This window comes from Juglans microcarpa x Juglans regia, chromosome 1S (genome assembly GCF_004785595.1).
Source record: "Juglans microcarpa x Juglans regia isolate MS1-56 chromosome 1S, Jm3101_v1.0, whole genome shotgun sequence".
NCBI classification, from domain to species: Eukaryota; Viridiplantae; Streptophyta; class Magnoliopsida; order Fagales; family Juglandaceae; genus Juglans; species Juglans microcarpa x Juglans regia.
Genome location: NC_054595.1, coordinates 12,949,177 through 13,021,265, shown reverse-complemented (window position 1 = coordinate 13,021,265; position 72,089 = coordinate 12,949,177). Strand labels below are relative to the sequence as shown.

The 72,089-nt window shown below is 37.9% G+C and overlaps 1 long non-coding RNA gene across 1 annotated transcript; it reads right to left on the bottom strand.

Annotated features, from left to right (window-relative positions):
• Positions 1-34,878: 34,878 nt before the first annotated feature.
• Positions 34,879-67,751, bottom strand: LOC121245808. Its single transcript, XR_005937002.1, has 3 exons — positions 67,611-67,751; positions 39,261-39,267; positions 34,879-34,889 (listed from the first exon to the last, which is right to left on the bottom strand). It is a non-coding gene; the product is annotated as an uncharacterized LOC121245808 (long non-coding RNA).
• Positions 67,752-72,089: the final 4,338 nt, after the last annotated feature.

The following is a 72,089-nucleotide window of genomic DNA, read 5'->3' as shown; positions in this document are numbered from 1 at the left end:
CACCTGTCTTGCTTGCTCTGCCAATGGCTGCTGTTTTCTTCTAAGGCACTCTCTAATACGACGTTCTCTTTCTTCCCTCAACTGAGCCATTGAAGAAACAGACATATGTGAGGTCCTTCTAGTTCGCGCCATTCCCTGTTTCAAGGGTCCGATAGTGGTACATAAGATTATAGTACTTAAACTAGCAAGCACGAAACAAACAATTTCTCATAGAATAACACATTCGCAATGTACTACAATGACCTTACTGTCTGTATGCCCCATCCCCAGGCCAATCGGAGCAACTCTTGATACGAACCCGCAGGAATGGAATCTCTTGAAGCCCCAATCAATGTGAAAACTCACCCAAGAAAGCCAAAATCAAGTCAATGGATGGAGAATCTAGACCCGTTGAGAACTCGTTTCAAGAATCTAGATTATATTAAAACGTAGACTCGTTGAAAAACCGTCTCAAGAACACAAATTACAAGGAGGAACGCCACAAAGGTTGTGATTTACCTTTGATAAGTTCAAAAGTTCAATCAAGAACAAGAGGAGTAAACTCAACTCACAATGAAAATTCAATATTGTCTAAAACTTAAAATGAGGTTACAAAAAGTATTTGAACTAAAATCTAATTAAAATCCTAGGCCAAAACAAGGCCCTTTTTACCCAAAATGCCCCTAGATGAATAGTGCTGCAGCTACAGTAACGCCACTGTAACTTATTGAAACCCTAGTTCATACAAAATAACTTTCCAAATAAGCCATTGGCCAAAATACAAGGCTTTCTCAAAAACCCTAATTCATAAGAAATAAGACTTATGCGGGCCAAGCATCCTCAGGCCCACTTATTCTAAACTAATAAAATAAAGTATCTAATAAATTGAAAGCCTTCATTAGCAATAGGCCCAAACAATAATTCTAAGTCATGTCTTCCACAACATGTATCAGGTGGATCAAGACTGGTTCTCATTCTTTCAAGCCCATCTTGAGTGTTGGGCTCTTGGTAGCTTCATCTCAAGTGGATTGCAATAATCCTTACGTTGCTTCCTTGATCTTATTGGCTCTTGATCTTGTGACTGGCCCATCTAAAATTTGCAAATGATCTTTAAGACTAGGCCTACTTCATAGCCATGTGTACCATGTCCTCTATCTTCACATAATGCTGCAATTCAATTACATTGGTTATGTCCCTATTCAAACCACTCAAAAATCTAGCCATGGTGGCCTCCCAGTCCTCCTCTACATTAGCCCGAATCATCGCTACCTCCATCTCCTTATGGTAATCCTCCACACTCCTAGACCTCTATGTAAGATTTTGTAAGTTCTAGTAAAGGTCTCTATAGTAATGGCTAGGTATAAATCTCCGGCTCATGAGAGCTTTAACTCTCCCCATGTCTCTACAGGCCTCTCATAATTTCTCCTCCTATTGGTCACTAATTGATCCCACCAAATAATAGTATAATCAGTAAATTCAATTACCACTAACTTCACTTTCTTCTCCTCAGAGTAATTATGACAATCAAGCACCAACTCTATTTTTTTCTCCCACTCTAGATAAATCGCAAGGTCAGTTCAACCTTGGAAAGATGATATTTTCATTTTGATGCTCCCAAGGTCTCTATCTACACCATCCCGACCCCCTAGGTTCCCCTCAAGTCCTTTTTCACGCCTAACTCTTCTATGTCTACCCGACCCAACTTCAGATGTTAAGTCTTCCTCATCCTCACCATCTCATTCATTCTCAAACTTAATTTCAACCCTATGCTCACGTCGCCTCCTATCTCTCCCACTTTGTAGATTTCTAATTGCTATTTCTTAATGATCCATCTTATCCCTCACTTCACCCAACACAAAGCTCAACTGCTCAATTTGTTATTGCATGGCTTGCAACATCCATTTGCCCTCCCCTTAGCGCTGAGCCACTCCGGTGAGACATTGTAAGGTGCTGCACAAAAGAATGTTAGTGGTAAAAAATAATAAATAATAATAATAATAAAAAAACTCACACACTCTCTTACGTGTTTACACTCAAATAATGGCATTCCACTCATGTTTCACTCTTAATTGATTTTTTATTCGATAATTGTCTCACACTCTCTTGCCTTTTACCTCAAGAGTTTTTCCACTAAAGTTCTTTAAGAACTAATTGAACTCAATCAAGACAATGCAACCTTGTTTTATCCCAACTAGTAATTAGGTCCAAAAAACAAGAGCAAGAGAAACACAGAAGGAATGAAATAACGACACGAGAAACAAGGAAATTATACGAAGGAAAGATTACTAACTATAAGACAAGATACCAACTAGAATAATGAAAGCAACTCCTTTGATGATAAGGCTCAAGGAAAAATTTCAGATTTTTTCAACTTCTTTTTTTTTTTTTTTTTTTTGGACGGTTTCTTTTCTTTTGACTAACTGATTTGATCACAATCAAAAGAATAAGCAATTGACAAAACCCTAACAATAACTTAAAAACCCCAGGATAAGTGTGTATACAACAGCCCCTAGAACAAGTGATTTCAACCAACACAAACCCTAGAACAATGAAATTCGGCAGCCCTAAGAATAGTGAAGAAATTCGGCCACTACCTCTTATTTTTTTGGCAACCTAGAACAATGAAACCAGAGAATCAAAATTAAAAATGCAAGAATTAAAAGATAAAATCAGACCTGATTGGAAACATTGCTCTGAATACCAAATGATAAGAAACCGTAAGAATGGAATGCCTTGAACCCACAATCAATTGGAAAACTCACCCAAGAAAGCCAAAATCAAGTCAATAGATGGAAAATCTAGATCCGTTGAGAACTCGTTTCAAGAACCTAGATTATATTAAAATCTAGACCCATTGAAGAACCGTCTCAAGAACCCAGATTACAAGGAGAAACGCTACAAAGGTTGTGATTTACCGTTGATAAGTTCAAAAGTTCAATCAAGAACAAGAGTAGTAAACTCAACTCACAATGAAAATTCAATATTTTATAAAGCCTAAAATGAGGCTACAAAGAGTATTTAAACCAAAACCTATTTAAAACCCTAGGCCAAAACAAGGCCCCTTTTACCCAAGATGCCCTTGGATGAATAGTATTGTGTCTACAGTAACGCTAAAGTAACTTCTTGAAACCCTAGTTCCTAAAAAATAACTTTCCAAATAAGCCATTGGCTAAAATACAAGGCCTTCCGAAAAACCCTAGTTCGTAAGAAATAAGACATGTGGGCCAAGCATCCTCAAGCCCACTTATTCAAAACTAATAAAATAAATCCTTTAACAAATTGAAAATCTTCAATTACAATAGGCCCAAACAATAACTCTAAGTCATGTATTCCACAGCTAGTGTCATGTGGATCAAAACTGGTCCTCCTTTTTTCAAGCCCATCTTGAGTGATGGGCCCTTGCTAGCTTCATCCCAAGTGGATTGCACCAATCATTGCATTGCTTCCTTGATCTTCTTGGCTCTTGATCTTATGATTGGCTCATCCGAAACTTGCAAAAGATCTTTAAGACTATGCCCACTTTGGTTCCCATCACCTTTTATTTTTACCACTTTACCCTTGCTTAGTAGAGAACCAATTGAGTGCAAAGTGACAAAGTTATGAGGTTGGAGTTTCTCAATCGCGGCATTCCCATGGTAATACCATGACCTTTTGGTATGTATGCTCCATCCCCAGGCCAATCGGAGAACCTCCTATTTTTACCACTTTGTCCATGCTTAGTAGAGAACCAATTAAGCGCAAAGTGGCAAAGTTATGAGGTAGGTGTTGTTCGCTCATGGGCTACCCATTTTACTATAATGACCTTATGGTGTATGCCTCATCCTCGGGCCAATCGGAGCACTTCTTAGTTTTATCACTTTTCCCTTGCTTAGTAGAGAACTAATTGAGTGCAAAGTGGCAAATTTATAAGGTTGGTGTTTTTCGCTCTCAGGCTTCCCATTGTACTCCCATGACCATATAGTATGTATGCCCCATCCCTGGGCCAATCGGAGCACCTCTTGATATGAACCTGCAGGAATGGAATCCCTTCAACCCACAACCAATTTGAAAACTCACTCAAGAAAGCCAAAATCAAGTCAATGGAAGGAGAATCTAGACAAGTTGAGAACTCATTTCAAGAATCTAGATTATATTAAAATCTAGACCAATTGAAGAATCGTCTCAAGAACCCAGATTACAAGGAGGAATGCCACAAAAGTTGTGATTTACCTTTGATAAGTTGAAAAGTTCAATAAAAAACAAGAGTAAACTCAACTCACAATGAAAATTCAATATTGTCTAAGACTTACAATGAGGCTCCAAAAAGTATTTAAACCAAAACCTAATTAAAATCCTAGGCCAAAACAAGGCCCTTTTACCCAAAATGCCCCTGGATGAATAGTGCCACAACTATAGTAACGCTACAGTAACTTCTTGAAACCCTAGTTCCTAAAAAGTAACTTTCCCAATAAGCCCTTGGCCAAAATACAAAGCCTTCCTAAATACCCTAGTTCATAAGAAATAAGACATATGTGGGCCAAGCATTCTCAAGCCCACTTATTCTAAACAAATAAAATAAATCATTTAACAAATTGTAAGCATTCAATAATAATAAGCTCAAACAATAACTCTAAGTCATGTCTTACACAACTTGTATCAAGTAGATCTGATATGAACCCGTAGGAATGGAATCCCTTGAACCCAAAATCAATTTGAAAACTATCCAAGAAAGTGAAAATCAAGTCAATAGATGGAGAATTTAGACCCGATGAGAACTCGTTTCAAGAACCCAGATTATATTAAAATTTAGAGCTATTGAAAAACACGTCTGAAGAACCCAGATTACAAGGAGGAACACCACAAAGGTTGTGATTTACCTTTGATAAGTTCAAAACTTTAATCAAGAACAAGAGGAATAAACTCAACTCACAAATAAAATTCAATATATTGTCGAAAACTTAAAATGAGGGTACAAAGAGTATTTAAACTAAAACCTAATTAAAACTCTAGGCCAAAACAAGGCCCCTTTTACCCAAAATGCCCCTGGATGAATAGTGTCACGCTACTGTAATGTGGCTACAGTAATGCTACAGTAACTTCTTGAAACCTTGTTCCTAAAAAGTAACTTTCCAAATAAGCCCTCGGCCAAAATACAAGGTCTTCCAAAAAACCCTAATTCATAAGAAATAAGACATGTGGGCCAAGCATCCCCAAGCCCACTTATTTTAAACTAATAAAATAATTTTTTTAACAAATTGAAAGCCTTCAAAAACAATAGGCCCGAACAATAACTCTAAGTCATGTCGTATATAGCTTCTGTCAAGTGAATCAAAACTGGTTTTCCTTCTTTTAAGCCAATCTTGAATGTTGAGCTCTTGTTAGTTCCATCCCAAGTGGATTGCACCAATCCTTGCATTGCTTCCTTGATCTTCTTGGCTCTTGAACTTGTGATTGACGCATCTAGAACTTGCAAAAGATCTTTAAGACTAGGCCCACTTTGATTCTCGTCACCTCTTACTTTTACCATTTTGCCCTTGCTTGGTAGAGAACTAATTGAGTGCAAAGTGGCAAAGTTATGAGATTGGAGTTTCTCAATTGCGGCATTCTCATGGTAATACCATGACCTTTTGGTATGTATGCTCCATCCCCGGGCCAATCAGAACACCTCCTATTTTTACTACTTTGCCCATGCTTAGTAGAGAACCAATTGAGCGCAAAGTGACAAAGTTATGAGGTTGCTGTTTTTTCGCTCGTGGGCTTGCCATTTTACTATAATGACCTTATGGCATGTATGCCCCATTCTCGGGCCAATCGGAGAACATCTTATTTTTACCTATTTGCCCTTGTTTAGTAGAGAACCAATTGAGTGCAAAGTGGCAAAGTTATGACGTCGGAGTTTTTTTCTTGCAGGTTTCCCAATGTACCACCATGACCTTCAGGTATGTATGCCCCATCCCCGGACCAATCTGTGCACCTCTTAGTTTTACCACTTTGCCCTTCTTTAGTAGAGAATCAATTGAGTGCAAAGTGGCAAAGTTATGCGGTTGGTGTTTTTCGCTCGCGGGCTTCCCATTGTACTATAATGACCTTATGGTATGTATGCCTCATCCCTGGGCCAATCGGACCACGTATTATCTTTACCACTTTACCCTTGCTTAGTAGAGAACCAATTGAGTGCAAGTGGCAAAGTTATGACATCAAAGTTTTTCGGTCGCAGGCTTCCCATTGCACTCCCATGACCCTATAGTATGTATGCCCCATCCCAGGGCCAATCGAAATACCTCTTATTTTTACAACTTTGCCCTAGCTTAGTAGAGAACCAATTGAGTGCAAAGTGGCTAAGTCATGACGTCGGAGTTTTTCGCTCATAAGCTTCCCATTGTACTCCCATGACCCTATAGTATGTAGGATGAGAACCAAGGTGCGCCTGGTCTTAAAGATCCTTTGCAATTTCTAGATGGACCAATTACAAGATCAAGAGCTAAGAAAATCAAGGAAGCAATGCAATGATTGGTGCAATCCACTTGGGACGAGTCTAGCAAGAACCGAATATTCAAGATGGGCTTGAGAGAAGAAGATCTAGTGATCATCCACGTGATACAGGCTATGGAAGAGTACAACATAAATTTGGGCTATTATTATGATTATGTGATTAAAGGCCTTGAACTTGTTTATTTCATTAAAAGGTTTATTTTATTAGTTATAGTAATTAGTCTAGAAGAATTGGGTTTAAGGATACTTGGCCTACATATATCTTATTTCTTATGAACTAGGGTTTTTGGGAAGGTCTTATATTTTGGTCAAGGGCTTATTTGGTTAGTTACTTTTAGGAACTAGGGCTTAAAGAAGTACTATAGCCGAGTTACTGTAGTAGCAGTACTGTTTATACAGCGGTATTTTTGGAAGAAATGGCATTATTTTGGCTAGAGTTTTAAATAGGTTTTGGTTTAAATACTCTTTGTAGCCTCATGTTAAGAGTTTATGAAATTTGATGAATTTATTCATTGTAAGTTGAGTTTACTCCTCTTGTTCTTGATTGAACTTTTGAACTTATCAAAAGTAAATCACAACCTTTGTGGCGTTCCTCCTTGTAATCTGGGTTCTTGAGACAGGTTCTTCAGCGAATCTAGATTTTGATATAATCTAGGTTCTTGAAACGAGTTCTCAACAGGTCTAGGTTCTCCATCCATTGACTTGATTTTGGCTTTTTTGGTTGAGTTTTCAAATTGACTATGGGTTCAAGAGATTTTATTCTCACAGATTCATATCATTTGGTATTCTGAGCTTGGTTTCCAATCTGGTCAGATTCTATCCTTTAATTCTTGCATTTTTAAATTTAATTCTATGGCTTCTTTGTTCTAGGGTTGCAAAAACAAAAAATAAAAGTAGGCTGACGAAATTCTTAGGGTTTTTGGTATGGCTGAAATTTGCATCACTTAGGGTTTTAAAATTCTAAGGTATCTTGCATATCTAAGTTTGTCAATTGCTTGGAGTGTTGTTCCATTGATTCTCTTCTACTTTATTTTTAATTCATTTGTGTTTGAATTCAATTGCTTAATTTTTACAATTGAATATTGTTGTTTGTGATTAAATTAGAGAAAAGAAAAGAAAAGAAAAGAGAAAAAAAATTGTCTAAAAAAAAAAGAATCGTCCAGAAAAAAGAAAGAAATTAATTTTCATGGCCGCCGTTTGCTTTATTTTTCTCTTGAGATTTTTGTTGTCCATTATATTTATAGGTCACTAAATTCTCAAGTATGGCTAGGGATGAACTTGCACATTAGGTGGTATTTTTATTTTATGTATTTGATTTTCAATTACTAAAACTCTTTTATTTTATCATTCTCAATTCATTGTTGATGTTTTCTTCTCCAAATAATCATAGAATTTATTCTGTTTATGAATTCAATCATACTTTTTCTATTGAATGGATTAGCTCTTTGATTATGTTTGGATCACTCACTTATCTGTATTGATTTAATTATTTGCTGCAATATCGCTCCCTACGTATATTGTCTTCGTTGAATTTTTTTAATAGTTATAATAATTTACGTACTCTAAAAGTGGTGAATGATTTTTCAAAGGGTTATATTTGGTTTAATCTTGGCTTATAAATCTATACCTTTCGATTGGAAATTTTGGGAATTGAGTTCCTAATTGAGTTATTCAATGAATTAAGAATAATTAAATTACTGGATTTGTGCAAGGGATACCCGACGCTTTACTATTCGTCAAATTTGAGTACTTTTTTCGTTAGTCACATTGCTTCACTTTATTTTGCATTTAAAATTAATCTTTGTTCTCCATTATTTATTTCATATTTTTCTTTAGTTTTTTTATTCCTTCTGCTATTCTTTTAATTTGTCTCTCTGTGGAATCGACACCCCAAAGCTCTGCCATAACTACCGCGTTATTCTTTAGGCATAATCAAATTTTGGCACCGTTCCTTGGAAGATACTTTACATGCTTTTATTGAGACATAGAGTAAAACTAATCAAAAGTTTGAACATTTGATTATGCCTGTTATTGAAGAAAATAAGGAGATAAAAAGCTATGTATCCAAGTTGATGAACTCTTTGAGTGTGAATGAACGCGGCAGGTTCCCTTCTCAAACTTAATCCACACCCCAAGGCCAATATAAAAGTCAAGGAAATTTGAAGGAGGTCAATGCCATTGTGACATGAAGTGGTAAGTTCTTACACATCCCAACAATTGATAAGCCAGAGAATGTTGAAGAGGAACAAAGAAATGATAGTGCTGAGTTGCCCAAGAAAGCCGAGGTAATTAAGAGCCCAGTTAAGGTACCATTTCCTCAAGCTTTAAAATCTGATATGCGAAATTTGAATTCTAGGAATGAAATCTTGGAGAACCTAAGGCAGGTAAAGATCAATCTTCATCTTTTGTATGTTACTAAATAAGTTCCTACTTATGCAAAAGTTCTCAAAGATTTGTGTACAATTAAAAAGAAGCACAATATTAAGAAGACAACATTTCTAACAGAGCAAGTTAGTACTCTAATTGAGCAACGAATTCCTCCTAAGTAAAAGGATCCTGGTTCTCCAACCATTGCATGTAATATTGAGAATCATGAGTTTGGGCAAGCCTTGCTAGATTTAGGAGCTAATGTAAATTTGATACCTTATTCCATTTATTTGTAGCTTGGTTTGGGTGAAATTAAGCCCACTTTTGTTGTGCTTCAATTGGCTGACCGTTCAGTTAAGAAACCGAGAGGGATAGTTGAATATGCTTTGATCCAAATTGACAAGTTTTACTACCCTGTTCATTTCTTAATCCTTGATACTAGTTCTGTTGTTAACTCTGATTCTAAAATCCCCTTAATTTTAGGTAGACCTTTCCTCTCTACTGTTAATGTTCTTATTAATTGTAGGAATGGTTTAATGAAGCTCTCTTTTGGGAATATGACTCTTGAGTTGAATATTTTATATATTGAAAAACAGCCAATAGAGGATGACGAGTGCCACCAAACGTACATGGTTGACACATTTATAGACAAGGGAGTTCACACAACTCATGATTCTGGTTCCCTTGAAGATTTTCTTGCTAATTCTAAGTTTGATATTAGGAATGATTCATCTGATGTTGTCGATGTTTGTACTATTTTTTATGAACTTCAGGATTATGACCCACATATTTGGCAATTGAAATTTGAGGAGCTTTCTAAGAAAAGTGAAAAGCAGATTCCTTCAAGCGTGGATAGTCCCAAATTGGAATTGAAGCCACTACTCTCAGGTCTTAAACATGCATTTCTCGGCCGAGGTGACACTTCTCCTGTTAGTATTTATTCGAAATTGAATACTGGTAAACATAGGAGATTTCAGTTGACTAAGTTGGAGGAGTTGAGAAATGATGCTCATGAGAACACTAAAATCTATAAGGCTAAAACGAAAGCATTTAATGATAAAAATATTGGTAGGAAGACATTTAAGCCTAATGACCTAGTATACTAATATGATTTTGAATAAATCTGTTTGCAGTCACCCATTCGGGACTGCATGCGTACACCTTACATGACTCTTCACTTAAATGAAACGATTCATTTCATTTAAGTGAAGAGAGTTGCTACCTCCTCTACCTCAAAAATTGCTTCTTCTTTCATCCCTCTCCTCAGAACATGAGAGCTGCTACTCAGTCGCTATCCCCTTCTTGAATCATACCCTCTATTGCCATCACCGTCGTCTCCATCGTCCTTTTCCTCAGATCGAGTTTTGGGCCTTCTAAAAGGCCCCTGCAAACGGAATGCATCTAAGAGCACTGCTGCTCCTTGCAAACAGAATGCATCTAATCCACTAGTAAAGCCTCTTATAAGTCATAAGTCTTGTGTGACTTGAGTTGGAATTTTTCCAAAAAACTCAATTTTCTAAAACAGAAATCCTCAGTCTTCTTAGAGTTGCCATGTTTCAGGACAAAGCATTTGGCCAATTAACAAATATAAAATCCCAAAAGATGTTCATTCCTGGGTTATATTGTATGTGATAGACACAAATCCATTATGGGCACATTCTCGTAATAAATGGTTCTGGTTCTGGAGTTTGGAATCTTGGATGTAAATGGAACTCCAAGTAAAAGTAAGAGCAACTCAAGCTCTCCATAAAATCAACAGCTTTCATGCCAAAAAATAATAATAATTCCAAAGCTTTCATGCCGGTGATGGGAAGTGAAGGGGAAGAGCACTTAAACTCCATGGATGGTGGAGGAGGCTGGCGATGGGTAGTGGAGGAGAAGAGAACTGCGAATCCATCGATTGGGCAGTTTGCTACTTTCGATCATTGGCAATGGAGTATGTGACTCCGTTGATGGTGGAGGAGGCGTCAATGGTGGACAAGATTGAGTCTGGAGTGGTCGTCGATGGTGGAGAAGATTGGGTCGGAAGCACAACAGAGAGGGAAAAAAAAGTTTCCTTCGATTTTCAATTTCCTAGGTAACTATGGGCAACTTAGTCAATTCAATGATATAAATGGGGTAATTTAGTCAATTCATACAATAGGACTGCAAAGGAGTCCTAGAGGACTGTACGTAGCAGCTCTCTATGATTTTAGACTTCACAAGCACCCAGGAAACCCTTTTGTAGTAAAGAATGTTTTTGCAAATGGGGCGGTAGAAATAGAGGATCCTAAGGATGATCAAATCTTTAAAGTAAATGATCTACGCCTTAAAGTATTAATTGATAGGCAAGTTCCTTAAGTGGAAGACATTCCACTTATGGATCTAGTTTATCAACCTTGACCACATCACACAGGTATTTTTTTTTTTAATTTTTTTTTCTCTTATTTTCTTTCTTTTCCTTTTTGTTTGTTGTTTTTTGTTTGTTTTTGTTTGCAGGTTAGTTTCATTTTGTCATTTCAGGTTACCATATTTGGTACTTAACAAGCTACCCACGTCACTCATCAGGTGTATTATACCCTTTTTAGTTACTCCCCATTCAATTTGATTTGTAAACATTGAGGACAATGTTTCATTTAAGTTGGGGTGGTGCAAATTCAGTATTTAAAAATGCTTGTTGGGACTCTATGGCATATTTTCATGTGTCAAATATTTTTAATTTGCATCACACGTGCATCTTTTTCACATGTGTACTCATTCACATTCATAGCCATCTTCGTAAATTCACCAAACCCACCATAATCATATTTTGTTGAGCATTCACTGAACCCCTAATACACTCATCTAAACTTTGTGGTAAGATGGTGGTTTGACACATGTAGCTAAAGAACTCTTTTGCTTAAGCATTCATGTGAAGATTGAGAGCCTACAAATGCAGTAAATTATGATAAGCATTCATTGATCTGTTGAATTGGGCATTGCTTTTCAGAATATCATTACATGGCTTGTGGTAAGATGGTAGATATACTTGGGATATGACGAATGTCAACTTAGGATAAACGTTTAAGCCTTTCAAGCTAACTCTTTCCATCATAGACCCCTAGTAGCCAACTTTGAGCTAATAAACACATACAACTTTTTCTTCATATACCTACATTACCCATACCTCTCCACATTGGAGTATAACCTATACACTTATTTTTCCTACACCCTTATTACTTCCAAGTGTGTACTAGATGTGGAATTCTTCCTTTTTTGCAAGGAATAAAAAAAAAAAAGAGAAAAAAGGGAAGAACATGAGTTACAAGGTGTTCAAGTAAGTGAACTTCAAAGGCAGGGTAGAAATAGCAAAATACCAAGGTGACATATAATTGTTCACCAAATTATTAAAAAAAAATGATGAAAAAAAAAGAAAAAAAAAAAAGAAAAAGAGGCATTATTCGATGATTTGAAAAGTTGAAGAGTACATCAAGTGATAGATGTAGTTTATTGAGATGTTTAATAAGATTCCTTAGGTATGTACTTGGAAGTTTTTGAATCCTTTTCCTTTTCTTGTCATATAGCCTAACCTAAGCCACATTACAACCTTTTTGTTTTGATCGTTCTGATCCTAAGTAAGCTTGTGGAAAGAATGGTTTAATTCTCATTTGTTAGTGTTCCTATCATAAAATAATTGTTTGTTTGTTACTTGTTCATAATTACCTAAATCCCCATGAGAGTGTGTGTACACCCATTGTCAGTTCCATAGAGAGAATCCTCACACAAAACACTTTTATACTCATGAGTAATGGAGTTGAACCTTTCGCTTGAGATGTTCTTGATGTTGCATGTGTCAGGGCTTCTGGTTAGATGGATATAGTTTGGAACACACACACACACTCTATGGATTGCTATAGGTGGATTGCTTGTGATAGGGTTATTGAATTCCTAAGATTGCTTTGATATGTGAATCTGGAATGTGTGACTTGGTGGCCTTTGTGTGTGATTTTCTTTAGTTTCCTTCGTTGTTTTAACATGAAAATTACTAGGGACTAACAATAAGCAAGTTGGGCTTTGTGATGAGTGTATGAAAGTACACTCTAAATACCCTATTATTAGACTAAAATGCTAAAATGTGAATAGAAATCATAGGAATTAATGTGTATTCTTGAATTGAGTTTCTATTTACTTTGGAATACTCCTTAGCAGATTTTTATGTTTAATTTCAAAGTCTATAAAAAAAGTATATCCAAACCCAATCAAATTTAAAGGACTTTCAAGTGGGTAAGACGTTGGAACAACCTAAGAACTTTCAACGAGTGTAGGACTCTTCAAATAAGGATAATGATGGGGTTTGAGAGTAATTCGGATCAAGAAAAAAAGTCAGTCCGAAATTCGCTAAAAGACAGCCTGTACATACTTTAGTATTTTGATCATATCTTTCTGTTCAAATATCAGATTGATGCAATTCTTGATGCGTTGGAAATTTATCGTAAAGGGCTACAAAGTTATCTCTAATAAGAATTTCTAAATTCGAATTCCTAAAGCACGTAAGTGGCTACCAAAATGAGTCCTAAAATTTAGGCAATTTCTTATGCAGGATATGAATACATTAGGGTTTCTTTCCTGCCTTATATAAGTATTACATTAGCACGAAATTAAGAGTTCGAAAAGAGGGGAGATGGCTTAGTTTGAAGAACGACGAGAAGAAATTAATTTTCATGGCCGCCGTTTACTTTATTTTTCTCTTGAGATTTTTGTTTTCCATTATATTTTTGGGTAATTAAATTCTCAAGTAGGACTAGGGATGAACTTGCACATTAGATGGTATTTTTAATTTATGTATTCGTTTTTCAATTACTAAAACTATTTTGTTTTATCATTCTCAATTCATTGTTGATGTTTTCTTCTCCAAATAACCATAGAATTGATTACGTTTATGGATTCAGTCATGCTTTTTTCTATTGAATGGATTAGCTCTTTGACTATGTTTGGATCAATTACTTATCTGTATTGATTTAATTCTTTGTTGCAATATCACTCCTTGAGTATATTGTCGTTGTTGGATTTTCTCAATAGTGATAATAATTTATATATTTTAAAAGTCGTGAATTATTTTTCAAAGGGTTACATTTGGTTTAATCTTAGTTTATAAATCTATACCTTCCGATTGGAAATTTTGGGAATTGAGTTCCTAATTGAGTTATTCAATGAATTAAGAATAATTAAATTACCAGATTTGTGCAAGGGGTTTCCGAAGCTTTACTGTTTGTCAAATTCGAGTACTTTTTTCCTTTAGTCACTTGCTTCACTTTAATTTGCATTTAAAATTAATCTTTGTTCTCCATTAATGAATTCATATTTTTCTTTACTTTCTTTGTTCCTTGTGCCATTCTTTTAATTTGTCTCACTGTGGAATCGACCCAACAATGATGTGCTACAACTACTGCATTATTCTTTGGGCGTAATCACGGGCCAATCGGAGCACCTTTTATTTTAACCACTTTGCCCTTGCTTAGTAGAGAACCAATTGAGTGCAAAGTGGCAAAGTTATCAAGTTTGTGTTCTTCGCACGCAGCCTTCCCACTGTACTCACACGACCCTATAGAATGTATGCCCCATCCCTGGGCCAATCGGAGCAGCTCTTATTTTTACCACTTTGGCCTTGCCTAATAGAGAACCAATTCAGTAAAAAATGGCAAATTTATGAGGTTGGTGTTTTTTGCTTGCAAGCTTCCCATTGTACTATAATGACATTACGGTATGTATTCCCCATCGCTAGGACAATCGAAGCACGTTTTATTTTTACTACTTTGCCCTTGCTTAGTAGAAAACTAATTGAGTGCAAAGTGACAAAATTAAGAGGTTAGTGTTTCTTGTTCGTAGGCTTCCCATTGTACTCCCATGACCCTATAGTATGTATGCCCCATCCCCGGGCCAATCAGAGCATCTCTTATTTTAACCACTTTCTCCTTGGTTAGTAGAGAACCAATTGAGTGCAAAGTGGCAAATTTATGAGGTTGGAGTTTCTAAATCGCGGTCTTCCCATTGTACCATAATGATCTTATGGTATGTATGCCCATCCCCGGGCCAATCAGAGCACCTCTTATTTTTACCACTTTACCCTTGGTTTGTAGAGAATCAAAGGAGTGCAAAGTGGAAAATTTATAAGGTTGCATTTTCTCAATCGCGGGCTTCCCATGGTAATATCATGACCTTATGGTATGTATGCCCCATCCCCAGGCAAATCGGAGCACCTCTTATTTTAACCACTTTACCCTTGCTTAGTAGAGAACCAATTGAGTGCAAAGTGACAAACTTATGAGGTTGGTGTTTTTCGTTCGCAGGCTTCCGTTTGTACTCCCATGACCCTATAGTATGTATGCCCCATCCCCAGGCCAATCAGAACACCTCTTATTTTTACCACTTTGGCCTTGCCTAGTAGAGAACCATTTCAATGCAAAATGCCAAAGTTATGAGGTTGGTGTTTTTCGCTCGCGGGCTTCCCATTGTACTATAATGACCTTATGGTTTGTATGTCCCATCTTCAGGCCTATTGGAGCACCTTTTATTTTTACCACTTTGCCCTTACGTAGTAGAGAACCAATTGAGTGCTAAGTGGCAATGTTATAAGGTTGGTGTTTCTCGCTCGTGGGCTTCCCATTGTACTATAATGACCTTATGCTATGTTAGTCTCATCCTCGGGCCAATCGGAACACATCTTATTTTTACCACTTGGCCCTTGCTTAGTAGAGAAGCAATTGAATGCAAAGTGGCAAAGTTACGACATTGGAGTGTTTTGCTCGGTGGTTTCGCAATGTACTACAATGACATTACGGTATGTATGCCCCATCGCTAGGACAATCGAAGCACGTTTTATTTTTACTACTTTGCCCTTGCTTAGTAGAGAACTAATTGAGTGCAAAGTGACAAAATTAAGAGGTTAGTGTTTCTTGTTCGTAGGCTTCCCATTGTACTCCCATGACCCTATAGTATGTATGCCCCATCCCCGGGCCAATCGGAGCATCTCTTATTTTAACCACTTTCTCCATGGTTAGTAGAGAACCAGTTGAGTGCAAAGTGGCAAATTTATGAGGTTGGAGTTTCTATATCGCGGTCTTCCCATTGTACCATAATGATCTTATGGTATGTATGCCCATCCCCGGGCCAATCAGAGCACGTCTTATTTTTACCACTTTACCTTTGGTTTGTAGAGAATCAATTGAGTGCAAAGTGGAAAATTTATAAGGTTGCATTTTCTCAATCGCGGGCTTCCCATGGTAATATCATGGCCTTATGGTATGTATGCCCCATCCCCAGGCAAATCGGAGCACCTCTTCTTTTAACCACTTTACCCTTGCTTAGTAGAGAACCAATTGAGTGCAAAGTGACAAACTTATGAGGTTGGTGTTTTTCGTTCGCAGGCTTCCGTTTGTACTCCCATGACCCTATAGTATGTATGCCCCATCCCCAGGCCAATCAGAACACCTCTTATTTTTACCACTTTGGCCTTGCCTAGTAGAGAACCATTTCAATGCAAAATGCCAAAGTTATGAGGTTGGTGTTTTTCGCTCGCGGGCTTCCCATTGTATTATAATGACCTTATGGTTTGTATGTCCCATCTTCGGGCCTATTGGAGCACCTTTTATTTTTACCACTTTGTCCTTACGTAGTAGAGAACCAATTGAGTGCTAAGTAGCAAATTTATAAGGTTGGGGTTTTTCGCTCGTGGGCTTCCCATTGTACTATATTGACCTTATGCTATGTTAGTCTCATCCTCGGGCCAATCGGAACACATCTTATTTTTACCACATGGCCCTTGCTTAGTAGAGAAGCAATTGAATGCAAAGTGGCAAAGTTACGACATTGGAGTGTTTTGCTCGGTGGTTTCGCAATGTACTAGAATGACATTACGGTATGTATGCCCCATCGCTAGGACAATCGAAGCACGTTTTATATTTACTACTTTGCCCTTGCTTAGTAGAGAACTAATTGAGTGCAAAGTGACAAAATTAAGAGGTTAGTGTTTCTTGTTCGTAGGCTTCCCATTGTACTCCCATGACCCTATAGTATGTATGCCCCATCCCCGGGCCAATCGGAGCATCTCTTATTTTAACCACTTTCTCCTTGGTTAGTAGAGAACCAGTTGAGTGCAAAGTGGCAAATTTATGAGGTTGGAGTTTCTAAATTGCGGTCTTCGCATTGTACCATAATGATCTTATGGTATGTATGCCCATCCCCGGGCCAATCAGAGCATCTCTTATTTTTACCACTTTACCCTTGGTTTGTAGAGAATCAATTGAGTGCAAAGTGGAAAATTTATAAGGTTGCATTTTCTCAATCGCGGGCTTCCCATGGTAATATCATGACCTTATGGTATGTATGCCCCATCCCAGGCCAATCGGAGCACCTCTTATTTTAACCACTTTACCCTTGCTTAGTAGAGAACCAATTGAGTGCAAAGTGACAAACTTATGAGGTTGGTGTTTTTCGTTCGCAGGCTTCCGTTTGTACTCCCATGACCCTATAGTATGTATGCCCCATCCCCAGGCCAATCAGAACACCTCTTATTATTACTACTTTGGCTTTGCCTAGTAGAGAACCATTTCAATGCAAAATGCCAAAATTATGAGGTTGGTGTTTTTCGCTCGCGGGCTTCCCATTGTACTATAATGACCTTATGGTTTGTATGTCCCATCTTCGGGCCTATTGGAGCACCTTTTATTTTTACCACTTTGCCCTTATGTAGTAGAGAACCAATTGAGTGCTACGTGGCAAAGTTATAAGGTTGGTGTTTTTCGCTCGTGGGCTTCCCATTGTACTATAATGACCTTATGCTATGTTAGTCTCATCCTCGGGCCAATCGAAACACATCTTATTTTTACCCCTTGGCCCTTGCTTAGTAGAGAACCAATTGAATGCAAAGTGGCAAAGTTACGACATTGGAGTGTTTTGCTCGGTGGTTTCGCAATGTACTACAATGACCATACGGTATGTATGCCCCATCGCTAGGACAATCGAAGCACGTTTTATTTTTACTACTTTGCCCTTGCTTAGTAGAGAACTAATTGAGTGCAAAGTGACAAAATTAAGAGGTTAGTGTTTCTTGTTCGTAGGCTTCCCATTGTACTCCCATGACCCTATAGTATGTATGCCCCATCCCCGGGCCAATCGGAGCATCTCTTATTTTAACCACTTTCTCCATGGTTAGTAGAGAACCAGTTGAGTGCAAAGTGGCAAATTTATGAGGTTGGAGTTTCTATATCGCGGTCTTCCCATTGTACCATAATGATCTTATGGTATGTATGCCCATCCCCGGGCCAATCAGAGCACGTCTTATTTTTACCACTTTACCTTTGGTTTGTAGAGAATCAATTGAGTGCAAAGTGGAAAATTTATAAGGTTGCATTTTCTCAATCGCGGGCTTCCCATGGTAATATCATGGCCTTATGGTATGTATGCCCCATCCCCAGGCAAATCAGAGCACCTCTTCTTTTAACCACTTTACCCTTGCTTAGTAGAGAACCAATTGAGTGCAAAGTGACAAACTTATGAGGTTGGTGTTTTTCGTTCGCAGGCTTCCGTTTGTACTCCCATGACCCTATAGTATGTATGCCCCATCCCCAGGCCAATCAGAACACCTCTTATTTTTACCACTTTGGCCTTGCCTAGTAGAGAACCATTTCAATGCAAAATGCCAAAGTTATGAGGTTGGTGTTTTTCGCTCGCGGGCTTCCCATTGTATTATAATGACCTTATGGTTTGTATGTCCCATCTTCGGGCCTATTGGAGCACCTTTTATTTTTACCACTTTGTCCTTACGTAGTAGAGAACCAATTGAGTGCTAAGTAGCAAATTTATAAGGTTGGGGTTTTTCGCTCGTGGGCTTCCCATTGTACTATATTGACCTTATGCTATGTTAGTCTCATCCTCGGGCCAATCGGAACACATCTTATTTTTACCACATGGCCCTTGCTTAGTAGAGAAGCAATTGAATGCAAAGTGGCAAAGTTACGACATTGGAGTGTTTGCTCGGTGGTTTCGCAATGTACTAGAATGACATTACGGTATGTATGCCCCATCGCTAGGACAATCGAAGCACGTTTTATATTTACTACTTTGCCCTTGCTTAGTAGAGAACTAATTGAGTGCAAAGTGACAAAATTAAGAGGTTAGTGTTTCTTGTTCGTAGGCTTCCCATTGTACTCCCATGACCCTATAGTATGTATGCCCCATCCCCGGGCCAATCGGAGCATCTCTTATTTTAACCACTTTCTCCTTGGTTAGTAGAGAACCAGTTGAGTGCAAAGTGGCAAATTTATGAGGTTGGAGTTTCTAAATTGCGGTCTTCGCATTGTACCATAATGATCTTATGGTATGTATGCCCATCCCCGGGCCAATCAGAGCATCTCTTATTTTTACCACTTTACCCTTGGTTTGTAGAGAATCAATTGAGTGCAAAGTGGAAAATTTATAAGGTTGCATTTTCTCAATCGCGGGCTTCCCATGGTAATATCATGACCTTATGGTATGTATGCCCCATCCCAGGCCAATCGGAGCACCTCTTATTTTAACCACTTTACCCTTGCTTAGTAGAGAACCAATTGAGTGCAAAGTGACAAACTTATGAGGTTGGTGTTTTTCGTTCGCAGGCTTCCGTTTGTACTCCCATGACCCTATAGTATGTATGCCCCATCCCCAGGCCAATCAGAACACCTCTTATTATTACTACTTTGGCTTTGCCTAGTAGAGAACCATTTCAATGCAAAATGCCAAAGTTATGAGGTTGGTGTTTTTCGCTCGCGGGCTTCCCATTGTACTATAATGACCTTATGGTTTGTATGTCCCATCTTCGGGCCTATTGGAGCACCTTTTATTTTTACCACTTTGCCCTTATGTAGTAGAGAACCAATTGAGTGCTATGTGGCAAAGTTATAAGGTTGGTGTTTTTCGCTCGTGGGCTTCCCATTGTACTATAATGACCTTATGCTATGTTAGTCTCATCCTCGGGCCAATCGAAACACATCTTATTTTTACCCCTTGGCCCTTGCTTAGTAGAGAACCAATTGAATGCAAAGTGGCAAAGTTACGACATTGGAGTGTTTTGCTCGGTGGTTTCGCAATGTACTACAATGACCATACGGTATGTATGCCCCATCGCTAGGACAATCGAAGCACGTTTTATTTTTACTACTTTGCCCTTGCTTAGTAGAGAACTAATTGAGTGCAAAGTGACAAAATTAAGAGGTTAGTGTTTCTTGTTCGTAGGCTTCCCATTGTACTCCCATGACCCTATAGTATGTATGCCCCATCCCCGGGCCAATCGGAGCATCTCTTATTTTAACCACTTTCTCCATGGTTAGTAGAGAACCAGTTGAGTGCAAAGTGGCAAATTTATGAGGTTGGAGTTTCTATATCGCGGTCTTCCCATTGTACCATAATGATCTTATGGTATGTATGCCCATCCCCGGGCCAATCAGAGCACCTCTTATTTTTACCACTTTACCTTTGGTTTGTAGAGAATCAATTGAGTGCAAAGTGGAAAATTTATAAGGTTGCATTTTCTCAATCGCGGGCTTCCCATGGTAATATCATGACCTTATGGTATGTATGCCCCATCCCCAGGCAAATCGGAGCACCTCTTATTTTAACCACTATACCCTTGCTTAGTAGAGAACCAATTGAGTGCAAAGTGACAAACTTATGAGGTTGGTGTTTTTCGTTCGCAGGCTTCCGTTTGTACTCCCATGACCCTATAGTATGTATGCCCCATCCCCAGGCCAATCAGAACACCTCTTATTTTTACCACTTTGGCCTTGCCTAGTAGAGAACCATTTCAATGCAAAATGCCAAAGTTATGAGGTCGGTGTTTTTCGCTCACGGGCTTCCCGTTGTACTATAATGACCTTATGGTTTGTATGTCCCATCTTCGGGCCTATTGGAGCACCTTTTACTTTTACCACTTTGCCTTTACGTAGTAGAGAACCAATTGAGTGCTAAGTGGCAAAGTTATAAGGTTGGTGTTTTTCGCTCGTGGGCTTCCCATTGTACTATAATGACCTTATGCTATGTTAGTCTCATCCTCGGGCCAATCGGAACACATCTTATTTTTACCCCTTCGCCCTTGCTTAGTAGAGAACCAATTGAATGCAAAGTGGCAAAGTTACGACATTGGAGTGTTTTGCTCGGTGGTTTCGCAATGTACTACAATGACCATACGGTATGTATGCCCCATCGCTAGGACAATCGAAGCACGTTTTATTTTTACTACTTTGCCCTTGCTTAGTAGAGAACTAATTGAGTGCAAAGTGACAAAATTAAGAGGTTAGTGTTTCTTGTTCGTAGGCTTCCCATTGTACTCCCATGACCCTATAGTATGTATGCCCCATCCCCGGGCCAATCGGAGCATCTCTTATTTTAACCACTTTCTCCTTGGTTAGTGGAGAACCAATTGAGTGCAAAGTGGCAAATTTATGAGGTTGGAGTTTCTAAATCGCGGTCTTCCCATTGTACCATAATGATCTTATGGTATGTATGCCCATCCCCGGGCCAATCAGAGCATCTCTTATTTTTACCACTTTACCCTTGGTTTGTAGAGAATCAATTGAGTGCAAAGTGGAAAATTTATAAGGTAGCATTTTCTCAATCGCGGGCTTCCCATGGTAATATCATGACCTTATGGTATGTATGCCCCATCCCAGGCCAATCGGAGCACCTCTTATTTTAACCACTTTACCCTTGCTTAGTAGAGAACCAATTGAGTGCAAAGTGACAAACTTATGAGGTTGGTGTTTTTCGTTCGCAGGCTTCCGTTTGTACTCCCATGACCCTATAGTATGTATGCCCCATCCCCAGGCCAATCAGAACACCTCTTATTTTTACCACTTTGGCCTTGCCTAGTAGAGAACCATTTCAATGCAAAATGCCAAAGTTATGAGGTTGGTGTTTTTCGCTCACGGGCTTCCCATTGTACTATAATGACCTTATGGTTTGTATGTCCCATCTTCGGGCCTATTGGAGCACCTTTTATTTTTACCACTTTGCCTTTACGTAGTAGAGAACCAATTGAGTGCTAAGTGGCAAAGTTATAAGGTTGGTGTTTTTCGCTCGTGGGCTTCCCATTGTACTATAATGACCTTATGCTATGTTAGTCTCATCCTCGGGCCAATCGGAACACATCTTATTTTTACCCCTTGGCCCTTGCTTAGTAGAGAACCAATTGAATGCAAAGTGGCAAAGTTACGACATTGGAGTGTTTTGCTCGGTGGTTTCGCAATGTACTACAATGACCATACGGTATGTATGCCCCATCGCTAGGACAATCGAAGCACGTTTTATTTTTACTACTTTGCCCTTGCTTAGTAGAGAACTAATTGAGTGCAAAGTGACAAAATTAAGAGGTTAGTGTTTCTTGTTCGTAGGCTTCCCATTGTACTCCCATGACCCTATAGTATGTATGCCCCATCCCCGGGCCAATCGGAGCATCTCTTATTTTAACCACTTTCTCCTTGGTTAGTAGAGAACCAATTGAGTGCAAAGTGGCAAATTTATGAGGTTGGAGTTTCTAAATCGCGGTCTTCCCATTGTACCATAATGATCTTGTGGTATGTATGCCCATCCCCGGGCCAATCAGAGCACCTCTTCTTTTTACCACTTTACCCTTGGTTTGTAGAGAATCAATTGAGTGCAAAGTGGAAAATTTATAAGGTTGCATTTTCTCAATCGCGGGCTTCCCATGGTAATATCATGACCTTATGGTATGTATGCCCCATCCCCAGGCCAATCGGAGCACCTCTTATTTTAACCACTTTACCCTTGCTTAGTAGAGAACCAATTGAGTGCAAAGTGACAAACTTATGAGGTTGGTGTTTTTCGTTCGCAGGCTTCCGTTTGTACTCTCATGACCCTATAGTATGTATGCCCCATCCCCAGGCCAATCAGAACACCTCTTATTTTTACCACTTTGGCCTTGGCTAGTAGAGAACCATTTCAATGCAAAATGCCAAAGTTATGAGGTTGGTGTTTTTCGCTCGCGGGCTTCCCATTGTACTATAATGACCTTATGGTTTGTATGTCCCATCTTCGGGCCTATTGGAGCACCTTTTATTTTTACCACTTTGCCCTTACGTAGTAGAGAACCAATTGAGTGCTAAGTGGCAAAGTTATAAGGTTGGTGTTTTTCGCTCGTGGGCTTCCCATTGTACTATAATGACCTTATGCTATGTTAGTCTCATCCTCGGGCCAATCGGAACACATCTTATTTTTACCACTTGGCCCTTGCTTAGTAGAGAACCAATTGAATGCAAAGTGGCAAAGTTACGACATTGGAGTGTTTTGCTTGCGGGTTTCTCAATGTACTACAATGACCTTATGGTATGTATGCCCCATTCCAGGCCAATCAGAGCATCTCTTATTTTTACCACTTTGCCCTTGCTTAGTAGAGAACGAATTGAGTGCAAAGTGGCAAATTTATGAGATTTGAGTTTCTCAATCACGGGCTTCCCTTGGTAATACCATGACCTTATGGTATGTAGGCCCCATCCTCAGGCCAATCGAAGCGCCTCTTATTTTTATCACTTTGCCTTTGCTTAGTTGAGAACCGATTGAGTGCGAAGTGACATAGTTGTGATGTCGGAGTTTTTCGCTTGCAGGCATCCCATTGTACTTCAATGACCCTATAGTATGTATGCCCCATCCCCAGGCCAATCGGAGCAGCTCTTATTTTTACCATGTTGCCCTTGGTTCGTAGAGAACCAATTTAGTGCAAAGTGGCAAACTTATGAGGTTGCATTTTGATGGGAACCAAAGTCGGCCTAGTCTGAAATATCATTTGCAAGTTCCAAATGGGCCAATCATAAGATCAAGAGCTAAGAAGATCAAGGAAACAATGCAAGGCTTGGTGCAATCCACTAGGGATAAGGCTAGCAAAAGCCCAACACTCAAGATGGGCTTAAAAGAATGAGAACGAGTTTTGACCCACTTGATACAAGCTATGGAAGACCTAACTTAGAGTCATTGTTTGGCCCAATTGTTATTGAAGGCTCTCAAATTGTTAAAGGATTTGTTTTATTAGTTTAGAATAAATGAGCTTGAGGATGCTTGGCCCACATATGTCTTATTTCTTATGAACTAAGGTTTTTGGGAAGGCCGTGTATTTTGGCCAAGGGTTAATTTGGAAAGTTACTTTTTTAGAAACTAGGGTTTCTAGAAGTTCCTGTAGCGTTACTGTAGCCGCGTTACTATAGCAGCAGCACTATTCTTCCTGGGGCATTTTTGGTAAAAGGGGCCTCGTTTTGGCCTAGAGTTTTAATTAAGTTTTGGTTTAAATACTCTTTGTAACCTCATTGTAAATTTTTAGACAATATTGAATTTTATTTGTGAGTTGAGTTTACTCCTCTTGTTCTTGATTGAACATTTGAACTTATCAAAGGTAAATCACAACCTTTGTGACATTCCCCCTTGTAATATGGGTTATTGAGAAGGGTTCTTCAATGGGTCTAGATTTTAATATATTCTATGTGACGCCCCCAGATTCAGCTTGGGATCGAACGGATATCCGAAGCATCGGGACATACAACACAAGGTTACCTACCCCCCGTTCATGACATATAGGATGCAATGTTCCTAACATGCATCTAGTATTATGTAATATTCATAGGGGATATTTTTTTTTTTTGAGCAATACTATGCAGCAAACTTTTAGCATCCCAAATAGTTAAAACAAAATCCATGCATACTTAACAAAATAAACAACCACGATTATAGCACGGGTCTCAGAAGACTGTAATCTCAAAGCAACGGAGACAAGGTTCCATACTATCCAAAGACTTAACTATAGAGGTTGCAAGCTCCGTGTTGCATCTACGGCGTCTAGTCAACCTCCTCCAGTCTACCAGTGTCTGCTCCCTGCTCTGATCCTGACACATCGCCTACCATTCAAGGGGAGTGATAGTTGGAACTACCACGGTGAGATTTGATTACAAATCTCAGCAAGTTAACATGAAACTTCCACACAGGTTAATGATGCATGCATGGCAGTAAAAGCATGAATGCATAATTAAAGTCATAAGTAAGCATAGCATAACTTGACATATAGCATGGCATAAATGACATAACTTGAGCTGAAACTGAAACTTAGCTTGACGTGACATAGCATGTACGTGAACTTAAAACATAACATGGACTGGCAACATAGCATGAACGTGAACTTGAAACATAACATGGACTTGAAACATAGCATGAACGTGAGCATACATAATTTGAACATAAACTTGAACATAACATGAACCTGAGCACAACATAACATAAATGTGAACTTGAAACATAACGTGAACGTGAACATGACATAACGTGAACGTGAACATGAACATAACATGAACTTGAAACATATTATTGTCTCATGGGATCATCATGATTGAGTAATCTTATCTCATGGGGTTACCATGATTGCGTATTCTTATCTATGGGATTACCATGATTGACATGAACTTGAAACTTGATATGAACGTAAACTTGAACGTAACATAACGTGAAACATGACTTGAACGTGCAATACATAAACTTGGAATCTTATTCAATAGACTTCATTAATAAGGTGACCATATAGGTGCTACACGGGTACCCTTGAGCCATGTGTCCCTGCCGATTACAGCATCACAACACAGGTGTCTATATCAGCTGTGAGTGCGTTAATACGTACTCCACAATTGTTGTGGCCCCACGTATTCTACATGTCACAATTGTTGTGTCTCACGTAGTGTATGATCCACAGTTGTTGTGGCCCCATAGTTCATGCTCCCCAGTTGGTGTAGCCCTATGAATTGTTTGTGCCACACTTGCTGTGGACACACGTAACATAAAGTGTCGCTCCATCGGCATTAGTGCCTAGCGCGCTCCGGTGACCAGCTAGTTAGGCTCCATTCGCAACTTGTTGACTGTACTTGGTCAACTCAGAGAATTTCACACCTATTTAGACACTCTAACGTGAACAAAGAAGTTCCACTAGGATATTATCCTATCCTAACGCATAGGGTCGTGATTGACATGAATAACTTAACTGGCATACATGACATTTCGTAACGTAATGTGACGTGACATGAATGTAAGACGACATACATGACATACTTTGAGACATAACAGAAAACATGGCACATAACATGGTATACTGTAACAGACAATATTTCGTAACATGGCATAATATGTAACACACAATATTTCATAACATGACATAAAATGTAATAGTGAATATTACATGACATGACATACATGTAATAGATAGCATATGTAATGTGACATACTTGCAACAGATAGTAACGTGACACAGAATATATTATATAACAGATAAGTATTTCGTGACAGAATAATTCGTATAATAGATAAACATGAGATGACATAGCATGGCATGGTATATAAAACAACATACGAATATTAACTGTAGTCCCTTACCCATCAAGCATACACAATAACCTGATAGTAAGTTAAGACATAACTTACCTCGATCGTCGCGTTCTACGAGAATAAAGCACAAAACTCGAGGAATTGTAAGAGGGTATTCCAAAAGTTAGAAATTTAATTACTAACAATTAGAAAAGTAAAAAAGGACAACCTAGAGTAAAATGACCATTTTACCCTCTACATGTGGGAAAATGACCATTTTACCCCTAACTTAAGGATTTCACATTCTAACTCCAAAAATTACCAAAATTTACATTCCTCATGTAAATTCTGTCCTAAACTCAAATATCAACTCAGACAAATTTAAAATCATTCACAACTATGGAAAACTCACTATGGCCGAAATATTCATAGGTCATTTCTCTTGATCTTGGTTTGCAATTTCTTCTATTTTCGAAACCCATGATTAAACCAAAATTTTGTAACACAGATCTTCCTATCCTAAGTTTAAAAATACATTTAAAATATCCATTAAGAAAAAGCTAATCATCAACACCAAACTTTTTAACAAAAAGTAAACACCTTAAGTCACAAGTTTTGACCTTAATAAAAACATCTCCAAGAATTTAAAAAAAATCAAATATTACTTCTAACATATTCATAACATCATTATAAGATCAACCATGCTTTAAATCATCAAACAAAAGTCACCAAAAATCACCAAAACAACACTTGGAGTTTTTGGTTTTAAACTTAGTCCAAAACAGAAACTTTTCTCTCCATTAACTTTGATCAATCTCTTGATCCATGGCTTAAACACAAGTGATCTTCAAACTAAAATATCTCATGGTTTAAAAAATGTGTCCTAAAGAAGATACAACCATCAAACTTAAAATCACATGGCTAAAACTCAATAAAACATGGATCTAACCCGAAAACATCAAATCTTAGGCCTAACCGAAATCCTCTTGCATAGAAAAATCATACATTTAAAACTAATACCAAATATCTTCAAAATAACATCCTAACATGTATATAAAAGGCTTAGGATAATCATATAAAAATATCAAAGCCTTTGGAATAAGATTAAACCACGAAATATTCAAACTTTCACAAAACAGAAACTGTTTTTCCACTTCCAGTTTTCAAGTTTCTAAATCTAAGGAAATCTATCATTAAAAGCTTTAGTTATGCAATAAAACCTCAAAGAAAATTCATAAACATATGCTAAAAACACTCCATAAAGTTTTCGGAACAAGATATGTCCATTAGCTTGGTCAAAACTTCCAAAACATAACATACTCTCTAGTTTCACGCCCAGAATGACCTTTCCATGGTTAAAAATACTTTTTACAATCCAAATGAGCATGGAATGAGACTAATAAGATATCCACAGAAACTAGACACAAAGATGAACAACTTTTATGAAGGAGTAATCTTGAGAACATACATATAAAGGGTAAAAAATGGCCACGTAAAAAGACCCAGAAATCTACCCGAGATAGCTCTTTTGGGTTTCTCTCTAAGAACGGGGGGAAGAAGTGATAAGATGGAGAGAAGTGTATCTTGAAAGTTATGTACTTGAAAGACCCTTGATTGGAGTTGGCTATGTGACATCAAGTGGAGAGTAATGAGGGCAAAGGACTGCCTGCAGCAACTGTGAGAGATGGAGGTTGATGGAGTGGACTTCTCCTTCACATCAAGGCACTAATGGGTGCAACCAATGGCAGTGGATGGTCTGCCATGTGGGGGAGGAAACTTCTTCAAGAAGCTTTGCCAAGGTGGCCAAATTCATGGGCCTTGGTGGGCCCCAACCAAGTGAGCTTCAATTTGGGGTTTAAAGGTGGTTTGGTTAGTGTTTGAGATGCTATCAAGCCCAAAACCAATTTTTCTTGGCCCAATCGAAATTTTCAAGGTTTAAAAGGTTGGATAATTATCTCATAACAATGATTTGATTAATTAATAGCATGTGGAAGTGATTTAATCAAGTGATTAAACACAATGCTAGAAATCGGATTAAAAAAGGTTTGGAGGCCAACTTTAGCGTTTGGGGAAACCGTTTACGATTTTGGTTTCAATCAAGCTTTTGGGGTTTTAATTGGATTCCAATCATTAGGGTTTTGCTAGGGTTGAAACCCTCTTTGGTCTGACACGATTTGGTTGATCAAATAAAACAAAGTTTTGCTTAGGTGGCAATATCTCACACATTGACTTCCTTCACAAATCTATCTAATGGTTCCTCATGGTGCAAAGTGTCTAATACTATTTACTATGTGTGGCTAAGATCTTGCCAAGTATCCAAATAAAACTTCTCTAACCTAATTTTGACATTCCACACTGTGATTTTGAAAACACTACACTGGGTGTGCTTATCGAGATTACTATTCACTCCGAAGAAATGCATAATAAACTTAGTACTGAAAAATTCTAAATATTCATATTAACCTGTAGTGAAAATTATTTACCAAAATTCAACCCCGAAGTGTCCCTAAAAATAATCTCACAATTTCGAACGAGCGTTTCGTTCGGAATTATGAAAATTGGCTATTACGCCATAAAATCCTAAATAATCAACTGAGTCTAATGGTGTAGACCATAACGCATTCTAACACTTCTAACTACCACACATAATTAAACTCATATTTCTAGCATCATAGTGAGTGATAACACTGACTATATTGACAGACTAAAACCTACGCGATTGGTCGATTCGTAAAAACTTAAGGATTTTAATGAGATTCCTAAAGTCAATAGAAATTCCACCAGAGAATTTCTAGCGGGCTATTACAATCTAGGTTCTTGAAATGAGTTCTCATCGAGTCTAGATTCTCCATCCATTGACTTGATTTTGGCTTTCTTGGGAGAGTTTTCGAATTGATTGTGGGTTGAAGGGATTCCATTCATACGGGTTCATATCATTTGGTATTCAGAGCAAGGTTTCCAATCAGGTCTGATTCTATCTTTTATTTCTTGCATATTTATTTCTAGGGCTTCATTGTTCTAGGATTACCAAAAAAAAAAAAAGAAAAAAAATGTGGATGCCGAATTTCTTTATTCTTAGGGTTGCTGAATTTGATTGTTCTAGGGTTTGTGTTGGCTGAAATCTCTTGTTCTAGGGCCTGCCGTATATCACACTTATCCTAGGGGTTTTGAATTATTGTTAGGTTTTTGTCAATTGTTTATTCTTTTGATTGTGATCAAATAAGTTGGTGAAAAAAAAAAATCGTCCAAAAGAAAAATAAAATTTTTTTTCTTGAGCCTTATCATCAAAGGGCTGCTTTCATCATTCTAGTTGGTATCTTGTCGTATAGTTATTACTCTTTCATTCGTATAATTTCCTTGTTTCTCATGTCATTTTTTATTCCTTACGTGTTTCTCTTGTTCTTGTTTCTTGGACCTAATTACTAGTTGAGATAAAACAAGGTTGCATTGTCTTGATTGAGTTCAATTAGTTCTTAAAGAACTTGAGTGGAAAACTCTTGAGGTAAAAGGCAAGAGAGTGTGAAACTATTATAGGATTAAAAGCCAATTAAGAGTAAAATATGAGCAGAGTACCATTACTTGAGTGTAAACACGTAAGGTTTTTTTTACCACTAACATTCTTTTGTGTAGCACCTTACAATGTCTCACCGGAGTGGCTCATCACCAAGGGAGAGGGCAGATAACTCATCCTTTGTGTTGCAAGCCATGCAACAACAGTTTGAGCGGTTGGACTTTGTGCTGGGTGAAGTAAGGGATAGGATGGATCATCAAGAAGCAAGGATTAGAAATTTACAAGGTGGGAGAGATAGGAGGCGATGTGAGCCTAGAGTTGAAAATGAGTATGAGAATGAAGGAGATGGTGAGGATGAAGAAGACTTAGCATCTGAAGTTGAGTCGGGTAGACATAGAAGAGTTAGGTGTGAAAGAGGAGTTGAGGGGAACCTAGGGGATCGGGATGGTGTAGATAGAGACATTGGGAGCATCAAAATGAAAGTACCATGTTTCTAAGGTAGAACTGAACCTGAGGTTTATCTAGACTGAGAGAAGAAAGTAGAGTTGGTGTTTGATTGTCATAATTACTCTGAGGAGAAGAAAGTGAAGTTGGCAATAATTGAGTTCCCTGATTATGCTATTATTTGGTGGGATCAATTAGTGACCAATAGGAGGAGGAATTATGAGAGGCCTATAGAGATGTGGGGAGAGTTGAAAGCTCTCGTGAGGCAGAGATTTGTACCTAGCCACTACTATAGAGACCTTTACCAAAAGTTCCAAATTCTTACACAGGAGTCTAAGAGTGTGGAGGATCACCATTAGGAGATGGAGGTAGCGATGATTCGGGCTAATGTAGAGGTTACACAGGAGGCCACCATGGCTAGATTTTTTAGTGGTTTGAATAGGGACATAGCCAATGTAATTGAACTGCAGCATTATGTGGAAATAGAGGACATGGTGCACATGGCTATGAAGGTGGAGAGGCAGTTAAAGAGAAAATGGATAGCAAGGTACACTTCAATTTCTAGCACTACTTGGAAATCAAAGTTGGATAGGAATGATCCAGCTGAAGCAAAGAGAAAGACCGAATCACCTAAAGAAAAAGATGAGGGAACTAGCAACAAACCTAAGGTAGAATCTCAACCTTCACGGAATAGAGATATTAAATGCTTTAAGTGTTTGGGTCAGGGCACATTGCTTCCCAATGCCCAAACATACGGGTGATGATTATGCCTGACAATGGGGAGGTGATGACTGAGAGTGGAGATGATAGTGATGAGGTACCCGAGTTGGCTGATGCTAGTGATGATGATGGAGTGGTATACCCCGTGACAAGTGAGTCTCTTGTTTCCAGGCATGCTCTCAATACACATTAAGGTGGATGATGCAAAGTAACAAAGACAACATTTTCCATACTAGATGCCACGTCAACAATAAGGTATGTAGTATGATCATTAATGGGGGAGTTGTACTAATGTGGCTAGCACTACTTTGGTTGAGAAATTGAATTTACCTACCTTAAAACACTCTAGACCATACAAATTGCAGTGGTTGAATGATTGTGGAGAGGTTAGGGTGGATAGACAAGTGTTAGTTATTTTTTCAGTTGGGAAGTATGAGGATGAGGTGCTTTGTGATGTTGTGCCTATGCATGATGGCTATATTTTGTTGGGAAGGTCGTGGCAGTATGATAGTAGCGTGACACATGATGGGGTCAAGAACATATACAACTTTGTAAGGGGGCAAAACAATCAAGTTTGCTCCTTTAACTCCAAGCCAGGTCTATGAGGACCAACTGAAACTGAAAAGTGAGATTGGTCAAAAAATAAAGAGTGAAAATAAGAGTGATCAAAAAAGAAAGAGAGAAAATGTGAGTGATAAAAAAAAAAAAAAAAAAAAAGAGTGAAAAAGAGATTGTGATATGAACCCGTGGGAATGGAATCTCTTGAACCCACAATCAATTTGAAGACTCGCACAAGAAAGCCAAAATCAACTCAATCAATGGAGAATCTAGACCCAATGAGAACTTGTTTCAAGAACCTAGATTATGTTAAAATCTAGACCCGTTGAAGAATCAATCTCAAGAACCCAGTGTTTTATAAAATATGCTCCAAGATCATTGTTAATCGCTTGATAGGTCTCCTCCCACGAATGATATCATGGGAACAAGGCGCTTTCATCTCGGGAAGAAGTATCTTTGAGAATATTAGTATTACATGGGAAATGGTTCATTCCATTAATAAGAAGGCTCATGGTGGTAATATCATGATTAAGCTGGATATGGCTAAGGCTTATGATTGAGTGGACTGGTCTTTTCTTATGGAGGTTCTTCACTGTTTTGGCTTCTCTCCTAATTTTTGTGATCTTAGCAGAATCTGTATTTCGACTCCTTGGTATTCTATTATGATGAATGGCACTATTAAAGGCTTTTTTCAAGGGGGCCGTGGTTTGCGTTTGGGTGACCCCCTCTTCCCCTATCTATTTATTATTCTTCAAGAAGTTCTCTCTCAACTCATCAAGCAAAGTGTGGAGGCTCGAAAATTTGGTCAATTCTCACAGGCCTGAGGTACGCCTTTAATTTCTCATCTTATGTATGCTAATGAAGTGGTGCTCTTTTCTAATGGTAGCTATAAAGCCATCTGGGAGATTTTAGCTATGCTCCATAAATATGAAAGTTGGTCGGAACAATACATTAACCATTCTAAATCTGCCATTTACTGCTCTCTAAAAATTCCCTCAGCTCGTAAGAGTCTTTTATTAAGAATGACTAGATTTTTAGAAGAATCTTTCCCCTTCAAATATCTTGGCGTGCCTATTATCTTGAGCGACTCAAACAGGTGTATTTGGAAGATATGGTGTCTAAAGTTCAAAAGAAAATATTAGGTTGGAAAATGAAAATTCATTCGGCAGGTGGCAGACTTATTTTATTGCGGCATGTTCTTTCTAGTATGGCCCTACATCTCTTTGCAGTTCTACAGGTCCTGCAATTCACTATCAAAATTCTCCATCGTATGATGAGCACTTTTTTCTGGGGGGAGGTAAATGGTAAGGGTAACAAAAAATGGATGGCCTGGAATTCTATCTGCCATCCCGTGGAGGAAGGTGACTTGGCACTATGGAATCTTGATGATATGCAACAAGACCTTCACATTCGTTTTGCTTGGAATCTCATTCAAGGTAATTCTTTATGGGCCAATTTTTTTAAGGGCTAGTATGTGGGTGCCAAGCCCTGGACTTTGGTTGATCCAACTAAGGGTACTAGGTTTTGAAAAATGATTGCTAAAACTCTTCCTTTGGTCTTGGATAAAACTAAGTGGCGTCTAAAAGAAGGAAATGTTTTTTTCCTGGTATGATAAATGGTGGAAGAGAGGTCCTTTAGGTAATGATATGCCTATTGTGGGTAATCCTCTCCTTAAAGTTAAGGACTGCAAATTATCTAATAGTTGGAACGTAGATTTTATTCTCCAGCTAGTGGGCCCGGATAATCTAGACGGTATTTTAGACGATATTTGTAAATCTAAACCAGGATTGGACATGCTGATATGGACAAAAAATGATAACGGACTATTTTCTACCAAGTCGGTTTGGGATTGTGTTCGTATTAGGGGTGGCACTCTTGAAGGGCACTCTTGGATGTGGCATAAAAGTCTTCCTCTTAAGATGTCCATTAACATGTGGAAAGCTTGGTATATGGCCCTGAGCGTGGATCATCATCTTCGTCGTATTGGCATTCCTATTACCTCTCGTTGTGATTGTTGTGCTAACGGTCATTATGACGACTAGAATCATGTTTTGTTTGCAAGTGAAATTGCTAGCACTGTTTGGCGTCATTTTGGGGCTAGTCTTGGTATTCTGAATGACCACAATTGGAAAGACACGGTGCAGACTTAGTTTCGCCGTGCGAAACTATTATCTCAAATTGGCATTATTATGGGTTTTCTTCCGGTGGTTATTACTTAAAGACTCTGGCAGAGGCGTTGTTTGGCGCATATGGAGGGACACATTGAAACTGACTCTAACATCATTCATTCTGTTCGTTGGTGGATTAGTCTTATTTTTCATGATATGCATGCTAGTTCTCACATTTCTGGTTTTGATTTGTAGGTACTTGAGAGTATGCATGTCCAGCCTAGTTTCCCTCTCGTTCGGCGTTGCAAAGTTATTAATTGGCAACAGCCTCCGGCGGGTTGGGTTAAACTGAACACAGATAGTAGTAGTTTGGGTAACCCGAGGGCCTCTGGCGTAGGTGGGATTATTAGAAATGATCATGGTAAGTTAATTCATGCTTTTTCTGCATTCATTGGTACATGTTCTAATAACCAGGCAGAGCTTTTAGCTCTGCTTCATGGGCTCCAAGTTTGTAAATCCCTATCCCTCAATTATGTGAAAATTGGACTTGATTCTATGACTGTTATTTCTTGGTGGAGGAGTGAAAGATGTGGGGTATGGTATCTGGAGGACTTTTGGGAAGAAGTTCTTGATATTATGAGTTCCATGACTTGTTCAATTCACCATGTTTTTCGAGAGGAAAATAAAGTTGCAGATTGGTTAGCCAAGCATGGAGCTTCTGGTAGTGATTCAGTTTTTTCCCACTTGATGGAGACTCTCCAAGCTTTGCGTGGTATTCGCATGGACTACTCCGGGATGCCTTCGCTTCATATTATTTAGTCTCATTTTGTCTTTTGCTTGAGGTTTTGTTGTTCTTGTTTTTATTTCTTCTGGTTTGGTTTTCTTTTGGCATACTAGGTTTAGTTTGTACCCCAGATGCTTAATTTGTAACCATGGTTTTCCTCCGCCACAAGTGAGGGTTATTAATAAAATTGGGGAGGGGTTACTATTGGACAGGTGACTCTAACTGAGTTCAAAAGTTCATTCAAGAGCAAGAGGAGATAAACTCAACTCACAATGAATAAATTCTTCAAATTTCATAAACTTCTTAACATGAGGCTACAAAGAATATTTAAAGCTAAACAACCCTAGCCAAAATAAATCTCCATCTTCCAAAACTGCCCCTTGAGTGAATAGTATCGCGTCTATAGTGTGGCTACAGTACTTGCTACAATAACTTATTGAAACCCTAGTTCAATAAAATAATAACTTTCCCAACATGCCCTTGCATAGGCCCCCCTTAAGTCTTTCCCATAATGAACCCAATTATTCTAAACTAATAAAATAAGTCATTTAAATGAATTAAACAAGTTGAAAGTCTTCAAGTACCCAAAGCTGTTAAGTCATGTTGTTGCCCTCTTCCATAGCTTATCAAATAAATCAAAACTAGATCTTCATCTTTCAAGTCCATCTTAAATGTTGGGCTCTTACTAAACTCGTCTCAAGTGGATTGCATCAATTCTTGCATTGCCTCCTTGATCTTCTTGGCTCTTGACCTTGTAATTGGCCTATCTGGAACTTGCAAAAGATCTTCAAGACTAGGTCCATGTTGGTGCCCATCACAAGTGGCGAGTGAAAGGGTTCTTGGTGAGTGTGGGGCATGTTGGCCAAGTGGCTCTTGCTCTCCCTTAAGTGAATCCTCATGATTCCCTTCTAGAAGCTTTCATGCATGAGTGACATGTGGTAAGATCAAAGGCTTGTCACTAGGATAGGCATGCAAGCCCTTTGGATTCCCAAACCCTAAGCTTCTCTCCCCCTTAGTCCACTATCACTTTCAGATTCATGGACTACGCATGCACCACAAGTGGCACAATCCACATGGCTTGGGTGTGACCTATGGCTTTTCTAGGGCTTTTGGGCTCAAGCCCACTTAGTTGGCCGAAAATGCAAGGGCTTGAGTGGCCCTTTCTCTTGGGCTTTAGATGCTAAACTATAGGTCCAAGGCTCCTATCAATCTAGACATATTTTCATGGCCCTAAGATAATATTAAGGCAACAAAAAATAATACGGATGAAACCTAACTAGTTCCAGGTTATCACAATTCCTCATGTAAATTTTGTTCTAAATCCAAATATCTAATTAAAAAAATTTACAATAAATCACAACCATGACAAATACACTAAGGTAGAAAAAATCATAGGCAAGAAGACTTAGATTTTTTTGTTGCAATTCTATCCAACCTCATAACTTATAACCAAAATATTTAAACATAGATCATCACATCCTACGCTTAAAAAGCATACTAAATCAACCAACAAAATTCACTTCATAAGAACACAAAACTTTTTAACAAAAGGTTCCAAACTTTAACTAAAATCATATAAAAATATCAAAGCCATTGGAGCATGATTTAACCACAAAAGATCCAAGCTTTCACAAAACAGAAACTGTTGTAATCCTTCCAGTTTCCAACTTTTTATATCTAAGAAAAACTTTCATCAAAAGCTTATAACATGCAAGGAATTCTTATCAAACTTTCATATAAAACATGTTAAATATACTCCATAAAAAAATCAAACCAAGATCTTTCTAGTAGCTTGAACAAAAACACCTAAATAACAAGCATTGTCCAATTTTCTGCTCGGGATGACCTTTCTGAGCTCAAAACAACTTGTTACTGATCAAATGGCCATCAAAATCAACACAAAAGATATCCACAGAAACAATACTCAAAGAGGAACAATTCTTGTAATAGCTCGCTAGAAATTCAATAGTGAAATTTCTTTAGGCTTTAGGAACCTCGTGAAAACTCCATAACCTTTCACGAATTAACCAATCACGTAGGTTTTAGTTTGTCCACATAGTTAGTGTTGCCACTCACTATGGTGTCAGAAGCACGATTTTATTTATTTGAGATAGTTAGAAGTGTCAGAATGCGATATAGTCTTTTCCATTAAACTCAGTTGGTTATTAAGGCTTTTATGGCGCAATAATCTCATTTTCAATTTTCAAACGAAACGCTTGTTAGAAAAAGCGTTTTGATTATTTCGAGGCATTACAGGGTGAATTTCGATAAATGAATTTCATGGTTAGTTTAGTATGTATATTTAGGATTTTTAAGGACAAAGTTTATTCCACACTTTCCCGGAATGAATAGTAATCTCAATAGTAGAACCTAGCACAGTGTTTTCAGAATCACAGTTTCGAAGGTTCAAATTAGGTTAGAGAAGTTTTATTTGTACACTTGGCAAGATCTAGCCACATTTGGTGAATAATATTGGACACTTGTCACCAAGAGGAACCATGAGATGGATTATGAAGGAAATCAAGGTGTGAGATCAAGCCACCTAAGCCAAACCCTAATTGATCCGATTTCTAGTATTGTGTTTAATCACTTGATTAAATCACTTCCACATGCTATAATTCCTCAAATTCATGTTATGAAATCATTATCCACCCTTTTAAACCTCAAAAATTTGATTGGGTCAAGAAAAATTGGATATGGGCTTGATAGCATCTCAAACCCTAACCAAACCCGATCTAAACCCCCAATTAGGACTGTTCATCCCTGGGAACCCGTGTCTACTCGGACCGGGACCCGGGTTTCAAACCCGGGCCAGAACCTGGACCGGGTTGGTCTGGGTCAAACCCGAGTTGGAACCCGGGTGAATCCGGGTTTTTCAAAACCCGGGTTCCGGGTCGGGGTTGAACCGGGATTTTTTTTTTTTTTTTTTTACAAAAGATTTTTTTATTAGTAATTGGACTTCAAATATTTTTTGTCTCCATTTAGAATTTCAAATCATATTCTCAATACAACATAAGCCTATAATATAACATAAGCCTATAAACAATTAATTAACTTTTTAACTAAATGCATGTAAAAATAAAAAAATCAATATTCATCATGTAAAATGCATGCGACATACAAGATGCAATCAACTACATATTACATTGTTTGAACTAATTTGCTAAGAATATTACAAAACATATACATTGCTTTAATCAAACTCTAATACACAATAAATTGTTTGCAAAAAATAAGAAATTTTTCCAGCAATTAGCTCTTCTTCTAACAATCACAGGATAGTGGTTTTGACAAGCTCTCTTGGCTAAATCAGAAACTAGTATTTGATGTAGTTGCATGCCATATGGGCAATGAGCATTTGTTACAACATGTACAAACTAGAAGCTATAGTGCAAGTTCCAAATCAATGAGCTTAAAGTTAATTAACCAGAAACAACTTCCATAACACATCATATTATTTGAACTACCAATTAAGAAAATGGAACAAAAAAACTGAAAAAGGTAGGATTTTTTGTTTATTACCCTTGGTGAAAATTAATCAAATTGAAATAGAAGTTTTCTTGGGCAAAGAAACAAGAAGAATAATCTCATGACATTTCATGGCATACCTATGTTGAAGTACTAAGAAAAAAAATGTTCATGAAACAATTATATGGTGAAACCAGGATTTTGCATGAATAGATACGTACTTACATTATGACCAATGACAAAAAGTCCACCAATCAGGTTTGCCAATGCCAAGGCTACAATGTTCACTGCAATACGACATAAATAAAGACCACCACAGAATCTTCTTCCATATGTTATGGAGTAATAAAGACCACCAACCACAATATAATAAATAAGCAAACACTAATAATTGCCAATATAATATGAATTGTTCAACAACACAAAATTGTTCAATATAATCTGGATTCTAACGATTAACACTCAACATAATGAATTCTAGTCTCAATAGAGCTAAAAAAACATAACTAAGTATGAAATTCGAACAAGCTGTGTAATGCAAGCAGAAATTCAGAATTTTCTAGTTAAAAGACAAAACACTTGTTTTGGACTAATATTATCTAAGACATGATTAGTGATTACTCTTCCTACTTACCATTTAGGCTATCAATATTACTTTTGTACTTATACAGAGACCAAAAGAGAATATTTTCTTAATAAGACAGTACATTTATTCTTTATTTTAACCCTAGTGGAAAGTTTGTTGGGCTTATAGGGCACATGAGGCTAGAATTTATTATTGGATTCATATATTCTAGAATTTCTAGTCAAACTAGTGTAAGATGTAGAAGGGGAGAAAGACAGAAATGGAAGTAAGTTCTATATTATTTATTATTTAATATTATCTAAAAAATTCAGTTATAAATATTATAGGACCATTTTATATCCTAAATTGTGCAAAGTCATGGTAATTCAAAATGAGACATTCCACCAGACCTCTTTCCAACGAAGTGTACTTATAAAAAAAACATCTTATAAAAGATAAAAACCAAAAAAAAAAAAACTGAATAATTACATAAATGAAAACTTTTTCAAGTTTGTTTCAGTGTGTTTTGATAGCAACTTGATGCACTGAATTTCCTAACACTAGTTGATTTGTCACTAATGCAAGTGGGGAACATAATATCCAGGAAAAGAAAAAAAATGGAGGCTAAAGTAAAGAACAACAAAGGGCATTACTCATTAGTCCTTCGGCTTTTCTTAGTGAATAGAAACGGAAACATTAAGTACTATAACAAGATGTAAGATGGCCTCATCCATTCGACAGCAAAAGATACTCAAACAATTTTCAACCCAAAACCAGATCAGGCAGAACCAAACAAGTAGAGCCAAACCCAGAAATCTTGAATAAAATCAAGCTATTTCAGCCAAGAATCGAAAATTCCCCTGAGCATAATTAACCAAAACAGAAGCAATTGACAGAAGAATTCAAGAAAGTCTTACATGCGGTTTTGGATGACGTTACACGGTTACAGACCCTAAGCCTTTCGGTATTGCTGTGCTGCAGTGCTGTTGTGCCTGAGTGGAACTTGAGCGAGAGAGAGAGAAAGAGAGAGAGAGAGAGGCGCAGAGGAGATGACAGAGAGAGAGGTTGATAGGTGCGGTGCAAGGGAAAATCTAGGAGACTGGGAGATGAAGTGATGAAGTCCAGACTTAGAGGAGAAATTGAGATAGGGTTTTTTTTTTTTTAACGTTATCACCAAAATGACGTCGTTTTTGTTTATCAAAACGGCATCTTTTTTATCATCCGAAATTTTTTTTAAAGACCCGAGTTCCAGGTTTTAAACCCGGTACCCGGCTCAGGTAAATCCGGGTTTAGTCGTGCGGGTACCGGTCTGAATTAAATTTGGGCTGGTATCGATAACTAAAACCCGAATGAATCCGGTTATCCAGGTTCCAGACCGGGTCGGGGAAAAATCCGATGAATAGTCCTACCCCCAATGAGGCCCATTCGTTTAAGGCCCATGAATTTTGGCCACTAGGCAAAGCTTCTTGAGAAATTTTTCCCTCCCCCATGGCAAACCACCCACTGCCCAAAGCATGCTCCAAAGCCAAGCTTGATGTGAAGCCAAATGCCACCTCACCACCACCCTACTCTTAGACATTTCTTTGGCTGAAAACCACTCACTATTCTTGTCTTTTTGTAACATAGCCACCTTACCTAAAGGTGTCATACAAGGCCATACCTTTACTCTTCATATTGTGTAAGAGGCATCCAAGCCATTTCCACATTCACTTCTCCACTTTCCACTCACATTCTTGCAAAGAAACCCTTAGGAGCTCCGTAAGGCATATTTATGTGGCATTTTGCGTGCCATTTTTCAAACCCTTGTAAGTTTCATCTCACAATGATTCCTTCATGAAATTATTCTGATTTGAGTCTAGTTTTCGTAGATATCTTGATTGTTTGATTTCATGTTTGTTTGTCAGTCAAAAGTCGTTTTAACCGTGTAAAGGTCAATCTGGGCGACAATCTGGACAGTGTGTTGTGTTTTGGAGTTTTTGACCATGCTAATGGACAAGTCTTGGTCTGAAATTTTTATGGAATGTTGTTTAACATGTATATATGAATGTTTGTTAGAAATTAGTTGCATGATTAAAACTTTTGATAAAATATTTTCTCAGATCTAGAAGCTTAGAAACTAGAATAGGAAAAATAATTTCGGTTTTAACAGAGTTTGAGTGTTTTGTAGTTTAATCTTACTCCAAAGGCTTTGATATTTTTATTTGATGATCCTAAGCCTTTTATCTACATGTTAGGATATTAGTTGGCAGCTTTTTGACATTGGTTTCAAAAATGTCAATTGTTATGCAAAAGCTCATACGGTTGGGTCAAAAGTTTGATGTCTTTAGTTATATCCATATTTTGAGTTATTTTAGTCATGTGATTTTAAGTTTAATGTTTGGATCTACTTTAGGACACTTTGTTAGACCATGAGATGTTTTGGTTTGAAGATCTCACCATAAATTCCTTAGATCACAAGTGTTTGATCCAAACTAGTTAGGAAAGAAATTATGTTTTTGGCTAAGTATGGAGCCGAGTGCTTCAAATGATGTTTTGTGATTTTTGATGAATTTTATGTGTTGATTCAAAGCATGTTAGAATAAAGTTTTAGATTTTTGGAGTTTTTGAAAATGCTTTGAAATAGGTCAAACCTTGAGATCCAAGAGTTGTATTTTAGTTAAAAAGTTTGGATCTTTTTATCATGGAGTTTTGTAATTTTGTGAAGTATAATCTTGTTGGATGTTTTAAGCATGCTTTTAAACTCAGAATATGAGGATCTTTGTTGCAATATTTCAATTTGATCATGAGTTTTAGAGTTGGATAAATTGCAACAAAAATAAAAGAGAAATGAAATGGCCTTTAATAGTTTCGGCCCTATAGTGTTTCTCATAGTTCTGTTTGGTTTTAAATTTTTCTAAATTGATATTTGAGTTTAGGATAAAATTTACATGAAAAATATAAATTTTGGTGATTTTTGGAATTAGGATGTGAAATCCTTAATTCAGGGGTAAAATGGTCATTTTCCACCGTGTAAAGGGTAAAATGATAAGCTTACACTAAATTAGCGTTTTTTTTTCATGTTTCTATTTGTTAATGATTAAGTTTCTAACATTTAGAACTCCTACTTACAGTTTCTTGTATTTCGTGTTTTACCTCGTAAAATGCGACGATCACTGTAAGTTAGTTTTTAACTTACTATCAGATTACTGCGTATGTGTGACGGGAAATGGAACTATAGTCTATGTATGCATGTTATCATATATGTCATACCATGTCATGTCACTTCATGATTATCTGTTACACAATTTATTCTATAACGTATTTCTATTTGTTACAAGTATATCATATTACAAAATGTTGTATGTTACATGTTATGCCATGTTATGAAATATTGTACGTTACATGTTATGCCATGTTACGAAATGTTGTCTATTATATGTTTGCCATGCTATGAAATATTGTATGTTACATGTTACGAAATGTTGTATGTTACATGCTACAAAATTGTTTCTATCTCATTGTACTTCATGTCTTTCGCCTCACGTTTATGTCATGTTACGTTACATCAGGGCTTTTGTAGTTTTGTTTCATGTCACGTTTTGTCTCAAGTACAATTTGTGTATCTTGGGAACAACCTTTCAAGTTATGTCACATCTATTTACATCTATCACGACCCTAAGTGCTAGAATGGGGTAATATCCTAGTAGAACTACTTTGTTCACACTTGAGTGTCTAAATTAGTGGGAAATTCTCTGGGTTGCCAAAGTATAGTCAACAAGTTACGAATGGGGGCCTATGTAGGTCACCGGAGCGCACCAGGCACTAATGCCGATGAAGCCATATTTCATTTCACATTATGCATACTCATGCGGGTGCAGATAATTGATACGGGATATGTACAATACATGTGTCCACAGCAATTGTGGCACATACAATACATGTGTCTACAGCAAGTGTGGCACAGACAAAACGTGTGACCGCAGCAAGTGTGGCACATACAAAACGTGTGTCCACAACAAGTGTGGCACATATGTTAATGCACTCACATCTGGTGCAGATACCGGTGTTTCGATGCGGTAATCGGCATGAACACATGGTTCAAGGGGACTCATGTAGCACCCACATTGTCACTTTTAATTATCACGTTTGATAGACAAGAATATCATTATGGTAACCCCATGAGACAAGAATGTCATTATGGTAACCCCATGAGACAAGAACATCATGGTAACCCCATGAGATAAGAATATCATTATGGTAATCCCACGAGACAAGAATGTGATTATGGTAACCCCATGAGATAAGAACATTGTGGTAACCCCGTGAGACAATAATATCATCATGGTAATCCCATAAGACAATAACATCGTGGTAACTCCATGAGACAAGTTCGAGTTCATGCTACATTCAAGTTCACGTTCATGCTATATTTCAAGTTCACGTTCATGATATGTTTCAAGTTCACGTTCATGATATGTTTCAAGTTCACGTTCATGATATGTTTCAAGTTCACGTTCATGCTATGTTCAAGTTCATGCCATGTTTCAAGCTCATGTTCATGCTATGTTCAAGTTCATGTTCAGTCATGCTTCAAGTTCACGTTCATGTTATTCAGGTCAAGATTCAAGTCATGTTAGTTTATGCCATGTTACACGTCAAGTTATTTTATGCTTGGTTATGATTTTAATTATGCAATCATGCATTTACTGTCATGCATGCATCATTAACGTATGTGGAAGTTCTCTGTTAACTTACTGAGATTTGTATTCAAATCTCACTATGATAGTCTCAACTACCATTCTCCCCAAATGGTTGAAGATGTCTCAAGTGGAGGAGAGGGAGCAGAGCCTAGCCAATTGGAGGAGGTTGATTAGATGACACCGACGCGACGCGAAACTTGTGGTTTCCTTAGTTAAAGTTTCAGACAGTATTATGACATCGTTGGCCAAGTTACGAGAGTTACTCGACGAACTAGCCCAGTAGTTATTATTCTGATGTTGTAATTATGGAGTTCAGTCTCCCATGTTTTGAAATTAAAATCTTCTAAGACTTGTACTGTAATCAAGGATGTTTATCCTTTCCATATGTATGGATCATGTTTTAAGTAATTGGGATATTATTAATTTGATGCATAGGAAAAAATATATTCATCATCCCAACTCCTATCATCATCTCATCATCTCATGATATGGCATTAGATGATAGGTTCACAAGTAAAATGTAATAAATAATTTTCAATCACCTAATGACACATCATAGGATGATGGAAGTTGGGATGATGAGTAGCATTACTCAATGCATAGTGTTGCTCAAAGAAAAAAATTATCCGATGCAAATATTATATACTGTTAGATGCATGTTAGGAACGTTGCATCTTTATCTGTCATGAAATGAAGAAGGTAACCTTGTGTTGCACGTCTTGACTAGGGGTGTAATCCAGTCGGTCCAGACCGAGAAACCAACCGGTTCAATCCAGATCGGACCGGACCGAAAAAATGCATGGTCCGGTCCGGTCCAATAAATAGGAAAATTTTGATCTTCAGTCCGGTCCCGGGGTGGAGATTTCTTGGACCAGACCGGACCGGACCGGACCGACCAAATAAAAAAAATATTATATATATTATTTATATAATAATTATACAATTAACAATATAAAATTTTAAATATGTTATTAACACTTGTTAATATTCTATGATTTAACTAATATATAATATCAATTAGTTAATTATATAGTAATTATATAAATTAATAATGTAATTTTCATCTAATTTATTATCATTGACCAAATAAAATATTTTTTTATTGAGTTTGTTACATAATCCACCTTAATAAATCACTTAATTTAATTTAGTATTTTCAATTAAAATTTTTTATTAATTGATTTAAAAAAAATAAAAAAATTTGGCCGGATCGATTGGACCGGGGTCCGATCCCTATGGGTATTCGGTCCGGTCCGGTCCGGCATTGGACCGAATATTTTCGGTCCATTGTCGGACCGGATCGGACCAATCGGATTACACCCCTAGTCTTGACGCTTCAAATGTCCATCTGATCCCAAGCAGAATCTGGGGCCGTCACAACTTTTGTGAAGCGAAATTCATGAGATAATACTTATAAAAGCTTCAAAAGGGTGTTTAAAGTGACTTAGGAAAACTAACCGAGAGAAGCTTTAGGTTTCTCTCCAAGAAAAGTGTTGGAAATGGATGAAATGAAAGGGAAATAGATTGGAAGCCTTCTTACACAGCCGAGGGGTGATGAAAGGGATAAGAATGACCTTGAGTGATGGCTATGTCAGCCCAAAACAATGGGCAAAACCAACCATGTTATTGCTACCTAGAGCTGCAGTGTGAGACTTGGTGAGTGAATTGGCTTTGACCTTCAAATCAAGTACAACTTAGGGGCTATTTTGTGATGAGTTTGGTCAGCCATGCATAGGGAAAAACTTCCTCCACAATCCTTGCAAACTTGGCCCAATTTCATGGGCCTTAATTGTAATAATTGGGCCCAGCCCAAGTTTGTTAAATATTTTTGGGCTTATATATGAAAAGCCCATTTGAGTTTTAACGAGTAATTTCAGAGCAACTTATGGGGTCAAAATTTTTTTTTGGCAGAGTATGAATTTTTGATTAGGCTCAATGATTGGACAAAGGTCCAAATAATAAATCATGGACCAAGGCAGGGCCAAAATAATTAGAATTTGGCCTAATAAAATTTTCCTAAACGTCAAAGATATTGTTGGATGAGAGACTTATTTTGGTCATTTATGGCCTAAATTATTTATCGAGTCCAAGCCCATTAACGTGTCCAATTGTTTTTTTAAGCACACTAGAGTTACAATTTTAGAGTCCCCTTTGAGATAAAATTTCTTAAACCACTGCCTTTTATATATTTAGACCCATGGATGTAAATCAAGCTGCACCTTCTAAGTAAATTTCTATCAAGGATGACAAGGCCAACACAACACTCAGTCCCACGTCCCCACGTGTCCAAGAAACAAGCACAACAGCAAACTTCCCACCACATGCACATCTCTATCCCTCTACGCTCACAACAACTGTCCCTATCTACATAACAACACGTACACGTTAGACTCCATCTTCTAAACTAGGGTTGCCATCGCTTGGATTTTTCGGTGAAAAGACACTTTTACGTAGCCGCCAACAGAAGCACTAGCTTCACTACTCAGTTTATGTTCAGCAGTATTCTCCAAGCCTCACTTCCAGAATAAGACCACCGTGAACAACCCACGTCGCCGAGCAGTTCAACACCAAAGCAACGAACGAGAACTCCCTACCAAGCTCCTCCACACAGTCTCTTGCACCATAGCACCACCACCGTGAAACCCAACTGCACCTAAGCCACCGCCCACCCTCTACGTAACATCTCTCCCTCGCGCCGTGGTGCCCACATGGGAACCAAGGTGGGCCCCGTCTTCAATATTCTTTGCAAGTTCCAGATGGGCCAATTACAAGATCAAAAGCTAAGAAAATCAAGGAAGCAATGCAAGGATTGGTGCAATCTACTTGGGACGAGTCTAGTAAGAGCTGAATATTCAATATGGGCTTGAGAGAAAGAGATCTAGTAATCATCCACGTGATACAAGCTATGGAAGAGTGCAACATAAATTAGGGCCTATTATTATGATTATATGATTGAAGGCCTTGGACTTGTTTATTTTATTAAATGGGCTTATTTTATTAGTTATAGGAATTTTTCTAGAATAATTGGGCTTTGAGGATGCTTGGACCACATATGTCTTATTTCTTATGAACTACGGGTTTTTGGGAAGGCCTTGTATTTTGGCCAATGGATAATTTGAAAAGTTACATTTTAGGAACTAGGGTTTCAAGAGGTTACTATAGCGTTACTGTAGCCATGGCACTGTTCATCCAGGGGCATTTTGAGAAAAAATGGCTTTATTTTGCGCGCAAGTAATAATAATATAAGGCGATACTACTATTAATACCAACCCTATAATCCATGATCAAATACATGCACAAAAATAAGGAAATACTAGTGATGATGCCAATTTCTTCTGTCTCTGATCCATCAGAATTGGTATCACCTGGGGTTATAGCATAAATGTGCACTAGGATATGGGGCCTTGGTTCAACCATTGAAACTAGCTCCACTACTTTGTGCAGCGTTGGTACAATCTCTTATCAAGTGTCCGGGCTTTCCGCATTCGAAATAGACTCCATATCTGTAATGGCATTCTTCGGCGTGTATCAGCATCACGTAGTAACTCTTATACTCAAGAAATTCAAGCCTAATAAAGGCTAAAGTTTCAATCCTATAATTTAGTGCAATTCCTAGGGACATGTGCTATTAACCTAGAGACATATTGCTCTGATACCACTCTGTGATGCCCCCAAATTCTGCTTGGGATCGGACGGACTCTAAAACATCAGAACCTGCAACAAAAGGTTACTTGCCCCCATTCATGACAGCTAAAGATGCAATGCACCTTGTATACATCTAGCCATATGAAATATTCCTTGCGGATAAATTGGTTCTTTGAGGAATACTATGCACCAAATGAGATACATCCCAAAACATTGTAACATAATTCATAAATCGAATGTGATAGACATTCAAGATTACAGCATAAGTCCAAAAGGTCTATAATCATGAGTATAGAAGACAAAGCCCCTTGAGTACAAGTATAAACAAAAGTATCTACTAGGCTAGTTTGTCGAGTAGCTCATGCAACTTAGTTAAGGATGCCATGATACTATCAATAAATCGGAGCATGGAGGCTATGAGTTACGCATCATGACTTCGTTGTCTAAGCAATTGTTGCCAATCGGTCAACCTCCAGGGGGAATGGTAGTTGGAACTACGAAGGTGAGATTTTATTATAAATCTCAGCAAGTTAGCAAACGACTTAAACTAGGAGTTATTTGGTTCTTTGAGGAATACTATGCACCAAATGAGATACATCCCAAAACATTGTAACATAATTCATAAATCGAATGTGATAGACATTCAAGATTACAGCATAAATCCAAAAGGTCTATAATCATGAGTATAGAAGACAAAGCTCCTTGAGTACAAGTATAAACTAAAGTATCTATTAAGCTAGTCTGTCGAGTAGCTCATGCAACTTAGTTAAGGATGCCATGATACTATCAATAAATCGGAGCATGGAGGCTATGAGTTCCGCATTGTGACTTCGTTGTCTAAGCAATTGTTGCCAGTCGGTCAACCTCCAGGGGGAATGGTAGTTGGAACTACGAAGGTGAGATTTTATTACAAATCTCAGCAAGTTAGCAAACGACTTAAACTAGGAGTTTAAAGATGCATTGTGACACCCCCCAGCCCCCACTTGGGATTGGACGGTGACTGAAGCATCGGGACATGTAACTCAAGGCTATATACCCCTGTACATGAAAGTTAAGATGCAATGCACCTAGTGTATTTCTAGTAGTATGCAATAATTTGCAGCAGAAATTTTTATACATCTAAGTTAGATCCTGAGCAATTTCAAAAGCATGGTATCGTTTAAACTATATAAATCCCAAAATGTCATAGTCGTTGAAACTCCCAAAAAGAATACAAGATGACTTTAAACTATAAATCTCAAAATCCCAAGTTCACCACCCTCAGTGACACATAAAAAGATGCCCCTTCCTTGTGGGACATGAAGCCCTGATTGATGGATCCCCAAACTATGAGTGACCCTCTGGTTTCCATTGTATACTCCCAAGCTTGTCTTATATAGCCAGTTACATAGTCCAGCCGGTCTTCTATATTGGAGACTCTTATAGTGGAGACTCCCTCAAACTTAGAATGTCTTGTATTTCCTTAAGGTGGTGTGACGTATTCCTTAAACAAGTAATCAAAAAATGGTAATGGGCCTCAAGTGTGAGCTCATCCTCAATGAGGTCAGGCAATTCGTCCATGTTGACCAGAATCTTGATGTCCTATTACAACTTCTACCATTCTGAGTGGGGGAATGAAAGTGAAAACTACCACGAAGAGATTTCGGAAAATCTCAACAAGTTAACGCATAAAATACAAACAGAAAATATCAACATATAAAGGAAAACCATGAGAATGTATGCATGGACAAGTACTTGACCCAAAAACTTGACTTATGCATATACATTACAGAGATCTTGTGACAGAAAATCATGCTTGACTTTTTAGAGAAACACTTTTCTTCTTTTCATTTTACACATTTCTTATAGCCTTATAGTCCTTGTAACTTATAGGTGGACACCTCACGGCTGCCCTACAGATCATGAGCTCCCTGCTAGTTACTGCATCACTTCCTAGCCCACTTGATCAGTGGTCACTACGTCAAAGTTCTTATCATTATACGATAATTAGCATTTCGCCTTTACCACATCCATCTTATGGTACCAACTAGCGTTAGGTGTTACCTTGTTCCTCATCCATCTTATGCACTCCAAGGTGGACAAAGAAGTTCTACTAGGATATTCCCTCGTCCTAGCATTTGAGGTCATGACAAATCGTGTAACAAACTTTTCTTTTGAAAACTATGCACAACTCAAAATGTATGTGACATGTACTTGGGACTCTTTTCTTTCATAGGTAACTTGAACATGTAGATTCCATGTATGATGTAAACATGTCATGTTATCGAACAACATGTCGATGCATCTTCTGTTACAGCTTGAAAGCATTAAAACATGCAATTTACTTATCACAAAAACATGGGCAATAATGCGACGCCCTTAGCCCCCACTAGGGATTGGCCAGAGACAGAAATGTCAGGACATGTAACTCAATGCTACATACCCCCCGTTCATGACAATTAGGATGCAATGCACCTATTTGCACTAGCAGTATGCAATAAATCGCAGCGGAAAAATTTAAGGTTCGTATAAAACTAAGCAATGTTTAAAGCAATTACATTATGGTACCATAAAACTAATCATACCCAAAAAATTTAATGTCATAGCATTTTTCAAAACAACCCAAATAAGAGTTTAACATTTTTTCCAAAACAAGGGACCATTCCAAAAAGGCTCAAACCTTAATTCATTTGTAGTACAAGTAATAGGGTCCCTTTCAAAACAACAAGGCTTTTTTTTTTTATCCTTTCATTTATCCTTGCCCTAATTAAGCAACCTCCTTAACTCCTCGAAGAGCTGCACAGTCCATGAATCTGGACGTAATAGTGGGTTAAGGGGGAGAGAGAGTAGGGTTTTAGGAAATCCAAGGGAGGCATGCATGCCTACCCTAGTGACAAGCCATTGGACTTGCCACTTGTCATCCACGCATGAAGGTTCTAGAAGAAACATCATGAGATTTACCTAGGGGAGGCCAAGGGCCCTTTCCAAGTTCCAAATGGGCCAATTACAAGATCAAGGAAGCAATGCAAAAGATTGGTGCAATCCACCTGGGATGAAGCTAGCAAGAGCCCAACAGTCAAGATAAGCTTAAAAGAAGAAGAACCAGTTTTGATCTACTTGATACAAGCAGTGGAAGACAAGACTTAGAGTTATTGTTTGGGCCTATTGTTATTGAAGGCTTTTAATTTGTTAAAATATTTATTTTATTAGTTTAGAATCAGTGGACTTGAAAATGTTTGGCCCACATATGTCTTATTTCTTATGAACTAGGATTTTTGGGAAGGCCTTGTATTTTGGCCAAATGGCTTATTTGGAAAGTTACTTGTTAGGAACTAGAGTTTAAAGAGGTACTGTAGCGAGTTACTATAGTCGAGGTACTGTAGCTGTGGCACTATTCATCCAGGGGTATTTTTGGAAGAAATGGCTTTATTTTGGTTAGGGTTTTAATTAAGTTTTGGTTTAAATACTCTTTGTAGCCTCATTTTAAGAAGTTTACGAAATTTGATGAATTTATTCATTGTGAGTTGAGTTTATCTCCTCTTGTTCTTGATTGAACTTTTGAACTTATCAAAGGTAAATCACAACCTTTGTGGCGTTCCTCGTTGCAATCTGGTTTCTTGAGACAGGTTCTTCAATGAGTCTAGTTTTTAATACAACCTAAGTTCTTGAAACGAGTTCTCAACGGGTCTAGGTTCTCCATCTATTGACTTGATTTTGACTTTCTTGGGTAGTTTTCAAATTGATTGTGAGTTCAAGGAATTTCATTCCCACGGGTTCATATCACACTCCATCCCGAGACTTGAAGGCGATTGGAGTGGTTAGGGATTTCGTTTGATTATTGTTAAACCACTGGAGAACTAGGGTTTTCTTCAAGAGGAAGACCAAACCACCACTAGCATGTACACGTGAGTATGGGACCTTTGAAGGGAAGAGAGACCACGACCACCATTTTGAGTTCAAACTAGGGTTCCATTCTCTAAAGAGTTTCAGCCATACGAGTAATGATCACACACATCTATGCCACTTCTCACACGTGATGCAACACCATGACCAAGCCTTGTTAGGAAACATGAACATCATTCAGCCTAAGGCAACCTCTTCTAGGCCGAGCACATGGAAAGCCTATCTAACCTTGGAATAAGCTTCACAACTGTGAGGGAGTAAACCCTAAACACACCACACACACACACCTACTCGGATTAGGATTTTGTGTTGTCACTAAGTCTAATAGTTTAAATTGTATTTTCAGCTTCCTTGATCGTGATATTTATATTTTTGTTATGGATATTTGTAAGTTGACTCTTAACCTACTCTCGAATAATGTTTGTATATGAGGTGTGAACTTTGCATTGTTGTTGGTATTATGTGATCTTCACAATGTTTGTTATGTCACTTGAATAAAGACATCTATATATGGTATGCCTTGTATTAGGTTTTATGTGATGTTTGCCATGCCTACTTGCTTGAAATGTTTCGGCCATGTATAGTTGTCATGATGAGGAAATTTTCTTTTGCCATGATTAAGCACCGATTGTCATGGCCCATGTTTTGTGATAAGTAAATTGCATGTTCTAATATTTCCAAGCCATAACGAGAAATGCTTTGATATGTTGTTTGATAACATGACATGATTACATGGTACATGACATCTACATGTTCAAGTTACATATGAAAGAAAAAGAGTACCAAGTACATGTATCATGCATTTTGGGTTGTGCATAATTTTCAAGAGAAAAGTTGGTTGCACATTTTGTCTTGACCCTAAATGGTACAACAGGGAAATGTCCTAGTAGAACTCCTCTGTCCACTCTGGAGTGCATAAACTGGAAGTGGTAACACCTGGGTCGACGAAGCACAGTCGGTGAACCTTGAATGGGTTTGTTTAAAGGACTCTGGAGCGAGGTAGCACCAAACGCTAGTGGGTGCTATAAGATGGATGTGGTGAAGGTGAAATGTGAACTGCCACATAATGATATGAACCCGTGGGTAGCCACCACGGGTCAAGTGGGCTGGGAGGTGATGTAGTAAATAGCAGGGAGCCCATGATACGTAGGGGAGCCGATAGGTGTCCACTCATATTGATATGAACCCGGGGGAATGGAATCCCTTGAACCCACAATCAATTTGAAAACTCAACCAAGAAAACCAAAATCAAGTCAATGGATGGAGAACCTAGACCCGTTGAGAACTTGTTTCAAGAACCTAGATTATATTAAAATCTAGACTCGTTGAAGAACCTGTCTCAAGAACCCAGATTACAAGGAGGAACGCCACAAAGGTTGTGATTTACCTTTGATAAGTTCAAAAGTTCAATCAAGAACTAGAGCAGATAAACTCAACTCACAATGAATAAATTCATCAAATTTCATAAACTCCTTAACATGAGGCAACAAAGAGTATTTAAACTATAATCTAATTAAAACCCTAGCCAAAAAAAAGCCTCTTTTACCCAAAATAACCCTGGATGAACAGTGTCGCGGCTACAGTAACGCTACAGTAACCTCTTGAAACCCTAGTTCCTAAAATGTAACTTTCCAAATTAGCCCTTTTCCAAAATACAAGGTCTTCCCAAAAACCTTAGTTCATACAAAATAAGACATATGTGGGCCAAGCATCCTCAAGCCTAATTATTCTAGACTAATTCCTATAACTAATAAAATAAGCCCCTTTAATAAAGTAAACAAGTCCAAGGCCTTCAATCACATAATCATAATAATAGGTCCTAATTTATGTTGCACTCTTCCATATATCACATGTATGATCACTGGATCTCATTCTCTCAAGCCCATCTTGAACATTCAGCTCTTGCTAGACTCATCCCAAGTGGATCGTATCAAACCTTACATTGCTTCATTTATCTTCTTAGCTCTTGATCTTGTAATTGGCCCATCTGGGACTTGCAAAGGATCTTTAAGATGGGGCACACCTTGGTTCCCATCATTCCCCCTCTTCTCAAAAGGATTCAACCTCGAATCTCCACCTGCATCAAAGGGAAAAAGGTTAGTAACATTGAAAATAGCAGAAACATGATACTTACCTAGAAGATCCACTTTATATGCATTTTCATTAATTTTCTCAAGAATTTGAAAAGGTCTATCCAAGTTACTTCTATCATCAACAAGCAAAAGCACCAAAGCTAAAGGAGTAAGTGGATTAAAACCATAAACAATTTCAAACAGAGAATAAGAAATAGTAGTATGCAAGGTTTTATTATATGCACACTCTAGTAAGGGCAAATGATACTCCCGCAAACGCCCATGTAACAATTCAATGAATGGCAAATGATACTCCCACAAACGTTCAAGAAACACGTTAATGAATTACAAATGATACTTCTACAAACGTTCATGCAACACGTCAATGAATGGCTAATGATACTCCCATAAACGTTCATTTAACACATCAAAAGTATTCCTTACACCAAAGTTACCCAACAAACTGTCATGTCTATCACATACAAGCAACTTACGCATAAAACTAGTAGGCACACAAAGTCTATTCTCTCTAAACAAGTACAATCTAGTTTATAGAACTTACCAAACGATGCTTTCTCACATGCTCCATACACACTAGCAAAGTCATCGACATTAGCATGCAATTCCTTATCATATTCAAGTCTCAATAACTTTGCATCTAAAATTATGATAAGGGCATACCTTCTTGCTAATGCATTAACCACAAAATTTTCCTCACCATGTGTGTTTTTTATTACATGAGGACAAGTCTCAATACAGTCTTCCCACTTAACATGTATTCAAGTCAACAACTTACATTGTCACTTCAAGTGTGTCAAGGACTCATGTTCTCCAAAGAAAGGTCGGGTAGGAATTGTCGCACTTAACACAAAATCAATGTAGTGCTCTATCTCCCTAATAGATGGCAATCCATTAAACACACCGCTAGGAATCATGACCTCATATCCCTGCAACAAATAAACAATAACACTAGGCAAAGAGTCGTTAAATTCGTTAGTATAAAAGCTTGTCTTAGCATAAAAACTCACTTTTGTCTTTCTATTTCTCTCTGTAATCTCTCTTTCTTTTCCCTCTTGTGGCTCCACTCTTTTTTCTTGACTCTCAACCACCTCTCTATTTTCTTTTTCACTCTCTCTTTCTCTTGATATTTCGGCCTCATTCTCTTTTTTCCTCTCACTCTCTTTTTCCTTTTCACTCTTTTTTTTCTTTTCACTCTCCTGTTTCTTTGAACTCTTGGTCTCACAATTGTTTTTCAACTCATCCTCTCTTTTTCTTGAGGTTTCAGCTTCACCCTCATCTTTTTTCTCTCTCTCTCTCCTTTTTGACCTCACTATTTCTTTTATTCTCAATCTCACCTTCCCTCTTGCTTTTTAGCTCAATCTCACTATTCAGTTTCAGTTGGCTCCCATGGACCTGTGTTGGAGTTAAAGGAGCAAGTTTGATTGTTTTTCCATCCTTTTCAAAACTGTACATATTCCTTAACCTATCTTGGATCACCTTCCTATCAAACTGCCACGGCTTCCCCAACAAAATATGGCCAGCATGCATAGGAACTACATCACAAAGCACCATATCTAGGTATTTCCCAATTGAAAAAGAAACTAGCACTTGCTTATTTACCCTAATCTCTCCACAATCACTCAACCACTATAACTTGTATGGTCTAGGGTGTTTCAAGATAGGTAAATTCAATTTCTCCACTAAAGTAGTGCTAGCCAAATTAATACAACTCTTCAAATTAAAGATCATACTACATATCTTGTTGTTGATGAGGCATCTAGTAATAAAATTGTTCTCGTTCTGCTGCTCTGTATCATCTATCTTAATTTGTGTATTGAGTGCAAGCCTGGCAACAAGAGAATCACCATACTCTTCATTCTCATACTCATTTTCAACACTAGACTCACGTCACCTCCTATCTCTTCTGCCCTGTAGATTTCTAATTACCATTTCGTGATAATCCATCATCTCCCTCACTTCACCCAACACCAAGTTTAACCGCTCAAATTATTGTTTCATGGCTTGCAATATAAGGGATGAGTTATCTATCATCCCATTTGGTGATGAGTTGCACCTATGAGACATCATAATGTGCTATACAAAAAGTATGTTAGTGGAAAACCTCGCACACTCCATTACGTGTTTACACTCTCGAATAATGGCACTCCACTCATGTTTCACTCTTAATTGGCTTTTTCCCGATAGTAGTCTCACACTCTCTTGCATTTTACCACAACAGTTTTCTCGCTCAAGTTCTTTAAGAACTAGTTGAACTAAATCAAGAAAATACAATCTTGTATTATCCCAACCAGCAATACGTTCAAGAAACAAGGAAGGAATAAAATGAAACAAGAAACAAGCAATTGACAAACTTAGAGATGCAAGAAACCCTAGAATTTTGAAACCCTAGGTGATGCAAATTTCAGCCAAACCAAAAACTAAGAATTTCAGCAGCCTACTTTTTGTTTCCTCTTTTTTTTTTTTTTTTTTTGGCAACCCAAGAACGATGAAACCCAAGAATTAAATTTAAAGATGTAAGAATTAAAAGATAGAATCAGACCTAATTGGAAACCTTGCTCTGAATACCAAATGATATGAACCCGTAGGAATGGAATCCCTTGAACCCTCAATCAATTTGAAAATTCACCCAAGAAAGCCAAAATCAAGTCAATGGATGGAGAACCTAGACCCGTTGAGAACTCATTTCAAGAACCTAGAGTATATTAAAATCAAGACCCGTTGAAGAACCCGTCTCAAGAACCCAGATTACAAAGAGGAACGCCCCAAAGGTTGTGATTTACCTTTGATAATTTCAAAATTTCAATCAAGAACTAAAGGAGATAAACTCAACTCACAATGAATAAATTCATCAAATTTCATAAACTCCTTAACATGAGGCAACAAAGAGTATTTAAACTATAACCTAATTAAAACCCTAGCCAAAATAAAGCCCCTTTTACCCAAAATGCCCCTGGATGAACAATGTCGCTACTACAGTAACGCTATTGTAACCTCTTGAAACCGTAGTTCCTAAAATGTAACTTTTCGAATTAGCCCTTAGCCAAAATACAAGGCCTTCCCAAAAATGTTAGTTCATACGAAATAAGACATATGTGGGTCAAGCATCCTCAAGCCCAATTATTCTAGACTAATTCATATAACTAATAAAATAAGCCCTTTTAATAAAATAAACAAGTCCAAGGCCTTCAATCACATAATCATAATAATAGGCCCTAATTTATGTTGCACTCTTCCATAGCATGTATCACATGGATGATCACTGGATCTCCTTCTCTCAAGCCCATCTTGAATATTCAGCTCTTGCTAGACTCGTCTCAAGTGGATTGCACCAATCCTTGCATTGCTTCCTTGATCTTTTTAGCTCTTGATCTTGTAATTGGCCCATCAAGAACTTGCAAAGGATCTTTAAGACAGGGCCCACCTTGGTTCCCATCACATATGTTACAAGGACTATATGGCTATGAGTAATATGTGTTAAGATAAGATGACAAGTGTTTTCTGAAAATAAAGAGTCAAACATGATTTTCTGTCACTGATTTCTGTAACGTATATGCATGAGTCAAGGTTTCAGGATTAAGTACATGTTCATGCATATATTCTCATGGTTTGCCTTTATATGCCTATATTATCTGCTTGTATGTTATGCGTTAACTTATTGAGATTTCCTGAAATCTCATCGTGAAAGTTTTCACTGATATTACCCCACCCTGAATGGTAGAAGTTGTAATAGGTTGAGAAACTAATCATGGGGAAGCGCAAGAGGCTAGCTCCCCCAGTAGTCAAAGAGAACCCTTATTTGTTTAGACTATAACTTGTGTGGCATCACATCACCTCAGAGTATCCTCATCCTTATATGCACTCATGGCATCCATTTTTTTTCACGCATGTAATCCAAATTCCCTTATTGTTATTTACAGCATCAACATGGCTCGAAGCAAGAGAGTGGCATAGCGATTTGGTCTAACTCATAGGCAGGTATGGAGGCAAAGGGAAGAATGCACAATGAGAAGGTTAAACAATATGGTCAACTCTTATTGGACTCAGCGGCAGAGATTAGAGTATCACAAGACCCACGTTCTGGATCATGACTATCATGGTAATATTAGGACTAGGCGGGCATTACCCCATCAACCAGCCACTTATAGATTCTACTGATTGGATTAGTAAGGCTTAGACCCAATGGCTTCAACACCAAGAGGAGGGAAATAACTTGACCAACGTCGCACTAAGGGATCTACCAGAGTCAAGTCAACAAGAAAACTAGGGGATGCTATATCCAGCTCTCTCTTCCACAGATGTCTTAGACTTATCTAACTCTTCCATGCACCACATACGATTCTGTGTGGAGGGGACTTCAGAAATAGACGATGCATCAACTAAACATTGGAGGGAGATGGAAGAGCGAGTCAATGCCTACTAGGACTCGAAGGAAGATAAATTATTCTACCATACTCTACAGGAGCTGTCGGATGATGTCACTGAAGACTCCTCATCTAGTTCATGACAGTAGAATCGTTGGTAAGTATGTACATAATATTTGTGTGTTGTATGCATTATTTAATTGCACTAACTCATACCCCGATTTCGAGGACAATTTTTTTTTTTAATGGGGGAAGACGTAACACCCCACTTAAAAATACCTTAAGACTTGGCCTGAGCATCTATAATCCTAGCTAGTGTAAGTTGTGATTTTTTTTGGAGAAAGGAAAATTCTAGAGCTTGAATTGGCGTAACAGCTTGCACCTTTGGATTAGTTAGAATTATTAAAACTTTATTAATTTTGAGGATAAATGCCCAGAGGCCTATGGAAGAATGACACATGGCATATTGATGGGCTAGGCAATTGGGTTAAAATTTGGATGGATTTAGAAGAGCCCAAGAGTGGTTTATTAAGGGCCTTAGTTTACTAAGATGAGATGGACTAAGGATAGACATTAAAATCCTTAGGCCCAACTTGGAAGATATAAGACTTTAGTCCCTACATAAAGGGTACAAGACATAAGGCCCAACTTAGTGTATATTAGACTATTGGGCCCAACTGATGGGAACCAAAGTGGGCCTAGTCTTAAAGATCCTTTGCAAGTTTCAGATGGGCCAATTACAAGATCAAGAGCCAAGAAGATCAAGGAAACAATGCAAGGATTGGTGCAATCTACTTGGGATGAAGCTAGCAAGAGCCCAAAACTCAAGATGGGTTTGAAAGAAGGAAAACCAGTTTTGATCCTCTTGATACAAGTTGTGGAAGACATGACTTAGAGTTATTGTTTGGGTCTATTGTTATTGAAGGCTTTCAATTTGTTAAAGGATTCATTTTATTAGTTTAGAATAAGTAGGCTTCAAGATGCTTGGCCCATATATGTCATATTTCTTATGCACTAGGGTTTTGGGAACGCCTTGTATTGTGGCCAATGGCTTATTTGAAAAGTTACTTTTTAGGAAAAAAGTTACTGTAGCGAAAGTACTGTAGCTCGGCACTATTCATTCAGGGATATTTTTGGGAGAAATGGCTTTATTTTGGGAGTTTTAATTAGGTTTTGATTTAAATACTCTTTGTAGCCTCATTTTGAGAGGTTAAACAATATTGAATTTTATTTGTGAGTTGAGTGTACTCTTCTTGTTCTTAATTGAACTTTTGAACTTATCAAAGGTAAATCACAACCTTTGTGGCGTTCCTCCTTGTAATCTGGGTTCTTGAGACGGGGTCTTTAACGGGTCTAGATTTTAATATAATCTAAGTTCTTAAAATGATTTCTCATCGGGTCTATATTCTCCATCCATTGACTTGATTTTGGCTTTCTTGGGTGAGTTTTCAAATTGATTGTGGGTTCAAGGGATTACATTCCTACGGGTTCATATCATTTGGTATTCAGAGCAAGGTTTCCAATCAGGTCTGATTCTATCTTTTATTTCTTGCATATTTAATTCAAGGGTTTCATTGTTCTAGGATTACAAAAAAAAAAAAGAGGTGGCTGCCGAATTTCATTGTTCTAGCGTTTGTGTTGGCCGAAATCTCTTGTTCTAAGGGCTGTCATATATCACTTATCCTATGGTTTTGGAGTTATTATTAGGGTTTTGTCAAATTCTTATTCTTTTGATTGTGATCAAATCAGTTGGTGAAAAGAAAAAAAAAATCGTCCAAAAAAAAAAAATATATCTCTAGCCTTATCATCAAAGGGGTTGCATACATCATTCTAGTTGGTATCTTGTCTTATAGTTACTCTTTCATTCATATAATTTTATTGATTCTCGTGTCATTTTTTATTCCTTCTGTGTTTATCTTGTTCTTGTTACTTGGACCTAATTACTAGTTGGGATAAAATAAGGTTGCATTGTTTTGATTGAGTTCAATTAGTTCTTAAAGAACTTGAGTGGGAAAACTCTTGAGGTAAAATGCAAGAGAGTGTGAAACTATTATCGGATAAAAAGTCAATTAAGAGTGAAATACGAGTGGAGTGCCATTACTTGAGTGTAAACATGTAAGGAAGTGTGTGAGGTTTTTTTTTTTTACCACTAACGTTTTTTTGTGCAGCACATTACAATCTCTCATCGGAGTGGCTTATCACCAAGGGGGAAGGCAAATAACTCATCCTTTGTATTGCAAGCCATGCAACAACAATTTGAGCATTGAACTTTGTGTTAGGTGAAGTGAGGGAAATGATGGATCATCAAGAAGTAGTGATTAAAAATTTGTAGGGTGGGAGAGATAGGAGGTGACGTGAGCCTAGGGTTGAAAATGAGTATGAGAACGAAGGATATGGTGAGGATGAGGAAGACTTAGCATCTGAAGTTGGGGGTAAACATAGAAGAGTTAGGCGTGAAAGAGGACTTATGGGGAACCTAAGGGGTCGGTATGGTGTAGATAGAGACCTTGGGAGCATCAGAATGAAAATACCATCTTTCCATGGTAGAACTGACCCTGAGGTTTATCTAGAGTGGGAGGAAAAAAATAGAGTTGGTGTTTGATTGTCATAATTACTCGGTGGAGAAGAAAGTGAAGTTAGCAATAATTGAGTTCACTGATTATGCTATTATTTGGTGGGATCAATTAGTGACCAATAGGAGGACAAATTATGAGAGGCCTATGGAGACGTGGGGAGAGTTGAAAGCTCTCATGGAGCTGAGATTTGTACCTAGCCACTGCTATAGGGACCTTTACCAAGAGCTCCAAAATCTTACACAAGGATCTAGGAGTGTGGAGGATTACCATATGGAGATGGTGGGGGCGATGATTCGAGCTAATGTAGAGGAGGACCGGGAGGCCACCATGGCTAGATTTTTGAGTGGTTTGAATAGGGACATAGCCAATGTAATTGAATTGCGGCATTATGTGAAGATAGAGGACATGGTGCACATGGCTATGAAGGTGGAGAGGCAGCTAAAGAAAAAAGGGATAGCAAGATACACTTTGGTTTCTAGCACTAGTTGGAAATCAAAGTGGGATAGAAATGATCCAGCTGAAGCAAAGAGAAAGACTGAACCACATAAGGGAAAAGATGAGGAACTAGCAACAAACCCAAGGTAGAATCTTGACCTTCACAGAATAAATATCTTAAATGCTTTAAGTGTTTGGGTTCTGGGTACCTCGCTTCTCAATGTCCAAACAGGCGAGTGATGATTATGCGTGACAATGGGGAGATGATGACTGAGAGTGAGGATGATAGTGATGAGGTGCCCGAGTTGGTTGATGCTAGTGATGATGATGGAGTGGTATATCCCGTGACAGGTGAGTCTCTTGTTGCTAGGGGTGCTCTCAATACACACATTAAGGTGAATGATGCAAAGCAACAGAGAGAGAACATTTGTCATACTAAATGTCACATCAACAATAAGGTATGTAGTATGATCATTGATGGGGGGAGTTGTACTAATATTGCTAGCACTACTTTGGTTGAGAAATTGAATTTAAGAACCTTACAACACTCTAGACCATATAAATTGCAGTGGTTGAATGATTGTGGAGAGGTTAGGGTGGATAGACAACTGTTAGTTATTTTTTCAATTAGGAAGTATCAAGATGAGGTGCTTTGTGATGTTGTGCCTATGCATGCTGGCCATATTTGTTGGGGAGGTCGTGGCAGTATGATAGGAGGGTGACACATGATGGGTTCAAGAACATGTACAGCTTTGTAAAGGAGGGCAAAACAATCAAGCTTGCTCCTTTAACTCCAAGCCAGGTCTATGAGGACCAACTGAAACTGAAAAGTGAGATTGGTCAAAAAAAAAAAGAGTGAAAACGAGAGTGATCAAAAAAGAAAGAGTAAAAATGAGAGTGATCAAAAAAGAAAGAGTGAAAAAGAGATTGAGCAAAAAAGAAAAAGTGAGAGTGAAAATGAGCAAAAAAGAAAGTAGAGAGGTGGCTGAGAGTAAAGAAAAAAGAGTGGAGCCAAGAGAGAAAAAAGAAAGAGTGTAACGCCCCGATCCTGAAGGTCCGGAAAATTAGCTCTTAATACTTAAAATCAACTTAAATAACACAACTGTAAAATCCAGAAAATCCCATAAATATTAATCCATTTAATCAATCTAAATATCTAAGGTCCTCCATGGGGAAAATAAAGAAATTATCAATAACATAAATTAGAAATCCTCCAAAAACTCGAAATTATCCTTAACTCATCAAGTCAAAATACCCGAAAAATAAAATCAGTTTACTAACTACGACTCTCAAATAAACACTTGTACCCTCAGGCACTTATTCCACTTCGATTATCACACCTTACTAAAACTTCCTACTCTTATTCTCCAGCTGAGCCATCAAAATTATCTGAAAAATATATGAAGATAAGAGGTGAGTTATCAACAACTCAGTAAGCAGAGGACATATACTAGTGTGTAAACATGAGCATTTACAGAGTTCAGAATGCAGAACAAAAATATTTTCTTTCAGAATGCAAAATCAGAATAATGTTTTCAAAATGCAGCATCAGAACATGTTATCAAAAATATCTGAGCGAAAGTTCAAAAATATTAATAATCAAAATCCCTTTGGCATAGCATAAGCTGAAACATCACATCTTAACTTATCATATCAGAAAAAATAACATGTTTAACCCCCGTGGTAGGGTTGTGCAAACCCCGGTAGCTAACCGAGCAGAAATAGAATGTGAATCTTCCCCTTATTCATTCTTGGAGTGCCGAGTGTGCACATAGGAAAGACCACGCAGAAAACCACTTTGTTTTCAAAGTGGGTGTACCAGAAACAGAAAAGTTGGTACCAACCCAAACAGAGGTCACAGTTTTACACCCGTGCTAAGGTCAAAACAGAACAGAAATAGAAACTGAATGTTATGCCAGAGGTTTTCAAAAAGCACATCAGATCATATCAAAGTACAGAAAATCTTCAAAACAAAACAAAGTCATATCACAAAACATAATTTATGCACAAAATTTCATATTCGCTCTCTTTTTCAAAGTTCAGAAACAGAATGTCAAAAATAATCTCATGTCTACACCAGTCATGACAAAAATAATTTCTTCTTAAACAGAATCTCATGAGCAATGCAGAACACATGACTGAGGTAGCTCAAAATTATTTTCATAATCAAATATGTATATTTTCCAAAAATAACCTCAGCTCATTTTATTTTAATGCAAAGTCTAGCATAGGAACCCCACTTACCTAGATTTCTTAGCTTTTTTGGAATTTTCTTCAAAAATGTCGAATAATAATTAATCGTCACCTATAAAATAATCACGTAATTCTCGTAAATTTCCAATTAATCTCATATTTCGGAATTTAATCCTAAGCTTTTAAAATAACCTATTTAATTCCTCAAAACCTAAAATTTCATAACCTTAAATATCCTTATTCTCTAAATTTCTTTGATAATACTCAACATTTAAGGTTAGTACTAGTAAAAATTTCGTTAAATAATAATAAACAAATAGCTTTAATCATAATTTAAATGTTTAAAAATCAAATTACACAGTTACTAAAATAATTTGCTACCAATGGTATAGTTTGAAAATTCTATTTATTTTCTGTAAAATTTCTTATACATCCCGCATAAACCATGTAAAAACAGATTTATTATTACACAAAATTTCAAATTGAAACCATCTAATAATAAGGGCAAAACTGTAATTCCATATCTAAATAATATGCAGCAAAGGGTATTAATGTAATTTTATTTAATTAAACGACACATTACCAAGTTACATAAACTCTTATTAACAAACTACCTGAACAAAAAAAAACTCATGCTACGTAAAAGCAAAACAATGGTTTGTGAGGCAGAGGCTCACCAAGAGATTGAGATCTTGACAAGCTGCGAGTTGGGCGGTTGTCTACGGTGGTGAGGGTGGTGGTTACGACATAAAAAGGGTGGCTGAGCTTGTGGGGCAAAAAGAGAGATTAGTGGGAGGAATGGAGTTCGGCGTGAGGTAGGTAAAGGTAGCTCATCGTGAATAGAGGAGTTGCGTGCGGTGCAGAGATGAAGGTGGTTGTCCCGGCGGTGGAGTACTGAGAGAAAAAGAAATGACGAGTGAGAGAGAAAGGTATGAGAGCACCGAGAAGGAGACGGAGACGAAGGACTCCTTACCGAGAGACTTACCCGCTGCGACGGCCTGGGTGGCTATCGACGATGGAACGGCTAGGCGTGGCTGAGATGCTGGACTATGGGTTCCCTTTGCATCATGGAGGAGACTCCCGAGAGGGTTGGTAGTGCAAAACTACCGTGCTTGGAGGAGCAACCAAATGCTCTGTTTTTCGGACCCAAAACAGAGGAGTTTCGGTTCACTCCACAGATGGTTGTTCTTGGTGCTTTGGTGGTGGTGCAGTGGTGTACGACGGAGGAGCTGGACTTCCAGTGATGGTCAAGTGGAGGTGACGCACGACTAGGTGGAGTTGCGGTCAGTGGAGATGCAATGCATGCACGGTTGCGTCGATTTTTGTATGGGAACAGTGAGAGTTCTTGGCGGTGCAAGGTGGAGATGGGTTGGTTGATCAGAGGCTTACGAGGGGTGCACTGGTGGCGCCAGTACGGACGACGAAGGGCTGGGCTTTCACAAGGTGACTCTCGATATAGGAGTGCATGAAACCGAGGGGATGGAGGCTGGGGCTTGCGATTCTAAGGTGTTGCAGCGGCAAGTGTTTAGGTAGTTTCAAATAGTATGGGATAACATATGTGTGTCTATATATATGTGAGGTGAAAACCCTAGAGATATGAGGGAGATGTGCGTGTGGAGAGAGCTGAAAATAGAGTTGTGTGTGTGCATGTAGTGGAAAAAAAAATACACGAGAGACGTGAAGACCATGCATGTCGTGGACGAGAGGAAGACTTAAGGGTGAAAAAGAAAATAGACGGAAAAAAAAAATAAAACATGCCGGGAAGTTAACGTGTGTGGAAAAATAAAATAAACTAAAACAAAATAAATAAATAAATTGAGTTTGATTGGGTCCGAGTGTTACAAAGAGAGTCTGTAGAAAGAAAAGAAAAGACTAAAGTGAGTTTCTATGCAAGAGATAGTGAGGTTAAGATGGCTTTCTTCGCAAATCGCCCTATGATTTTTCTTGTCTATAAAGAGTCTTATATTAATCTTGATGAAACTAACCAGTATCTTCCTAGTTTGGCTATTTCTTTGTTGCAGGAGTTTAAGGATGTATTCCTAGAGGAGATGCCTAATGAGTTGCCACCCATTGGAGGCATTGAGCACCAGATTGATTTTGTGCCCAGAGCTGCTATTCCAAACCGACCAGCCTATAAGAGTAATCCAGATGAGACAAAAGAGCTTCAGAGGCAAGTTGAGGATTTGATGAGCAAGGGCTATGTGAGGGAGAGCATGTGCCCATGTGCAGTACTAGTGCTACTAGTGCCAAAGAAGGATGGGACGTGGAGGATGTGCGTTGATTGCAGGGCAGTCAACAATATCAAGGTAAAGTATCACCATCTCATTCTTAGATTAGATGATATGCTTGATGAATTGCATGACTCATGTATTTTCAGTAAAATTGATCTTAAAAGTGAGCACCATCCAATTAGAATGAAATAGGATGATGAATGGAAAACTGTTTTTAAGACTAAGTATGGGCTTTATGAATGGTTGGTTATGCCATTTGAACTTACAAATGCTCCCAGTACTTTCATGAGATTAATGAACCATGTCTTACGTGCATTCACAGGCAAGTTTGTGGTTGTGTACTTTGATGATATCGTAGTGTGCAGCAAGGACTTAAATGAATATATTGAGCATTTGAGATATGTGTTTGATGTGTTGAGATGTGAAAAGTTGTATGCTAATTTCAAGAAATGTACCTTTTGCATGGAAAAAAAGTCATTTTTCTTGGTTATGTTGTCAATACAAAGGTATTGAGGTAGGTGAAGAGAAAGTCAAGGCCATCAAAGAGTGGCTAACACCAAAAAGCATCACTGAGGTAAGAAGCTTTCATGGCTTAGCTAGCTTTTATCGGAGTTTTGTTAAAGACTTTATCACCATTGCTACACCACTCATTAAAGTAATTAAAAAAAATGTTGGGTTTCATTGGGGGGATTGATCAAGAGAATGCTTTTGCCACTATTAAGGAAAGGTTGTGCTCTATACCTGTGTTTGCATTACCTGACTTTAACAAAGCTTTTGAGATTGAATATGATGCCTCAGGATTAGGGATTAGAGCCGTTTTGATGCAGGATAGGCGACCCATTACCTTCTTCAGTGAGAAGCTAAGTGGGGCGTCCCTGAATACCCTACTTATGATAAAGAGCTTTATGCTTTTGTCCATGCCTTAGAGACTTGGCAGCACTACCTATGGCCTAGGGAATTTGTGATCCACACCGATCATGAATCATTGAAGCATCTCAAAGGTCAAGGTAAGTTGAATAAAAGGCATGCTAGGTGGATGGAATACATTAAGACCTCTCCATATGTCATCCGATACAAGCAAGTTAAGGAGAATATTGTTGTTGATGCTTAATCCCGGATGTATGTTCTTCTTACTTCTATGGGTGTTAAAATGCTTGGGATTGAATATGTGTGCCAATGACGCTGATTTTTCTGATGTGTATATGGCATGTGATAAGGCAGCATTTGGTAAGTTTTACAAGCATGATGGTTATTTGTTTAAAGAAAGCAAACTTTGTGTGCCAAGTTGTTATATGGGTGAGTTATTGGTGCGTGAGGCACATAGTGGGGTATTAATGGGATACTTTGGTGTCAAGAAAATTTTAGACATTTTGCATGAACATTTCTTTTGGCCTAAGATGAAGAGAAATGTCAATCGCATTTGTGGCAGGTGCATTACATATAGAAAGGCCAAATCTAAGGTTTTGTCACATGGGTTGTATACACCCTTACCCGTTCCTAGTGAGCTATGAGTAGACATATCTATGGACTTTATTTTGGGGCTGCCTAGGACAAAAAGGGGTAGAGATTCTATTTTTGTGGTTGTGGATAGATTTAGTAAGATGGCATATTTCATTCCATGCCATAAAATAGATGATGCTACAAATATAGCTAACTTGTTTTTCAGGGATACAGTGCAACTCCATGGTGTACCTAGGAGTATTGTTTCTGATAGGAATGTTAAATTCCTTAGCTACTTTTGGAAGGTGTTGTAGGGGAAATTGGGTACTAAGCTCTTATTTTCCACTACTTGTCATCTGCAAACTGATGGTCAGACTGAAGTAGTTAAAAGGACTTTAACTCAGCTTTTACGTATTGTTGTTCATAAGAATTTAAAACCTTTGGAGGATTGTTTGCCATTTATAGAGTTTACATATAATAGGACCATTCATACTACTACTTCATATTCTCCTTTTGAAATTGTTTATAGTTTTAATACACTTACTCCTTTAAATTTGATACCTTTACCTGTTGATGGCAGAAGTAGCTTGGATGGACAAAAGAAGGCGGAGTTGGTGAAGTCACTTCATGAGAGGGTACGGCTTCAAATTGCCTAAAAGAATGAAAGGGTTACTTCTCAAGCCAATAAATAGCGAAGGCGTGTCATCTTTGAATCAGGAGATTTGGTTTGGGTTCACATAAGCAAAGAAAGATTCACACCCCATAGAAGGACTAAGTTGCATCCTCAAGGAGATGGACCTTTCCAAATTCTTGAGAAAATTAATGACAATGCATATAAAGTAGACCTTTCAGGTGAGTATAATGTTTCTGCTACTTTCAATGTTTATGATCTTTCTCCTTTTGATGTAGGTGAAGATTCGAGGTCGAATCCTTTTGAAAAAATGGGGAATGATGGGAACTGATGAGTGTACGAAAGTGCACTCTAAATACCCTATTATTGGACTAAAATGCTAAAATGTGAATAGAAATATAAGAATTAATGTGTATTCTTGAATTGAGTTTCCAACTGAGTTATTCAATGAATTAAAAATAATTAACATACCAGATTTGCTGCAAATTCTAGATGGACCAATTACTAAATCAAGAGCCAAGAAGATCAAGGAAGCAATGCAAGGATTGGTACAATCTACTTGGGATGAAGCTAGCAAGAGCCTAACACTCAAGATGGGCTTGAAAGAAGAAGAACCAGTTTTGATCCACTTGATACAAGTTGTGGAAGATATGACTTAGAGTTTGTTTGGGCCTATTGTTATTGAAGACTTTCAATTTGTTAAAAGATTTATTTTATTAATTTAGAATAAGTAGGCTTGAGGATGTTTAGCCCACATATGTCATATTTCTTATGAACTAGGATTTTGGGAAGGCCTTGTATTGTAATACTCAGACCCAATCAAGCTCTATTTTTATCTATTTATTTATTTTTGGTTCATTTATTTTATTATATTTTCTTCACATGTTTATTTTGTTTTTTTCCCGCATATTTTATTTTGTTTCTTTTCTTTCCGTTTTTATTTTTCTTTTCCCCCCTAGGTCTTCCTCTCGTCCAGCATGCACGCACACACAAAACTCAGCTTTCATCCTCACACACGTCTCTATTATCTCTAAGGTTTCACCTCACATATATATAGACACACGTATGTTTTCCCATGCAATTAGAACTACCCAAACACTTGCCGCCGCACCACCTTAGAATCGCAAGCCCCAACCTCCATCCCCTCGGCTTCTTACACCCCAAGTCGTGCAACACCCCAACCGCGGGCCAAGCCGTAACACAACACGGTTGTATCTTCGGTGACGCCACTGCCCAGACCACACGAACGTAAGCCTCAACCACCGCACTGTCGTAGCCTGCATCCTTGTACGTTTGCAGCAAACTCCTTCGCACCACCACCTCCATCTCCACTTAAAATCGAAGCAACCCGTGCACATTGCGTCTCCACGGATCGTAGCTCCACCTCGCCGTGCATCACCTCCACTTGACCAGCACTGGAAGTCCAACTCCTCAGCCGTACACCGCTGCACCACCACCAAAATACCGAGAACAACCATCTGCGGAGTGATCCGAAACTCCCCTGTTTTAGCCACCGAAAACAGAGCAACACAGCCTAGTGCCCTTGTCGTTCAACACAACCACACACGGTGCCAGCGCCTCCACACTGTTACCACCGGCACAGAGAACTCCGATGGTCACTCCACGCCACTCCTTCTCCGCCGCGTCCCTTTCAGTAAGCCACCGACAGAACCTCCGTGTCACTCTCTCGACTTACTCTATGTCGTTCATTGTTTTTCCTCATTCGTTGGTCTCTCTCTCTCTCTCTCTCTCTCTCTCTCTCTCTCTCTCTCTCTCGTCCAGTGCTCTGCCGAGATCACCGCCGTCTGCCTAGCCCCTCGCTACGTCGCACGCTGCCGCATGATTTCCTCCTTGAGTAAGCCCTGTCGTGCATGTTCTGTTGATTTACGTAGGTTTTTCTTTAGTTTCCAAAGAATTAATTGAAATTACCGTAATACCCTCTAATACATGATATATTAATGGGCTTTTAATTTATATTATGTAATAGTACACTCTTATATATTTAGGATTACAGAAAATCACTTAAGTATTTTTAACATGTTATTAAGTAAAGATTTATTTTAAGAGTAAATAATATTGTATAATGTTGTCTTTACACTTTAGATATGATTTAGTCTATTTAAAAATAGTTATGTTTATTTTAAAATATTTTGGAATAATTATATCATCTAGTATTAAACTTTATAGTTTGTTTTCAATAATAAATAGATCAAACTTTTAAATGTTTTAATCATAGTTATTAAATCAACAGTGACGATTTTAGAAAGTGATTATTTGAATTTTAGGTTTTGAGGAATTTAATAGGCTATTTTAGAAGCGTAGGATTGAATATCGAAATATGAGATTAATTGGAAATTTACAAGAATTATGTGATTATTTTATAGGTGACGATTAATTATTGTTCGACATTTTTGAGCAAAATTTTGAAAAAGCTAAGAAGTCCAGGTAAGCGGGGTTCCTATGCTAGACTTTGCATTAAAATAAAATGAGTTGAGGTTGACTTTTTAAAAAATATACATATTTGGTTATGAAAAGAAATTTGAACTACCTCAGCTATTTGTTCTGCATTATTCATGAGATTCTGTTTAAGAAAAAAATATTTTCCATCATGACTGGTGTAGACATGAGTTTATTTTTTACATTCTATTTCTGATTTATGCAAAAAGAGCGAATATAAAAATTTGTGCATAAATATTGTAAATATGCTTTGGATCTGTGTTGATTACGAAGGTAATATGATTTTGTTCAGTACTCTGTTTGGATAAGATGTGATTTCTAAAAATCTTTGGCATGACTCTTTGATTCTGAATTTGATTCTGTTTCCGTTCTGTTCAGTTACGGCCTTACCATGGGTTATAATAGTGGATACGGCCCAACCACGGGTAATAATAGTGGATACGGCCCAACCACGAGTTATAATAGTGGATACGGCCCTGCCACGGGTTATAGTAGTGGTCTCTGTTTTGAGTGCACACCTTGGTGATAGAGTGATTTATGTTCTGCTTGGTTATCCGCAGATTGCACAACCCTACCATGGGGGTTATACATGGCTTCTGTTCTGATATGATGTTCTGATGATGATGATGATCATTTATGCTATGCCAAAAGGATATTTTTGAATGAAATTATTTCTAAATCTTCGCTCTGATATTTTGATAACATGTTTTGCTTCCGCACTCTGAAAATGAAAATGTTTTGTTATGCATTCTGATTTCTGTAAATGCTCATGTTTACACACTAGTATATGTCATCTGCTTACTGAGTTGTTGATAACTCACCCCTTATCTCCAATATTTTTCAGATAATTTTGATGGTTCAGCTGGAGAACAAGAGTAGGAAGTTCTAGTAAGGTGTGATGATCGAAGTGGAATAAGTGCCTGAGGGTACAAGTGCTTATTTGAGAGTCGTAATTAGTAAACTGATTTTATTTTTCGGGTATTTCGATTTGATGAGTTAAGGATAATTTTGAGTTTTGGAGAATTTTTAATTTATGTTATTGAGATTTTCTTTATCGTCCCCATGGAGGAACTTAGATATTTGGATTGATTAAATGGATTAACTTTTTATGGGATTTTTTAGATTTATAATTGTGTTATTTAAGTTGATTTTAGGTATTAAGAGTTAACTCTCCGGACTTCCGGGAACGGGGCGTTACATGTATTGTGGTCAAGGGCTTATTTGGAAAGTTATTTTTTAGAAACTAGGGTTTCAAGAAGTTACTATAGAGAAATTACTGTAGTCGAATTACTGTAGCGCGGCACTATTCATTCAGGGGTATTTTTGGGAGAAAGGGTTTTATTTTTGCTAGAGTTTTAATTAGGTTTTGGTTTAAATACTCTTTGTAGCCTCATTTTGAGAGGTTAGACAATATTGAATTTTATTTGTGAGTTGAGTTTACTCTTCTCGTTCTTGATTGAACTTATCAAAGGTAAATCACAACCTTTATGGCGTTCCTCCATGTAATCTAGATTCTTGAGACGGGTTCTTCAACAGGTCTAGATTTTAATATAATCTAGGTTCTTGAAACGAGATCTCATCAGGTTTAGATTCTTCATCCATTGACTTGATTTTGGCTTTCTTGGGTGAGTTTTCAAATTGATTGTGGGTTCAAGGGATTCCATTCTTACGAGTTCATATCACCAACTTAGTGAGATCCAAGGCTAATGGCCCAATCTAAAAAAGATCCAAAGTTGGGAACCAACCAAGTTGGCTATTGAGGCCAAGGATAGGCCCAATAAATCTGGACATAAGACCCATGGATAAGTCCACTCCTAGGCCCACAACCAAGGCTTGTTCATATGCCCAATTAATGCCCAGCCCATGAAGCCCAGGCCTTGTATTTCACTTCGTTCTTCGAAATGGGACCTACATACACCATATCATTGGTTTCCATCTTACCCAAGCCCCAACCACACATCCATAGGGTTCCCCCATTCAACCTTGGTTAAGTTTTTAACTTGAGTTAAAGATCACTATTCATCTCACCCATGAATAGTAACTCAAACATTATGATTTTGCATAGTTTTCTTGAAACCCTTTTCTTCATCATTTAAAATCTAAAATTCTTGGCTTTCGCACTTATTTTGCATCACTCTTAGACAATCTTCAAGGTTAGGATTAACCCAACCCATTTCACATGAACCAAGGGCATGTTAATACCACCACATTTCCACCAATCAACTCACTTGAAGCAAACCGAGTACCCTTGGCACTTCAAAGATTTTCTGCATCTATTTTACTTACCACCACACGCCACCACCTATGCCCAATTCACCCTTAGAAGTGCTTCAAAAAATGTAACTTTTTTGCTTGGCCAATCCCCTTTTATGGACCTCAAACCGATTGGCAATTAGATAGGTGAAGCTCATCACCTTGACCGAAACCCATATGCATCCAAACCACCCTCTTACATTTTCTGCTCAAGCATGATTACATGGCAACCAATACCTCCTCCTTTCCTCACCTACACTGCCCACCTCCACCACTCACAACACTTCCCTTCAGCCAAGACCAACGCGCCTCCTAGCCTCTCGCCCTCCATTGAGACCTATAAATACCCCCTTCACTCCTCACTTCCTCACGCAACTCCCTCAAGCATTCTATTAGTGTTCTTGAGAGTTATACACTCTTAGTGTGAGAAGGGTGAGAAACTGAGTGGGTTGAGAGTTTGTGTTGAAGTGAATTTGTTCCTGGAGCATCAAACCCACATTTTGGTGAGCACTCCTATCCTATATTTTATTGAGTGTTAAGATGACATGTTAGACTTTGATTTATTTCATGGGAATGAATATTTGATGGAATTATAAAAAGGTTTTACTCAAGTGATGCTTTTCGGCCATATTTGAAGTTTTCCATGTATATATTGTTCTGGAATGAAATTTTAGTCATGACATGTCTTGATACGTTACCTTAAGTGTAGCTAACATCTTGGGTGATCGATTGAAGGTTTAAATTTGAAGAAAATAGCATGTCATGATAGGTTTAGAAATCAATATCTTGTGTTGATCATCAAACATGTTTCGGTTTTCACTTGATTAAAGTTTATTTTATGAAGTCTTGGTTAAATTTTCCCAAGAGTAATGAACATTTAGAAAAGCCTTGTGATTGGAATAAG